The sequence below is a fragment of the Gossypium arboreum genome, chromosome 13, assembly GCF_025698485.1.
Source record: "Gossypium arboreum isolate Shixiya-1 chromosome 13, ASM2569848v2, whole genome shotgun sequence".
NCBI classification, from domain to species: domain Eukaryota; kingdom Viridiplantae; phylum Streptophyta; class Magnoliopsida; order Malvales; family Malvaceae; genus Gossypium; species Gossypium arboreum.
Window position 1 is genome coordinate 6643684 of NC_069082.1, and position 72089 is coordinate 6715772.

Below are 72089 nucleotides of genomic sequence, written 5' to 3' on the forward strand. Positions count from 1 at the left end.
CGCATTGTACCATCCTTCTTCTTCACGAATAGCACCGGTGCTCCCCATGAAGACACGCTTGGCCTAATAAAGCCCCTATCCAACAACTTTTGAATTTGAGCATTTAACTCTACTAACTCCTTCGATGCCATCCTATACGGTGCGATAGACACAGGCGCCATTCCAGGCAACAAGTCTATTCCAAACTCAACTTCTCAATTCGGAGGCAATCCTGGAAGCTCCTCCGGAAAAACATCTTGGAACTCATTTTCGGTCCTAACCTTATCCACTGTCAGTCCTTCCTCTTCCGACTGACTTACAAATACCAATTAGGCCTCACAACTTTTTCGAATCCACTTTTCGGCTCTTAATACCGACACCACATTGGACAAATAATCCCTTCTCTCACCTATCACCATAACCTCCTCATCCTTTGTAGTTCTTAACACCATTCGTTTAGAAGCACAATCCAGAGTCGCCTTATGCTTAACAAGCCAATCCATTCCCAGAATGAGGTCAAACTCTCCGAACAGTAACTCCATCGATCTTGGGAAAAACATTGCCTTGAGTTTCTAAGGGTACATTCCTATACAGTTTGTCTACCCTAACCGAGTGACCCAAGGGACTTAGTACAGATACCCTACTCACAATCTCCTCAGAGCAGTCCAAGTCGTCCATAATCCGTTCTGTGGCCTCCAACCAATATTCCGCCACATTCGGGGCTATACCAGACACGCCCTTAAAGATCTCCGTTCCGTTAGTCCTGAAGTCATTTAGAAATAGATCCCTGAATTTCGTTGCCCGAACTTGCTCCGGCAACCCTTTTCAGAACATGAAGCATTACCTGTGATAGGGCATCATCCTCGGCACCGCGGTCATGAGACTCTACCTCTGTTGCCGGTGGTACCGATGCATCTGCCGCTAGCATATATCCCGAAGACGAAGATACCGCTCGAGCACTTTCTCGATTCCGTCCACGGCCTCTTGTACTCATATCGTATTATCTTGATTACGAATTTTTATGCATCAATTAATATTCCAGTGTTTATTATAGATGTTTTATGAATTAGACAGTAATTCAAAGTTTGTTTTCGCAGAATCGAAGTCTAGCTACAGTTTCAGTCTCTTATCAAATTTTCCTATGGTTTCAGAATCATCCTATCTAGAGTATCCTAGTAGGGTTTCAGTACAGACAGATAATTCAGGAAAATATTCAGAAAAGTTCAGGGTAATACTTACAGACTTGGTAGGAGATTGAATGCCACCTTCTAAAGATCTAAATTTTGAAAATCGATTTTTCGCATTCTTTATAAAATTTTTCTTTCGAAAATCTTTATTTTGTAAACCCATTCCACACCGAGTTGTTACAACCTAGGCTCTGAATGTAGCACCCCAAACCCGGCCCAGAAGTTATGGCCGGATCCGGCATGCCACATCAAAAACGTTAAAAAAAAAATTTCCATTCTAAGTCCAGAAAATCGTACTTGGTGCTCAAAAGATTAATTCATTAAGGGTTAAAGTGAAAAGAAGCTGTGCACCAGGTAGGAAACTGGAAAAGAGGTGGTGAGTCTATCGGACTGCTTAAGTACCAAGCTCCCTTCGGATCCAATCCTAGACATGCATACCGCCATTGCCACACCTTAACGTCATGGATATTTCTAGGAAACCGATTTGATTAAGTCATTTTTAGGAAAAGTGATTAATTTTGGAAAATACTTTCATTGCGGAAGCTTTGCTTGTTGTCGTGTTATTTTGAAATCAACTGTTGTTTTTGAAAAACGCCTAAAGCTATCCAATTTCAACAGTTAAAATAAATATTATCTATCTTAATAAAACATATAAAACCATCAAAATAAATAAGCGGCCTTATTACATTTAAAAGCCCAAAACTTCAAACGTAAATAAAAGGATGTCCAGTTCACCAAAAGAAAATCAAACTTTCGAGCGGGTGGCCACTCCAATTCCCTCACGACTCCAAGCCCACTATGGTTGGGGATTTCTGCGTGGATGAAAATAAAAGGGTGAGTTTGGGAAACTCGGTGTGTAAGGAAAACCCATTCAAAGCCCAAGTCAGCTCAAGCCTATTGGGCCTAAGCCCATTCAGTGTGATGGTCTTGGGCGAGCCTTTTCAGATTACAATAAGCTGGGCCTTAGCCCTTATTCAGATAACAAGTATGGCCCATAGGCCCATTTCAAAATACATGCAACATCGGTAAACATATGCAAGCCCATTTAGGTAACAGTGGTACTAGGCGAGCTCTTTTGATTACAATAAACTGGGCCTTAGCCCTTATTCAGATAATGATATGGCCCATAGGCCCATTTCAAAATACATGCAACATCGGTAAACATATGCAAGCCCATTTGGGGAGACTACTCAACCCACCAACCACTACACTCCACCGTACCAGCCATACACTCCATGTGGGAATAGCTCAACCCACCCATTAACCAACACTCCACAGTCTTGACCTTGCTTTGCTCGGTTAACGATAAATTGAGGCAAAGCCTCAAGATCGTGGACAAGCCACTTTCGATACTTCCTCCGTCAATATCCCAATCCCATGCATCGATAATAACAACATGGCATGCAGATAAATAACAACATCAAACATGCATTTAGGTCAATTTAACCATAGGGGTATTTGGTAATTTGCACCTAGGGGTATAATAAATAATTTTCCATACATAGGGGTATTATAGTAATTTAGCTGCTTTTAGGGTTTTCATGCATATTCCTACTTTTCACGTACTAACGAATCACGTCGAGGGTTATTACGAATTGGGCCGTTGGCCCATCATTCCAATTTTGGCCCATTAAGCCCAAAAATATCGAGGGCACAGAAATCATGCACTTTGCAGTCCAAATTTTGCAGCTTACCAAAAACATTAATCGATTTACCTCACGAGCATTCGTACACTCACAAATCTACAAAATACCGGTTTTCGGCATTTCGGCTTTTCGACTTTTACTGATCTAGACTAAGAAAGAGGGTGTTAGTTACACACCTGTTTGCGACGATATGTTGACGAGATCCACATACGAACCGCCTACAATTGGATTACTAACACGTTAATCTAACTATTCAAATACAAACTACGTATTAACCCCTTACAATATTCGGCCAACCACACCTACAGATCATAGTAAGCTTATAAGAAATCAATAAGCAACTCATTAACAAATTTTTGTCAATGTTTACCACATAATCATAATTTCACTGCAAGCTGTCTTCCTGAACAATAGTCACTAAATTATTTATAACTGGAGCTACGAAACTACAAATCAAGTTCCGTTAATTTTCCATGAAAATAGACTCATATATCTTCTATCCATAAAATTTTCATAATTTTTGGTTTAGCCAATCAATACCAGATTTTTCTCAAAGTTTCCCATGTTTCACTGTTTGACTAATCTGACCACTCTTCATTACGAATCAAATTTCTCATTGTACAAAATTCAAAATATGTTCTTGTTTATTTCATTAGAAACTAGACTCAATAAGCTTTAATTACATAATTTATTCAGCTTCTAATTCATCTCCCACAATTTATGGTGATTTTCCAAAGTCACGTTACTACTGCTGTCCCAAGCAGATTTATTACCAAATCACTCTTTCATACACCTATCTTGCATGCATGTTATTTAAACATGTATATACCAATCAATCATCACATATCTATGATTTTTACTTAAGCATAATCTCCATTTCATCATTTCAAAGCACAACATGTTAGCCGATTTTTCCCTTTAGCATCTAAGGCACATGCATGCTCATTTGTTTGGCTCAACTTCACATATCTTCCATTTTTCATCAAAAGAACATGAAACAACAACCATTTCTTTCATTTTAATTCATGACCAAATGCTCACAACACAACTAAAAATCAAAATATACTTCAAGAGTTAAGGTAGAATCAAGAAGAACTCATGAACCTCAAAATAGAAGCAAGGTACCAAGAACTTACCTTCAATTTTCCTCCTCCTAATGACCGAATACTCAAGAGCTTTCTCCTCTCCTTTCTCTTCTCTAACTTTCAGCTATGATGAACAAAGATGGACAAAACTTTGTTCTTTTCACCCTTTTTTCTTTTAATAAAACTTCATATTTCATCCATTTAATTCTTTAATACAAAAGTCATGATATTCTTATCATGAAACATTTACCTAACCCATTATCATGAAACATTTACCTAACCCATTATCATGAAACATTTACCTAACCCATTATCATGGAACATTTACCTAACCTATTATCAATTTGTATCAATTTGTACCATAAATTATGGATATCAAGTGTACATTTTGTCTACAACAACATGATGGCTGGCCACTTCATGTAAAATGGGAGGTTTGTCATGCAAATCCTCCTATTTTGCACTCCTATTTATTTGGCCACTTTAATTTAGCCTATAGCATTTCCAAACATTTTCATATAGGTCCTATTTCATAATTTCACTCCATATTTCTTATGGAACAAAAATTAACTAAAATTACCAGGTTCTATCTTAAGCTTGGGCTTTCTAGAGGCCCACTAATATAATTAAACCTATGCCAACATTCACAGGATTCCTGAAAATTGGGGCGTTACATTTATTCCTTACCTATTATATATATGTATACATATAGTTTATTTCAAGCTTTTAGATATTTATAATTCTTTAAAAATTATTATATATTTATTTTAAATTTTTTATATATTTTAAGTTATTGTATATTATGTATTTCAAATAACTCTCTCTTTATTATCTTTGAATTGTTACTATTACAAAGTATATTTATATTGTCCCTTTTAATTCTTTTACATATTATATGTTTTTTAAACTTGTTATATATCATTTTAAATTAACTATTATATATTACTTATTTTAAAATTATTTTATATACCTTATTTTAAACCCATTTTACTTATTTCAAATGATTTTATTATTATTTATTTTAGGTTTTTTACATATCATTTTACCCTTTTATATATACATATTATATATTTTAAAATTATTCATTTTTTAAATTCTACTTTGTGTGGTAATGGATTTTAAGACACCTTTTTATATTACTTATTTTAAACTCATTTATTATCATTTGTTCACACTTTATTTATTTTAATTTGTTTTATACTTTTTATCATTTAATTCATTGGTCCTTATTTATTGATGTTATCATTTAAATGTTGTATGATTGTTGCTATTGCATGTACTATGATTCGTTATTTATATTTTCATCTTATTGTCATTCACTAGTGTAATATTTTATTCATGCATTATTATTCCACGCACTATCATTCTATGCACATTACTATATTTTTATCTCACGTCACCGTATCGTGTATTAAACTTCAACGTTTTATCCAATATGGATCGTCCCACTTTTACTCCAAATAAATAACACTTGTTGTTTAAATATTGCATTTGTTACTATTCAAAAACGAAATTTTCTAAATAAGGCAATGTTATGCATTTTGAGATATCGAGGAATTGTGCCCTAACTTACGGGGTTTCAATTTTCTCGTTATTTCTAAATAGCTAAATATCCTTTTCGAGTTTTAAAACACACGAAACTCTCATTTAAATTAAAAGACGACCTTGTGCTTGGTAATTCACGGTATTGTGTCCTAACTTACGGGATGTGATATTTCGATATCTCGAGATAAGGAAATCTTTAAACAATCGATTTGAGCTAATTCAAGAATTTTAAAATCGATATTAATAGAAAGGATCGAATTTCAAATCCGTTCCCGTTTTAATTTTCACTTTCAAAACCAAAGTCGATCCCGTTTTCAAAAAATGATTATGACACTATCTTGTATGTTATGTTTTATCATGTTAGTGCGCTCCTTCATGCATCGATTTTAAAAATGAGACTTCAAGGATTTCAAAAAATATAAAGGCAATGCTTGGTGTTTGGAAATTTTGAGAAAGTAGTGCCCTAACTTATTGGGTTACCACTTTTCTCGTTGAATTCGAATAATTAAGTACCCTTCTAAGTTTTTTTAAGGGTTTTCTAAACGCAAGCCACTATCTTGGAATTTCAAAGCAATATGTCCTAACTTATTGGATATAGCGTTTTGCTGTTTCGAGATAGGAATTTCAAAATGGGTTAACTTAATGTCAATACTTTGACGCGAGTGAATCCCAATTTTCAAAGTTAAAATATTTTAAAGAAGACTACATCTTAATTTTTTTTTAAATTTCCGACATTAAAGACATTTGATAATCAATTAGGTACCAACTTTTGGGCGTTACGAGGGTGCTAATCCTTCCTCGTATGTAACCGACTCCCGAACCCGTTCTTTTATTTCGTGGACCAAAACTAATGATTTTAAAACAAAATGTTTTAAAGGTGATCCAATCACACCTAAAAAGATTGGTGGCGACTCCCGTTTTCGTTTTCAAAATCGATTCCCATTTTCCAAAACTCGATTTGAAAATGGTTTCGACAAACAAATTTTGGGAAAAAAATTGTATATTTACATCGGATGAGACTCCAACCTAATTAAAATCTTAATTTTTTTTAAATTTCAACAAAATCATTAAATTAATATTAATATTAATGGAGAGTATAGGGCGAGCATTCGATCGAATAGAGTGAAAAATTTTCGAGCTAATCGAGTTGACGAGTCTGATTTTATCATCCTAACTCAATTTGAATTTTTTTCGAATCGAGTTAAGTGAAATAAAATTCGAGTCAAGTCAAGTCGAATCAAATCAAGTGAAATTGTTTGAGTTAAATTAAAACATGTTAAATTAAAATCTTGTTACAGTACAATTTGTAATAGCCCAAATTTGACCGGGCTTAAATAAAACAAAAGAAAATAAATAAATAAATATTTATTTTAAACAGTCAATTAAAGGTCCAGGTTACAAAGCCCAAAACAATGGGGCCCAACGTCTAAACATAATGGACTGATCCAAACCCCACATCAGACCTAAGTCCTAAAACATTACTGGCCCAAAATAGCCCAAACCCGTTATACACACACCCAAACAAACCGGTTACACCCTACCTAGCCTAGGACTAAACCAAACCCAAATAACAGAGGCCCAAAACTTAAAATTACCAGCTAGGGTTTCCAACCCTAGCTCTTTCTTCTCGCGCCGCAAACAGAAGCTTCTAGAAGCCATCCCAACGGACGCGTCTGCTCATCTCTCACGTTGTTCCAGTGACACTCCATCAGCGTCGTGACTCTGCCTCCGTAATCAGCGCGCGAATCCGCACTAGCACATTCACTGCCAAATTCTTCGATGATACCTGCAGAAGAAGGAAAGAACCACAGCAGCAAACAAAACAAATATGGAAGGAAAGATTTCTTTCCAAATATATGTAATAACAACAGTGTTTATAAAGCCCGAATGCTTTCATTGTACAAGGGACCGCAGATTTTTACAGAAATAAACACATACGGAGATTTTACACGAAAGAAACAGGAAACGGATTTTATTTTAGAAGGTGATTTTTTATTACGTTTCTTTTCTCTTTTCATAGGAATATACGAATCGTTTTTTAAAAAATTAGTAGCATTCGAAAGAAAAGGGGAGTTACCTGTGGAAGGACGACGGTTTTAGACCCTCAGACAACCGGGAACGATGGCGCGTGGGCGCGTGGGCGCGTGTAGGACCAATGACCGGAGCGTGGCCTACGGAGGCCAGAGCCCGGAGCTCCTCTCCACTCTCCTCTTTTAGAGGAAATTTTTAAGTTTTTTTTTTTTTACTCGGGTTTCAAATGAATATAAAACTAAAAATTTGGCTTATATAGCCCTTTCAAAATGGTCCCATTTTAGCTTGGTCTGATAAGCTTAAAACGATGACGTTTTAAGGCCTTAGGATCCGCGCGTTGACCCGATTACTTGGGGAGGATCCGCGTGTTTTTGAGGATTGGGTTAATTACCCAATTAGTCCCTCCAACTTTTTTACGTTTACGGTTTTGTTTTATTTTATTTATGATTTAGCCCTGATATTTTGTTTCAGTTTTAATTTAGTCCTTGTAGTAACCGTTTTAAGTCCTGGATTAAAACGATGCCGTTTAGGGACAAGGGAAAATTTCCCGATGAGTCCCTAGGGTTTTAACGGCCGTTTCAATTAGGTCTAATTTCAGTTATTTTCTTATTAAATTAGCCACTGACTTTTATTTATGTTCAATTTAGTCCCTTTTATCCCTTTAATCTATTTATAACCTATTTATTTTAAAAACTTTATACATATACTATTCTATTTTAATACGAATATACGTATTATATGTCTTATAATTATTTACTTATATTTTATTATATTATATTACTTCATATCTTTCTATTATCACATTAATATATATTTTAACATATATCATTACTTATTATTTATTATAATACATTTTATCACATAATGTTTATATATCTTTTATATTATTTTACATTTTAACAATATATTATTTCATATTATTATTATTTATTATATATTATTTTTCACAAATTATTTTTATTATTTTACATTATTATTTATATATTATTATTATATTTTACTTGTATTATATATTTATTAATTATTTATATATATTATATATTATTTTTACATATATACACTTTCATATTATAAATTATAATTATTTTATATTATGTCATTTATTTATACTATTATATTTTATATTTTATATAATTATTACTCTTATAAATATATTTTTATTATATATTATATTATTAAATATCACATTTTTATATATGCTCATTCTATTTATCAATCGTTTATAATATACATATATTTTAAAACTTGTGTTTTATTATTATACAATATTTGCTTTTACTTTAGAATTAATTGCTATGTTATATTTTATATGTTATGCAATATCTTAGACTTTATAATTTACTTTCAAATACATACTTTTTATATATGTGTCAGAATTGAATATCATGCATCATTTATATGTTTAAATATATATTGAATTACATGTTTATGGGTTTTACCTATTCTTCTTAAATATATATTGCGTTTTATGTATTCTTTCTTATTTAGAATTTGTCATGTTTTATTTTTATATATATTGGTTAGTATATAATATTTATGCTGTTATGCTATTATTAAAATATGTTATCTCGTGTGTTATGTTAATATACCCCTTCATGCATCGGTTTTAAAAACGAGACATCAAAGTTTTCAAAAATAAAAAGGCAATGCTTGGTGTTTGGAAGCTTCGAGAAAAGTAGTGCCCTAACTTATTGGGTTGCAATTTTTCTCGTTGAGTTCGAATGGTCAAGTACCCTTCTAAGTTTTTAAGATTTTCAAAATACGAGCAACTGTCTTGGAATTTCAAAGCATTATGTCCTAACTTACTGGATATGGCGTTTTGTTGTTTCGAGATAGGGATTTCCAAAAAAGGGCTAACTTAGTATCAATATTTTGATACAAGTGAACCCCAATTTTCAAAAATCAAAATATTTTAAAGAATATTGCATCTTAAAAATTTTTAATTTCCGACCTTAAAGACTTTTGATAATTAATTAGGTACCAATTTTTGGACGTTACGAGGGTGCTAATCCTTCCTCGTACGTAACTAACTCCTGAACCCGTTCTTTTTTATTTCGTAGACCAAAACTAATGATTTTAAAACAAAATGTTTTAAAGGTGATCCAATCACACCTAAAAGGATTGGTGGCGACTCCCGTTTTCGTTTTTAAAGTCGATTCTCATTTTTCTAAAATTCGGTTTAAAAATAGTTTTGACACAATTAATTCCATGTCGAGCACATAAATTTGAAACTATATTTTAATATGATAAACTTGAATAATTAATTAACTTATTTAAGTCTCAAATTTAATTAATTAAAATTTTTATAATTTAAAAAATTGGAATTTTATAAATATTTAAAAATTTAAAATTTATTTTGAATTAATTTGTAATTTTGTTGAGAGAAACTAATTTGTTCATTTTAAAATTAATAGGAACCAAATGAGTATTTACACCAATCTGTTATTCGAGTTAATCAATTGTAAAATTCAACTTGACTTAAATCCAAAATTTAAACATTTATTTTAAATTTATTTTAAATTAATTCAAATAATTCAATTCGATTAACTCGAAATTTAAATTTTTTAAGATTTTTTCAAATTGAATTTCTATCATTAACTCATCAAGAAACAGTTCCGTAAGGGTATTGAGGTAGCAGAGAAGTATAAGGAACATTAATTATCTTATTTGACATACAATCACATCAAGAGTTCAAATCATAGTGTTTGTATCTTACGTATCTTCAAAGTACAACCTTATTACAAAATCATTATCTTTAGCCAATGAAATACTTCAAAAGTAACCTATCATAGTGATAAGAATACGAGTACTTTTTTATTAAAATATTATTTATCGGTATTTCTTTTTATTCTATTGAGACCCTTATTATTTTTATAAATAGTTAGGTCAAGTACATATTTTACGTGTGTCGATATTCTATTAAAATATAAAAAGTTATTCTCTTAATTTTATTTTATTTTTACTAAATTCTTCTTTCAATTTTTTAGCCTAAAAGTTTCATGCAAAGTTTTCATCAATTTACAATTACAATCAACACTTTAGAAAGCCGAGGTCAAAGATAATAAAGAAGATTGAGTGGTTGAAAGCTAAAAACAATTTAATCTATTTTGTACAAAAACACAAATACAATTTAAGTAAATAGATTTATTGCTAAAAACATCCCAATTGATTAATTTTAAAAATTAAATTAAATTTCCATTATGCACTACTCCATTATTTTCAAACTGGTTATTTCAATAAATATACCCCTAATTGAGATCTTAACTCTCATTTATGGACAAAATATGCAAATATACATAATGAAGAATGAAAATTTTCAGTGAAAAATTATGGGTAATCATAATTATAGTTTATCTTGCCTTAGAAATGATGAAATCTTGAGCAAAGTCTTTATATCTTCACTTGACAACAATGGTAGCACAAGAAAACAAAGAAAATGGAGAAGATTAGGCTCCATTCGGTTTCAAGAAACAAATGTTATTTCATTTTCATTTTCTTGGAAAATAAAAAAATATTAAAGAAAACATGTTTGATTAAAATTTAAAAAACAATATTTGGAAAATGAAAATATGTCAAAACAGAAAACAATAAAGAAAAAATATTTTCATTGCTTTCACTAAAAATACTTAGTAAATGTGAAAATGATGAAAATAATTATTTTAATTTTAAATGAATTGGAACTGGTTCAATTCTATATAAACCCAAAAAATTTCTCTTTTCTTCTTCAATTATTTTTCAAATATTAAATCTATTATCCTTATTCAAATCCATATAAATACAATTTTTTATTTTATTTCACATGATTTTATTATAAAATAAGAATTACCAAAATTTTCTCATGTTTTCATTATTGAAAACAAATTTTTATTTTATTTATCAAACCTCTTTTTCAACTTTTAAAATAAAAATAAAATTACTTTTGAAAGTGAAAATGAAGAAGAAACTCAAAAAAGTGTAATTATTAAAAATGATAATATAAGTGACATTTAAATATCATCTACAAATATCTTTATGTTTTATTTATTCACATGTTGAAAAAAAATCAAGTAAGTGTATAAAATATCAAATTTGTTAAATTATTTTTATTTCAAAGTTTATAGCACATGAGTTTTAACTAATATATCATGTAAATATTATTTGTATCAAATATGATCGGTTTTTGGTTAATTTAGGGAAGGTTTGGATGGGCAGTGCGTTTATTTGCGGTTAGTGTAAAAACAGCAGTGATAGTACTGAGATTAGATACTGTAACAATATTGTAGCGTGAGACAAAAAGTAAGCTAAATGCACCGCACCCAATTGCCTACCCAAACTCACCCTTAATCCCTTTATTATAATATTTTAATTTCTAGTCCTTTTTCCAAAATGTGCATTTACAATCTTGACTTTTATGTCTTAAAAAGTGCATTATAGTCCTTGTTTATGTCTTTAAGAGAATAGGCTTGCCTTCACCACAACATGAAGCATGTGTATGCTATGTCATTTTTCTTTGACTCTCTATTTCAATATAGTAAGTCTTCAAAGTATTATTGATTTGGGAATTTGAATTCGTAAAAGTGCCTTCTAATTGCTTAGGAAACTCAAATGATAAGTTTCGAAGGTGGAGTAAAGGTTAGACCGAAAATATTTTGAATTTCTTTCATAACTTCTGATACAGTATTTGATATTTGATATGTAAAATAACACTTGGTATAATGTGATTGATGGAGTCGAAGATATTTGTTGATTGAGGTTGAGGAGAGGGAATCACAAAGGGGAATGTTCCATCAACTTATTTTGTTTGGTTTTGTGTCTTTCACACCTATTTTTTATGCCAGTATCTGCTTCTTTCTTTTTTTTTAATACTCCCTGCTGATAATTGTTTTTGACATGTTTCACATCTTATTTATTAATAGTTTTTCTTTGTTTTTAAAGATAAGAAATTTAAAATTACCCCCAGAACGCGTAAAATACTCAGTTATAATAAATTTAACCATAAAAGGATATTTGTAAACTATATTTATATATCACTTACTATCTATGTAACACTCCAAACCCGGTCTAGACGTTATGGTCGAATTCGAAAGTATCACATGAAATGGTGTTGAAAATCGTTGTCGTTAAATTAAACCATACTAGTTCATTAGCCCCTATTGGTATTATCAATTTCAAAACTCTATTTCTTTTAATTGCTTAGAGGTAAACGAAATGTAGCGGAAGCTTTAAAACAAATACGTTGTATTTAGAAAATCATTCAAGATTTTAAAAAACCCTTACTTTTGGTAAAATGCGAGTTATATTACGTTTTACAGTTATAATATCATAAAATCGCAATCTAACCCAAATTAAAATAAAACAGTCCGTAAAGTCCGAATTACAGAAAATAAACCCAGAATAAACCAGAACATAAAAATTTAATCGTAACTATAACCAGTTCGAACATATGGTCATCGAGGGGCTCCGTAGCAACGATCCGCCTAAGACTGTGGATTACCTGTACAGAATAAACAGAAAAGAGTGAGTTTACGTAAACTCAGTGTGTAACCTCACAGAATTAAGCATGCAAACAACCAGAAAATCAGAATCAATCAGATACAAATACGGGCCTAAGCCCATTACAAATATAGATACAGATGTGCAAATCAGAGTCAGAAATTAGATATCCTACCCCCATCCTCTACACACTATCTCCAACCATCCCTACACACCATGTAGGGTTTAAAACGCCCACCCAGCCCTACACTTCATGTTGTACCGATGCTGCACATAACAGATATAATACAGCCATGCTGCTAGATAATAGGCATAAATTGCCTTTCAGAACACTTCCTCCAATGTACATCATCCCAACCCCAACATTAGATACAGAAATATACAAGTACAGAATAATAATCTAACATGCTCACATGCTTATGATTGTATACAAATAGCAAATAGTAATGCAAGCAGACATGCATTAGAATTCTAATCAGATCAGAATATCAAACAGACAGTTCATATAGTTTAATGATTGTCTTTCAATTTGGCCCTTTTTGACTTGTTTTCGACCGATTACATCCTTTGGCTTTATTTATTCTGTTATTATTTTTCTTTTTCAAGCCCAGGCTAAAATTTGCCTATCACATTTAAAATTAGTTAATAACTTATATCTGAATTAAAATTTTGAGTTTATTTTATGTATTTTCTTTTCAATTTTTGTTTATAAAGTTATAGCTGAATTATGAGGTTTTCTTTTTCATTTTCCATACTTAAAAAATTCATTTAAATACAATATAATTAGGATTACGTGTCAATTCAATTATAAAATATAATTAAATCTAAGAAAATATCAAATCGATAAAAACCAAAATATAACCAAATAAAAATTAGTTATGGCAACTTCATATTGTAGGACTAGAGAGAGACTATGGTAGTTAATTTTGTTTCAATATTGCCTTTATCGGTCGGAACGTCCCATTCCTGTAGTAAACCAGAACAACGAACTTTAGGTTTCGTTTTGGTACAAATTCCAGTTGTTACTAGTCGGAATATGGTGTATTGGTCGGTACCCAAAAAATTAAATTAAATTTTAATTTTTATTATTTATTTGTACAAAAAATTATTTTTAAATATATTTGAAATTTAAATTTTACTATTTATTTTGGATTTATTGAATTATGGATTGTTATATGCATAATATGAGATGATGTTATTATTTAATTTATGAAATAATTATTTCATTTGTTTATTTTAAGTTTGTTTAATGATGGATTATATTTGTAAAGTTTATTAAGGGTAAGTTTGTTTAATGAAAGTTTGGATAGCACAATAATTACACTCTATTGTAATTACAAAGAACTGTAATTCCTTATACGTGTTTGATGATAGAGTGTAATTACATCGTAATTTCTTGTGTCATGTTTGGTAGTACAAGTTGTAATTACACATTTACAAAATTTATATTTTAAAATATTAATTACTATAAAAATTATTAGTACGATAAAAATAATTTCTAAACAAGTAACAAAAAATAAAATAAAATCATCATATATGTTATGTTAGTCTAAAAATATAGTCGATAATACATTTACAATAAAAATAGCAAGAAAAGTAAAAAGTTAAGCAATTTTATCCAATTGTTCTAGTTCATATTTGTTGGGTTATTATCTCTTTAATATTTAACATATACTCCTTATCATCATATGTTGGTTCTCGACCAAGTTCATCATTATATAAATTTGAATCTGCATCATTAAAATTATCAAAATCTTCTTCTTCAATGTATTCTACAAAGTATGGATTGTCTTAATTCCCCTTATGATTCAAGTTTTGAAATACACAACATGCTAATACAATCCAACCTTGATTTTTATGTTATACTAAGGTGATGTTAATATGAGAAATGTTTTTTTAAAACAACAATTGTCTTATCAGCCATATTTCGAAGCCTCGAACGTCCAAAATTAAAGAGTTTGCAAGTTGTCTATGGTGCTTGTGTTTAGCATCATTCTCTTAAATGGTATCATACCTTACGATATAGTGCAAAAAAATATTTTCTATTTACATAATTAGCATCAACATTATAATATTTGAATTCACAGTTAAAATAGTTTGTAGCTTTAATTATAAAAACTTATACAAACTTAATTTGACGAAAGACTTATGATAAATTAAATCCCTTTTATAATACGTAAATTAAGTAAAAAATAATATAAAATTTATAACATATAACCTTTATAGAAAATTTTATAACACTTCTTATAAATAATATATTTTTCCTATAACTTTAGAAATTCATTTTTTATAAAATTTATGATAAAAATTATTTTTATGAATAAAATATTATTTTTACAACATATAAAATGAACAAATAAATAAGTTATATCCATACTTGGCCATAACTTTAAATATATATATGTATATATATATTATAACAGTAAATTATTTTTATAATAAGTTTTTAGTCTTAACTTTAGAAAATTTTTAAGATTTATAATATAAGAATTTTTTTCCATAACATGTCACTCTTGTTCTTGTGTAATTACAAATAATTATACCAAAATCCAATTATTAGGTGGTTTTTCAAAGATATCTAAAATTATTTTATATAAAATTGATGAATATTTTATATTTTTTGATATCGTAAAATTTACATGTGGTGAGATTAGAGCTCATGCCATCAACATTTTTAAAATCTTTTCTTTATCACTCCAATTAAAGCTTTACTTTTATGAGTATTTTATATTTGATAATTATTTAATCTCATTATTTGTTTTTTTTAATTTTGTATAATCACATCAAATATCTTTCAAAAATAGCGATAAATCTAGAACAAGATATTGAAACAGATCGATATTAATACATACTAGTATCAGTAAAAAAATTGTACGTCTATCAGTATAGTACTGACTACCTTGATCCTGAGACCATTTTTTTTGGTTAAAATCATATAATAATTTAAATTAATTATAAAATAATTATTTCAAAATTTGTAATTATCTTTTCAATAATATTGTATTTAAGTTTTAAATTTAAATTTCCTGTCTGCTAGTACCAATATGAAATTGCTGGATTTTTAAACTCTTATTTTCTTTTGGGCCTCGGGTACTTGCAAATCTTGCATTATTACTACTATAAACCATTGATTCGGCCCGTACCAAACCTCATAATAGCGCCAAGCATTCGCGCCATTCGATCAATTATACAAAACCCTTGAATCCACGAAGAATTGAAAGAATCCCAAAGGACCCGAACTGATTTTCTTTTCTTGGTTATATTCACTAGAAAATCCGTTTTAAAATATGGTGAAAGGGAAGCAGTACTGGCTGCTGAAAACGGAACCAGGGGAGTGGTCATGGGAAGACCAAGCCGCAAACGGAGGTGTAACCAAATGGGACGGTGTGAAGAACAAGCAAGCCCAGAAACACCTCAAGTCCATGAAGGTGGGCGATCTCTGTTTCTTCTACCACTCGGGCGCCACCGCTCGCCGCGTCGTGGGGGTGGTCAGCGTGGTTAAGGAATGGTACGCAGCGGAGGGCGGAGATAAAAACAGCGAGGTGGTGGTGGATGTGAAGGCGGTGGGGGAGATGAGGAGGCGAGTGGACTTAAAGGACATGAAACAGGATGGGGAGTTGAAAGGGTTTGTCATGTTTAGGCAGCCGAGGCTGTCGGTTTTGCCGGTGCCGGAGAAGGTTTGGGAGAAGATTTGTGAATTGGGTAATGGGTTCGAAGGGGACGGCATTGATATTGGCGACGATTAAGAGGTTTCAAGAATGTAGGTGTTTTGTTTTGTAAAGAGAAGCCCTTCTGTTGGGCTTTTTCTAGAAATGTATTTTGTTAATGAAAAGAAGGGTGCTTAGTAGTAATGTTTTGTTTATTGGTGAAGGAATTAAAGATGGGATTCATGTTTCCCTATATGCTCTTATACATGGCCAAATTTCCGCTTTAACCAACAATGTCGGAGCTTTAATGTTCTGTTTATGCGAGTTTACCAAGTAACTCTGACTGGCATTTTAGTGAACACTTACCATGAATTGCCTAAATCCTACATACGAAAGCAGGAACGACACCGTGGTTGCGCCATTTCTGTTCAAATACCTTTCGAAAAAACCCAAACCCAGGAAAAAGAGAGTTGCCCTGCCGTTGTTTCTAGTCTTCTTATTTTCATTTTATATTGCTTTTGCTCCTGGCTTTTTCCCCTAATCTAGGTTTTGGTGAATGTTCCCATCTTCTTTTACAGCACTTTATTTAAACCAACCAAACCCAAAACCCAATTCAATCTATTTCAATATAAATTTGACTCAATTTAATATCATTACGAAAATAGTTGGATTCGATTTAAACTTGAATTGATCTGAATTCAAATTAATTTGATTTTAAAAGGATTCAAATAAATAATCCAAAATAATTAGAATTTAAAATATTTAAACTTCAAAATAATCCAAACCTGTAGTGATCCAATCTAAATATAAAATCGAAAAACTCTAATATTAAAAATAATGTTAATAGTGAAACTAAAATTTAACACTTATTTTCACCAAAAAATTAATACTTATATCTTTCAAACTATTTGAAAAATCGAAGGGATCAAGAGCATCATCGGGCATAAGTCTCTCAATTTTTCTTTTGGAGATATAACCTAACTCTTACCTATTATAATAGTATGTAATAATGGATTAAATGGGGGTAATTGTATTAAGTAAATATAGATTATCATAATATGAGAGGACTAAAATCAACCAAATTTGAACTATTAAAGAGACTAAATTTTACATTTTCGAATGAATGAATTAGAATAAGCGAATTTGTCTAATGTTGAAATGAAAATTAAGTTTCACCTAAAAAACGGTATAACAAAAGTCTCGTTCAAATCCAAATAAAATCTTATCTTTAATAATAAAAATCTAAAAGTACTTATTGCTTCAACTTCTATCAAATTATTGTTGTTTTCGTAGATGTATCTTTTACCATCATTTGGCTTTCGTTAATTCAAACAATCTCGCATTGACACACTGATTTGAGTTGTTGCACAAGAATCTATCCACCAAGTGTGTCTAAATGCCAAAGTCAAATTAACCTCAAAACAAACAAAATTAAATAGTACATCTTTTGCGCCATAAGAGAAACATCCATCCTTAGTTGAATCCTTTTGTTATTTCTTTTACGGTGTTGTATCCGCAATTTTCTTTTTTTTCTTTATATACCACACTGAAATTAGATTTGTTAAAAATGCACCAATTTTAGTCTTTTCATTCTTGACAAATCTCTTTTTAGTGTTGGCCATGAATTCTTTAGTCATGGTAATCTTACTGGACATAATGTCCCTGAATATTTCAATGCATGAAAATCTATATATATTCGGCTCATGCTTTATTTAATAACCGTAATCAATAAACCTTAACCAATTAAATCACTTTTAATTTGAAATAACATTTTATAATAATAAATAAAAACATATAATTAATCGATTATATATGTGATGTCTATATTATCCGAATAAGATACAAACTTATGATTCAAAACTAATAAAAGCAAAGAATAGAAAGAAAAGGAAAAAAATTCCTCTTCTTTTTAATTTCTTCTCCTATAAAAAGGATGAATGTATTGGTCAAATATGGACGGTAATATATGAACTTTCATTCATGCAGTTTAATATTTTATTTTAATTTGATTTAATTTTATAAATTACTAATATTATTATTTATATAACATTATTTTATGATTATATATTATATATAAATAATTATATTTATTTAATATATAGAAATAATTGATATAATTTTTATTTTTAAATATATACAATTTAACCAAAATTAACTTTTTCATATATTATATTCTATAGAAAAATTGATATTATTAAGTTTCTTAAAAAAAAACATTTCCAATATCTTAAAAAGTTGAAGTCAAAATTTAACAAAAGAAAATTAAATTAATTGAAATGAAAGAACATTAATGAAGCAATTAGTAAGAATTTTTATGAATTGAAATAATAAAATTATAAAGTGTAGACACTGGCGAAATTAAAAAAATTCGGATAATTAGAATTAAATTATATATTTTATAATAATAAAATATAATGTCATCATTTTAATAATCTATATATTTATAATTTTAAAAGATTAAATTAAATATTTTATTATTTTTGTAATTTGACTATTATTAATTTAAAATTTATAAACTCCAAGTAACTTAAAAAGAAAAAATTGTTAAGGGAAAGCTCAACCAAGTGTGGACTGAATAAAGTAAAAAGATTCGGAATCTGTCCAATAGTCCATCAATGTCACATCCCCAACCATAAATTGCTGGAGACATCAGCCATGAAAGAACTACCATTCAAAGTCGAAAATATTTAATTAAAACGAGCATGAAATTTTGTAATATTTTAAGATAATAGCATATGCTCTAAAATGAGTTTAATCAATTTATAAATATAGATAAGTAGCGAATTGTAACACCCAAAAATTGGGCCTAAAAAGAATTGGATTTTGAGTCTAGGATTCAGATAGAAAAAACTTAAATAATTAAGAAATTTTAAATATTATCTTTTAAAGAAAAAATTTAAATTAAATTACTACTAGAAATTTTTATTATATTTATTATTACGGATAATTAGTATTATGAGATAAAATTATTGTTCTTAGAAAATATTATCAGATGTATGTTTGAAAATTTTATAAAAATTTTATTATTATTTCTTGTATTATTGATATTTGAAATTTTATTATTAGATATATTTATAAAATTATTATTATTATAATTATTATTATTAGATAGAAAAAAATTAAAAATAAAATATATATTTATAAAAGTATTGTTGTTTTGGTGTTTAAACTCTAGGAAAAAAATTGTTTTAATTTGGCCTCTTAAGGGAATCTGGGTAGTAGGCTTCATTAATAAAATAGGGCTGAGTTTTAGCACAAGCAGGCATCTGGCCCAGTGGCTAAGGGTGCTAGGAGGGCGTGGGAGGAGCCTGGATTCAAGGCGCGGCGTGCGCAATTTGGATTTTTTTTTTTTAATATGCGATCGCGGCTAGAATAAGGTTAAGAGGAGTTATGTATAATTTAACATAAAGAGCGCTGTGGTGTAGTGAAAAGAAGCGTCTTGGACATATGGAGAGGGTGCGAGTTCGATTTAACGCTGGGTGAATTTTGTTTTATTTTTAAAGTGGGCGAATCAAGGTAAGGTTTATAATGTATTGCACCATATATTAGTAAAGAAGGAAGCTGGTGTAGTGGCTGGCCGCTGGTGTGGGCGCAAGGCGACGGAGGTCTGGGTTTGAGTTGCGTCAAGATTTAAGGTTTGATTTTTGCACGTGGGAAGGTATTTGAATTGGACCGAAACACCTGCACCTTGATTGGAATTTGAATTAAAGTTACTATACGGGAAAGAATTTGGGTGTAATTCAAATTAAAATTTTGGCAAAATTAAGGAAGGAATTTTAATGAAATTCAAATTGGAAAGAGGTGGGTAAGTATTTAAGCCAACTATGGGTGTTAGTTGGGGAGTTTTTTGGCTAGTCTCTTGGATTTGAGTAAATTAGCCATTGTTGATTTTTGTTCCTTTGATTGTTTTTTTTCTTCAGTATATATTTGGGGTATTTTAGAATATTTCCTTTGGGTTTTGATATTTTCTCTTCTTCCATTTTCTTTCCTTCTTCTTTTATTTTATTTTTCTTTTCATCTACTTTCTCCTCTTCTTTTTCTTTTTTCCTCTATAGCCGAATCTTCCTATCATCTTGTACATCTCTATCTTTTATCAGTCGTTTCTAAACCTTTATAACCATTTGCCATAAAAAGCCGAAATCCCGAAAGCCTATATTTTCTTCTGTGCCGATTTTTCCTAGCCAAATCTTTTTACTTCTCTTCATCATTCTTGACCGATTCTCTCATCCTTTAAACCCAAGTTTCTGTCAACAAAGCCATTACAAAATCCTTATCTTTTCTTCATTGTTACAAAAAGCCGAAAACGCATAGCCATAGGGACACAACCGAATTTTAAGATCACTGAAGGCTCGACTTTTGTTATCATTTGAGGGCTTAGAACTGCATCAGAATCGAGTAGGAATTAAGGGGAATCGTTGACTGAAGGAATCGGTGGTAAGTCCTTCCAACATAGTCTTTATTTCGTATTTTAGAAAAAGCCGAAACCCCTAAAGGTTAGAGAGGCTGTCGATTTGGGTTTATAGCCCTAAGGGGTTGTGATAACTATTTTATCTTGATGATAGTGTGATCTAGAGGCTGCTGATTAAGGGCTTGGACAATGGGAACAAGTGGATCTAAATCTAGTCGCTAACTTCGGCAAAGGTAAGATTGCTAGTGCCTAAGGTGTTATTGGCCGAATCAGGTAAGGGATTAATATGTAGTTCGTTTCGGTAGTTAGATTAACGTGGTAGTAATATAATTGTAGGCAGTTCGTGCGTAGATCTCGTCAACGAATCGTCATAAAATAGGTGTGTAAACGACACCCACTCTTAGACTAGATCGGTAAAAGTCGAAAAGTCGACATTTGTGAACTTGTGAGCGTGCGAGCGCTCGTGAGGTGGTTTGGTTGTTAATTTTGGTAATCGCAAGTAGTATGATTGCAGAGTGCGCAATTCGTTCACTTCGGTATATTTGGGCTTAATGGGCTGAAAACGGGTTAGTGGGCTAACGGGCCCAATTCAGTAAAAACGCTCAATAAGTGCTTCTGTTAATGTGTTAATGGTTATAATATGTATGTAAACTCTAGAATAGTAAATTTTACTGAAATACCCCTAAGTATGAAAATTACCATTTTACCCCTAAGTGTAAAATGACCGTTATACCCCTAGGGTTAATTTTGACTGAAATGCATGATATTCTGATTATGTTTGTTATATGTCATGACATGTATATCTATTGCATGGGGTTGGGTTTTGTTATGGAGGAAGAACCCGTTCTGGTGGCTATGCCACATATTCTGATATAAGCGACTTTTGTCATGATTATAGTTAGTGCCAAGAATCAGGTGCTAACACTCGTAAGTGTAGGGATGGCGTGGTGATTTATTCCCCACAGAACCTGTAGGGATGGACGGAGGCAAGTGCGTGGTTGGATGGGTTTATCATGCATTAATCATATGAGACTGTATTGAAATGGGCCCAACTGTGCTGATATGGGCAAGGCCCAATATATCTCGACTTGTATAGGGCTACGGCCCAGATTAATACTGATATGGGCTAGGCCCAGTATATTCTGTTACTGTAAGGGGCTATGGCCCAGATTAATATTGATATGGGCTAAGGCCCAGTTAACACTAAATTCTGAATAGGGCTTATGTCCAGTAAAGCTTGAACTGATTTGGGCTTTGGTTGGGATACTTTACACACTGAGTTTTCCAAACTGTAACGCCACAATTTTTGGGAATCCTGTGAATGTTGGCATAAGTTTAATTATGTCAGTGGGCCTCTAGAAAGCCCAAACTTAAGATAGAACCCGACAATTTTAGTTAATTTTTGTTCCATAACAAAAAGGGGGTGAAATTATGAAATAGAACCTATGTGAAAATGTTTGAAAATGCTATAGGCTAAATTGAAGTGACCAAATAAATAGGAGTGCAAAATAGGAGGATTTGCATGACAAACCTCCCATTTTACATGAAGTGGCCACCATCATGTTGTTGTAGACAAAATGTACACTTGATATCCATAATTTATGGTACAAATTGATACAAATTGATAATAGGTTAGGTAAATGTTCCATGATAATGGGTTAGGTAAATGTTTCATGATAATAGGTTAGGTAAATGCTCCATGATAATGGGTTAGGTAAATGTTTCATGATAATGGGTTAGGTAAATGTTTCATGATAAGAATATCATGTCTTTTGTATTAAAGAATTAAATGGATGAAATATGAAGTTTTATTAAAAGAAAAGGGTGAAAAGAACAAAGTTTTGTCCATCTTTGTTCATCATAGCTGAAAGTTAGAGAAGAGAAAGAGAGGAGAAAGCTCTTGAGTATTTGGTCATTAGGAGGAGGAAAATTGAAGGTAAGTTCTTGGTACCTTGCTTCTATTTTGAGGTTCATGAGTTCTTCTTGATTCTACCTTAACTCTTGAAGTATATTTTGATTTTTAGTTGTGTTGTGAGCATTTGGTCATGAATTAAAATGAAGGAAATGGTTGTTGTTTCATGTTCTTTCGATGAAAATGGAAGATATGTGAAGTTGAGCCAAACAAATGAGCATGCATGTGCCTTAGATGTTAAAGGGAAAAAATCAGCTAACATGTTGTGCTTTAAAATGATGAAATGGAGATTATACTTAAGTAAAATCATAGATATGTGATGATTGATTGGTGATATACATGTTTAAATAACAAGCATGCAAGTTAGGTGTGAAAGAGTGATTTGGTAATAAATCTGCTTGGGACAGCAGCAATAACGTGACTTTGGAAAATCACCATAAATTGTGGGAGATGAATTAGAAGCTGAATAAATTATGTAATTAAAGCTTAATGAGTCTAGTTTCAAATGGAATAAACGAGAACATATTTTAAATTCTGTACAATGAGAAATTTGATTCGTAATGAAGAGTGGTCAGATTAGTCAAACAGTGAAACATGGGAAACTTTAAGAAAAATCTAGTATTGATTGGCTATACCAAAAATTCTGAAAATTTTATGGATAAAAGATATATGAGTCTATTTTCAGGGAAAATTAACGGTACTTGATTTGGAGTTTCGTAGCTCCAGTTATAAATGATTTAGTGACTGTTGCTCAGAAAGACAGCTTGCAGTGAAATTATGATTATGTGGTAAACATTGACAAAAATTTGTTAATGAGTTACTTATTGATTTCTTATAAGCTTACTATGATCTGTAGGTGTGGTTGACTGAATATTGTAAGGGGTTAATACGTAGTTCGTATTTGAATAGTTAGATTAACGTGTTAGTAATCCAATTGTAGGCGTTCGTGTGGATCTCGTCAAGATATCGTCGTAAATGTGTGTAACTAACACCCTCTTTCTTAGTCTAGATCGGCAAAAGTCGAAAAGTCAAATGTCAAAACCGGTATTTTGTAGATTTGCGAGTGTGCGAATGCTCGTGAGGTAAATCGATTAATGTTTTTGGTAAGCTGTAAAATTTGGACCGCAAAGTGCATGATTTCGTGTCTCGATATTTTTAGGCTTAATGGGCCAAAATTGGAATGATGGGCCAATCTGCCCAATTCGGTAAGAACCCTCGGTACTGATTCTCGTTAGTACGTGAAAAGTAGGAATATGCATGAAAACCCTAAAAGCAGCTAAATTACTATAATACCCCTATGTATGGAAAATTATCGTTATACCTCTAGGTGCAAAATTACCGAAATACCCCTAGGGTTAAATTGACCTAAATGCATGTTTGATGTTGTTATTTATGCATGCCATGTTGTTATTATCGATACATGGGATTGGGATATTGACGGAGGAAGTACTGAAAGTGGCTTGTCCACGATTGGAGGCTTTGCCTCAATTTATCGTTAATCGAGTAGCAAGGTCGCAATCGTGGAGTGTTAAATTTGGGTGGGTTGAGCTATTCCCACATGGAGTGTATGGTGGTAGGGTGGAGTGTAGTGGTTGATGGGTTGAGTAGTCTCCCAAATGGGCTTGCATATGTTATTGATGTTGCATGTATTTTGAAATGGGCCTATGGGCCATCTTCGTTATCTCAATAAAGGCTAAGGCCCGTTTATTATAATCTGAAAAGGGCTCGCCCAAGACCACTATTACCCAAATGGGCTTACATATGTTATTGATGTTGCATGTATTTTGAAATGGGCCTATGGGCCATACCGTTATCTGAATAAGGGCTAAGGCCCGCTTTATTATAATGAAAAGGGCTCGCCCAAGACCACTATTACCCAAATGGGCTTGCATATGTTATTGATGTTGCATGTATTTTGAAATGGGCCTATGGGCCATATCATTATCTGAATAAGGGCTAAGGCCCGTTTATTGTAATTTGAAAAGGGCTCGCCTAGTACCATTATTACTGAATGGGCTTAGCCCAATAGGCTTAAGTCGACTTGGGCTTTGAATGGGTTTTCCTTACACACCGAGTTTCCCCAAACTCACCCTTTTATTTTCATCCACGTAGAAATCTCCAACCATAGTGGGCTTGGAGTCGTGAGGGAATTCAGAGTGGCCACCCGCTCGAAAGTTTGATTTTCTTCCGTGAACTAGACATCTTTTAATTACGTTTGAGGTTTTGGGCTTTTAAATGTAATAAAGCCGCTTATTTATTTTTGATGGTTTTTATTATGTATTTCTAAGATAGGTAATACTTATTTTAACTGTTGAAATTAGATAGCTTTAGGGCGCGTTTTCAAAAACAACAGTTGATTTGAAAATAACACGACAACAAGCAAAGCTTCCGCAATGAAAGTATTTTCCAAAATTAATCACTTTTCCTAAAAATGACTTAATCGAATCGGTTTCCTAGAAATATCCATGACGTTAAGGTGTGGCAATGGCGGTATGCATGTCTAGGATTGGATCCAAAGGGAGGTTGGTACTTAAGCAGTCCGATGGACTCACCACCTCTTTTCCGGTTTCCTACCTGGTGCACAGCTTCCATTCACTTTAACCCTTAATGAATTAATCTTTTGAACATCAAGTACGATTTTCTAGACTTAGAATGAAATTTTTTTTTTTACGTTTTTGATGTGGCATCTTGGATCCCACCATAACTTCGGCGAGGTTTGGGGTGCTACATTTAGTGGTATCGAGCCTAGGTTGCAACAACTCTATTGTGGAATGGGTTTACAAAAACAAAGATTTTTGAAAACGAAAATTTTATAAAGAATGCAAAAAACTCAATTTTCAAAATTTAGATCTTTAGAAGGTGGCATTCCGAATCTCCGGCTCAAGTCTGTAAGTATTCTGAATTTTTCTGAATATTTTCCTAAATTATCTGTCTGTACTGAAACCCTATTAGGATACTCTAGATAGGATGATACTGAAACCATAGGAAAATCTGATAAGAGACTAAAACTGTAGCTAGACTTCGATTCTGCGAAACAAACTCTCAACTACTGTCTGATTCATAAAACATCTATAATAAACATTGGAATATTAATTGATGCATAAAAATTCGTAATCAATATAATACGATATGAGTACAAGAGGCCGTGGACGTAGCCGAGTAAGTACTCGAGCGAGATCTTCGTCTTGAGACATATGCTCATGGATGCACCGGTACCACCCGCAATAGAGGTAGAGTCTCATGACCGCGATACCGAGGATGATGCCCTATCACAGGCAATGCTTCGTGTTCTGGAAAGGGTTGCCGGAGCAAGTTCGGGCAACGAAATTCAGGGATCTATTTTTGAATGACTTTGGGACTAACGGAACGGAGATCTTTAAGGGTGTGTCTAGTATAGCCCCGAATGTGGCAGAATATTGGTTGGAGGCCACAGAACGGATTATGGACAACTTGGACTGCTCTGAGGAGATTGTGAGTGGGGTATCTGTACTAAGTCATTTGAGTCACTCGGTTAGGGTAGACAAACTGTATAGGGATGTACCCTTAGAAACTCAAGGTAAGATTTTCCTTGGAGATCTGATGGAGTTACCGTTCGGAGAGTTTGATCTTATTTTGGGAATGGACTAGCTTGTTAAGCATAAAGCGACTCTGGATTGTACTGCTAAACGAATGGTGTTAAGGACCACAAAGGATGAGGAGGTTATGGTGATAGGTGAGCGAAGGGATTATTTGTCCAATGTGGTGTCGGCATTAAGAGCCGAAAAGTGGATTCGGAAAGGTTGTGAGGTCTATTTGGCATTTGTAAGTTAGTTAGAAGAGGAGGGGCTGACAGTGGATAAGGTTAGGGCCGTAAAGGAGTTCCAAGATGTTTTTCCGGAGGAGCTTCCAGGATTGCCTCCGAACCTAGAAGTTGAGTTTGGAATAGATTTGTTGCCTGGAACGGCGCCCGTGTCCATCGCACCGTATAGGATGGCATCGAAGGAGTTAGTGGAGTTAAAGGCTCAAATTCAAGAGTTGTTGGATAGAGACTTTATTAGGCCAAGCGTGTCTCCATGGGGAGTACCGGTGCTATTCCCGAAAAAGAAGGATGGTAATGCGGATGTGATTGATTATCGCCATTGAACAAACCGACGATTAAGAATAAGTATCCACCGCCAAGGATTGATGATCTGTTCGACCAGCTTAGAGGAGCTTCTTTTTCCAAGATCGACCTTCGATCCGGATATCATCGATTAAGGGTCAAGGAGGCAGATATCCATAAGACGGCATTCAGGACTCGGTATGGTCATTACGAGTTTCGGTTATGCCATTTGACCGACGAACACTCTGCAGCGTTTATGGATCGATGAATTGTGTGTTCCAACCATTTTAGATCGGTTCGTAGTCGTCTTTATTGACGATATCCCGGTATATTTCAAACTGAAACGAAACATGATGAACATCTCCGTATAGTGCTGTAAGTATTAAGGGAGAAGGAACTCTTTACGAAGTTCAGCAAGTGTGAATTTTGGTTGAGGGAGGTAACCTTCTTAGGACATGTGGTCTCTGCTGAGGGGATTAAGGTGGACCCTCGGAAAATTGAAGCGATTTTGGAGTGGAAGCCGCCTAGGTCAGTGTCAGAAATACGGAGTTTTCTAGGACTAGTAGGATACTACAGAAGGTTTGTGGAAGGTTTTTCTGTGATGGCAGCACCTCTGACAAAACACATAAGGAAAGGAGTACCGTTTGTATGGACTAAGAAACAATGAAAGCTTTTGAGAAGTTGAAGAAAGTTCGATCAAGCACTGTGTTAATTCAAATGAGTCCTGGGAATGATTTTATTGTGTACAAGTGACGCATCACACGTGGGTTTGGGCTGCGTGTTAATGCAAGAGGATAAGGTGGTTGCATATGCATCACGATAGCTTAAGCCTCATGAGGGAAACTATTTGACTCATGATTTAGAGTTGGCGCGAGTGATATTTGCACTTAAGATTTGGAGACATTACTTGTACGGAGAAAGATGTATTATATACACCGACCATAAGAGTCTTAAGTATTTGTTGACTCGAAGGAGCTGAACCTTAGGCAAAGGAGATGGATTGAGTTGCTTAAGGATTATGACTGCTCGATCAAGTATCACCCAAGCAAGGCTAATGTGGTAGCCGATGCTCTAAGTCGTAGAGTCAGATTCGATTTGAGAGCAATGTTTGCTCGTCTCGAGTCTCAGATGATGATGGAAGTCTGTTGGTGAGTTGCAAGTGAGGCCAACTGGGTGGATCGATTAAGGAAAAACAGTTGAACGATGAGTCTTTGGTCGCTCGTTTTCAACAAGTTAAGGAAGGGGAAACTTGTGAGTTTGGGAGCCAGAAGAGACGATGCAACAGCAATACCCTCATCTGTTTGGATTAGGTAAATTTCGAGGATGAAATTTCTTTAAGGAGGGTAGAGTTGTAACACCCCAATTTTCGGGAATCCTGTGAATGTTGGCATAAGTTTAATTATGTCAGTGGGCCTCTAGAAAGCCCAAACTTAAGATAGAACCCGACAATTTTAGTTAATTTTTGTTCCATAACAAAAAGGGGGTGAAATTATGAAATAGAACCTATGTGAAAATGTTTGAAAATGCTATAGGCTAAATTGAAGTGACCAAATAAATAGGAGTGCAAAATAGGAGGATTTGCATGACAAACCTCCCATTTTACATGAAGTGGCCAGCCATCATGTTGTTGTAGACAAAATGTACACTTGATATCCATAATTTATGGTACAAATTGATACAAATTGATAATAGGTTAGGTAAATGTTCCATGATAATGGGTTAGGTAAATGTTTCATGATAATAGGTTAGGTAAATGTTCCATGATAATGGGTTAGGTAAATGTTTCATGATAATGGGTTAGGTAAATGTTTCATGATAAGAATATCATGTCTTTTGTATTAAAGAATTAAATGGATGAAATATGAAGTTTTATTAAAAGAAAAAGGGGTGAAAAGAACAAAGTTTTGTCCATCTTTGTTCATCATAGCTGAAAGTTAGAGAAGAGAAAAGAGAGGAGAAAGCTCTTGAGTATTTGGTCATTAGGAGGAGGAAAATTGAAGGTAAGTTCTTGGTACCTTGCTTCTATTTTGAGGTTCATGAGTTCTTCTTGATTCTACCTTAACTCTTGAAGTATATTTTGATTTTTAGTTGTGTTGTGAGCATTTGGTCATGAATTAAAATGAAGGAAATGGTTGTTGTTTCATGTTCTTTTGATGAAAAATGGAAGATATGTGAAGTTGAGCTAAACAAATGAGCATGCATGTGCCTTAGATGTTAAAAGGAAAAAATCAGCTAACATGTTGTGCTTTAAAATGATGAAATGGAGATTATACTTAAGTAAAATCATAGATATGTGATGATTGATTGGTGATATACATGTTTAAATAACAAGCATGCAAGTTAGGTGTGAAAGAGTGATTTGGTAATAAATCTGCTTGGGACAGCAGCAGTAACGTGACTTTGGAAAATCACCATAAATTGTGGGAGATGAATTAGAAGCTGAATAAATTATGTAATTAAAGCTTAATGAGTCTAGTTTCAAATGGAATAAACGAGAACATATTTTAAATTCTGTACAATGAGAAATTTGATTCGTAATGAAGAGTGGTCAGATTAGTCAAACAGTGAAACATGGGAAACTTTAAGAAAAATCTGGTATTGATTGGCCATACCAAAAATTCTGAAAATTTTATGGATAAAAGATATATGAGTCTATTTTCAGGAAAATTAACGGCACTTGATTTGGAGTTTCGTATCTCCAGTTATAAATGATTTAGTGACTGTTGCTCAGAAAGACAGCTTGCAGTGAAATTATGATTATGTGGTAAACATTGACAAAATTTGTTAATGAGTTGCTTATTGATTTCTTATAAGCTTACTATGATCTGTAGGTGTGGTTGACTGAATATTGTAAGGGGTTAATACGTAGTTCGTATTTGAATAGTTAGATTAACGTGTTAGTAATCCAATTGTAGGCAGTTCGTGTGTAGATCTAAATCAAGATATCGTCGCAAATGTGTGTAACTAACACCCTCTTTCTTAGTCTAGATCGGCAAAAGTCGAAAAGTCGAAATCAAAACCGGTATTTTGTAGATTTGCGAGTGTGCGAATGCTCGTGAGGTAAATCGATTAATGTTTTTGGTAAGCTGCAAAATTTGACTGCAAAGTGCATGATTTACGTGCCTCGATATTTTTGGGCTTAATGGGCCAAAATTGAATGATGGGCCAATCAGGCCCAATTCGGTAAGAACCCTCGGTACTGATTACGTTAGTACGTGAAAAGTAGGAATATGCATGAAAACCCTAAAAGCAGCTAAATTACTATAATACCTCTATGTATGGAAAATTATTGTTATACCCCTAGGTGCAAAATTACCGAAATACCCCTAGGGTTAAATTGACCTAAATGCATGTTTGATTGTTGTTATTTCTGCATGCCATATTGTTATTATCGATACATGGGATTGGGATATTGACGGAGGAAGTCTTGAAAGTGGCTTGTGCGTCTTGGAGGCTTTGCCTCAATTTATCGATAATCGAAAGCACAAGGTGCAGAATGTGGAGTGTTAAATGGGTGGGTTGAGCTATTCCCACATGGAGTGTATGGTGGTAGGGTGGAGTGTAGTGGTTGGTGGGTTGAGTAGTCTCCCAAATGGGCTTGCATATGTTATTGATGTTGCATGTATTTTGAAATGGGCCTATGGGCCCATTGTCATCTGAATAAGGGCTAAGGCCCGGTTTATTATGTCTGAAAAGGGCTCGCCCAAGACCACTATTACCCAAATGGGCTTGCATATGTTATTGATGTTGCATGTATTTTGAAATGGGCCTATGGGCCATCATTATCTGAATAAGGGCAAGGCCCGGTTTATTGTAATCTGAAAAGGGCTCGCCCAAGATCATTATTACCCAAATGGGCTTGCATATGTTATTGATGTTGCATGTATTTTGAAATGGGCCTATGGGCCATCATCATTATCTGAATAAGGGCTAAGGCCCGATTTATTGTAATTTGAAAAGGGCTCTGGCCTAGTACCACTGTTACCTGAATGGGCTTAGGCCCAATAGGCTTGAGCTGACTTGGGCTTTGAATGGGTTTTCCTTACACACTGAGTTTCCCCAAACTCACCCCTTTTATTTTCATCCACGCAGGAAATCCCCAACCATAGTGGGCTTGGAGCTGTGAGGGAATTCGGAGTGGCCACCCGTTCTGAAAGTTTGATTTTCTTCTGGTGAACTAGACATCTTTTTAATTACGTTTGAGGTTTTGGGCTTTTAAATGTAATAAAGCCACTTATTTATTTTTGATGGTTTTTATTATGTATTACCAAGATAGGTAATACTTATTTTAACTGTTGAAATTAGATAGCTTTAGGGCGCGTTTTCAAAAACAACAGTTGATTTGAAAATAACACGACAACAAGCAAAGCTTCCGCAATGAAAGTATTTTCCAAAATTAATCACTTTTCCTAAAAATGACTTAATCGAATCGGTTTCCTAGAAATATCCATGACGTTAAGGTGTGGCAATGGCGGTATGCATGTCTAGGATTGGATCTGAAGGGAGGTTGGTACTTAAGCAGTCCGATGGACTCACCACCTCTTTTCCGGTTTCTACCTGGTGCACAGCTTCCATTCACTTTAACCCTTAATGAATTAATCTTTTGAACATCAAGTACGATTTTCTAGACTTAGAATGAAATTTTTTTTTTTTTACGTTTTTGATGTGGCATGCTGGATCCGGCCATAACTTCTGGGCCGGGTTTGGGGTGCTACACAAACTCACCCCCCTTTTTCCCATCTTTGCAGGTGAGCCTTAGATCGATGGACTTGGAGCTGGGCGGGATTCAGAGTGGCCACGAAGATTAAGTTTTGTTTCTTTAAAATAAGTTTCGCATTTATTATTTTGATTATTTTTATTCTGGTTAAAGTTGTAATAAGGCCGCTCTTTTGATTATTTTTAATATTTTGGGTTATTAAATTGGTTAGCTCTAGGGCGCGTTTTATAAAAGTTACTTATTTTTAAAATATCAAGATAACCGAGCAAAGCTTCCGCAACGTAAATGTTTTCAAAGGAAATAAATAATTTAAATAGACTTAAACTTAATTTGTTGTTCGTGGACAAGTAATAAGCTTAAAGTGTGGCAATGGATGTATGCATGTCTAGGATTGGATCATGGAAGAGCTAGGTACTTAAGCAGTCTAATTGACTCACCTCCTCTTTTCTTGAATCCTACCTGGTGCGTAGTATTCATTCACTTTAAGCCATGACAAAGAAGGTTTGATTTTTTTTCGATACTTAACTGTTTTTTTTAAAATAACATGTTTCTGCCACTACAAAGGTTTACAAGTTTTCAAAGTTTCCCATAAGATTTTACAAGGTTGTTAACAATGCTTTGATTATTACAATGAATCACGTTTTGGAAAAAAAAATAAGGCTAAGGTTTTATTCAAGTTTAAACGGTAAAAGTTTCTAAACATCAAGAAGGGTTTTCAATGAAAACATGTTTTTCGAAAAACACTTCAATGTGACACGCCGGATTCGGTCGTAACGTCTGGGCCGGGTTTGGGGTGTTACACGAATTGTCATGAATATTATTGTTAATATTGGAGAATATAATTTTGAGTGTTATGAAGCGCATTATTTTCTTATTTATAGGTTAAGGAGGAATTAAAGCATATTATTTTCTTATTTATAGGTTAAAGAGGAACTATGCATACTTTTAGACATTTTGTTAAAAGAATAGATATGATTAGAATTTATAATGATATTTAAAATTCATATTTTAAAATAAATTGATGGTGGGTTTGGATGAGCGGTGGAGTGCGGTACAGTGCGTTTAGTTTATTTTTTGTCTCGCGCTACAGTATCTAATCACATCATCATCGCTGTTTTTACACAAACCGCAAGTAAACGCACCATCCCATCCAAATCCACCCGGAGATGAATAGACATCAAATATATTAATATTATATAAATTTAAATTCTTAATGTTTTTATTTAAAAACTTAAGTTGAATAATTAAATTTAGAATAATTTCCATTAAAATTTTAAATCTAGAATTGATAAAATTGAATTTAAATTTTAAATTAACGTTCTAAATTAATCTAATTCAAAACAAATTCTAAATTAATGTAATCCAAAATTTGAAGTATTTCCAGCATTGAATTCAAAGTCAAGTTTGATACAAATGCTGACATGAATTTGTTGTGCATTTTTGTAAAGGTTTCTTTTGAAGAATTAGATGTTGAGATTTTTTTGACTTTAATTTTAATAATTGTGGTATGAATTTTCTGAATTAAATTTTGGATTCAAAGTATAATTTACGTAATATATAATAATTATATTAAATTTATGGATAAATTATATTCATGGTTATTCTAAAATAGGATTTATTTTAAACCTTACGTGTTAGCCTAATAATTAAGGTATTTACCACTCTAAGGCTTAGTTTGGATGGGCGGTGTGTTTATCTCCGGTGAGGTTAAAAACAGCGGTGGCGGTGAGATTGGTTACTGTAGCGGTGAGATTGGATACTGTAACAGTGAGATTAGAAACAGCGGTGGAGTGTGTGTTTGGATTCAAAAGCAGCTGTAGTGGTGAGGTGAAAATAAAAAATAACTATTAAGGACATCAAATTAGAATTGATATATAATAGAAGTTTTAAATTATTTTACTTATATAAAATTATTAAAATATGTGAATTTATAAATTCATTTAATAAAATATTAAAATGTATCTTCCAATATTTTATAATAAATATTTTAATGAATTATATAATCAATTTAAATTATTTATTAGATAAAATGATAATAATTTTAATTTTTATAGTTAAATATTCTTTTATAACAATGATAAATATTATTTTATAAATAGTAACATTATACTTGGATCAAATTTTAAAGTATCTAAATGAATGATTTTCAATAAAAAAATATAGTAACATAAGACATAAGAAGTTTCATTATTACTAGAAATTAGGTTATGATACAAAATTATTTTTACAAATATTGATTCATTAAACTATTTGCAATTGTTTCCCTTAACATTGCAATTTCAAAGTCACTTTTACTGTTAGAAGAACTCGATTCACCTCTATCAAAATGGCCTGAAGAGATTGGCATGTCGGGTATATTCTCAAATTGTCGAAAATCCTCATCATTTGACCAAGCATGTCTTCGAATGTAATTGTGCAAAACCATTGCTGCAATAACTATTAAAACTTGCTTGTCGAATGAATAGCTTGGAATATCTATTAATATTGGCCATTTTTTTTCCACACTCCAAATGTTCGTTCAATCACAAAGCGTAACGAAGAATGGGCATGATTAAAAAATTTTTTTTTTCCAGATGCTCGATGATTACCTCAGTGAAAGTTAGGTAAATGATATCGTTCCCCCTATATGGACCTAGAAAACCTGCCATTTGTGGATATCCTAAATCCACAAGATAATATTTTCCTATAAAAAAGTAAAACATAATATCAAGTTTAAAAATAAACTAAAAATTTTAATATTGTTTTTTATGTAAAGATTAATTAAAAAAATTAAAGTTCAACCTGATGGAGGGTGTGGAAACTTTAACACTTGTTTTCTAAGTGCTTGCAAAAAAATTCTACTGTTATGTGCTGTTCCTTCCCAACCAGGAAATGCAAAAATAAAGCACATGTTGAAGTCACAAACTGCCTTAATATTTTGAGTTGGTTCACCTTTCCGTCCGATATAAGGTATTTGACAAGAAGGCGAAATGCATGCTTTATGTGTGTTCCATCTATGGCCCCAATACAATCCTCTAAAATAAATACAAGTAATGAGATAAAAGTTAGAAATAATTTATATTTTAAAAATATAAAGATTGTGTAAATTTTACCTTAAAGTGAGGCCAATATCTTGTATCATATCGAATATGGCTCGGTACTTCCTCAAATTGACATTCAGTGGGTTTAATCGTGTCTATTCCCATTTGAGCAAATATATGTAACATATCAGTAAAAATTTGACTAACAGTTTCCCTAAATCGTTGAAATCGCTCTGCTGCATTTGAATTTGATTCTCTATTTCCAAGAATATACAATGATAATGCTAACTTCTTCATCGCAGATACCTTCCCTTGCTTTAAGCCATAATTTGTTTGCAAATCGTGCAACAAGCTGTGAAATATATTTTTTGGCATCCTAAAACTATTCATGCAACAATCATCATGCCCATTTAATACTTCGTCACCCACATTTGACCTGTATAATTTGAATCCATACACGGTTGCTTAGTGAAATAAGTTTCATGGTGTAGCAATACACTGCTTAACACTTGTTCTTCTTCTTCATGATAATTGTTGTGCTCAACTTGTGTAACAGTTGTGGCTATTCTTTGTTGAGCTTCTTCACTTAATTTAGGGGTATCATAATTCATATAAAAACTATTATACATATTATTAAATTCATCCATAACCTGAAAAAGTAATCAAATGAAAATAAATTAATAACTTGTGACATTCTATACAACATAAAAATTGAATAAAAGCATAGCTAAAAATACTAAACATAAAAATATCATACATTAGGTTTACATATAAAAAAGTAGATCATACATTAGTTTTGCATATAAAAAAGTAGATCATACATTAGGTTCACATATAAAAAAGTAGATCATACATTAGTTTTGCATATGAAAAAGTAGATCATACATTAGTTTTACATATAAAAAAGTAGTATAGTTATATTACAATAATAATTCTAAGGAGCTTATGGTGGAGGTGGTGGATGGTATAGTTGGAAGGGAAATGAGGATGTTGCTAACAAGGATGAAAATGATGCAATTGGATTTTGTTCAGCATACTCACGTCGAAGCCACCAAACCCTAACATCTGGATCTAAGTTCAAAAACACTTCTCGTTTCACCGATATTTGGAACATTTTGATGGCAAAATAGTACAGTTCATCTTTTTTTGGAATTTCATCTCCCAAATCACGCAAAGCATCCATTGCATTTGAAATAGTATATTGAGAGTGAGGAAAAATAATTTCATTCACTGACTTCCTTGGACTAGACATACTCTCACACAATTTCTCAATATGAGTAGCTAATGAATTTCTTGATGATTTTCTACTTGAACTTGATTTTTTTCCTTTACCGTGTACAACCCCAAGTGTTTCCTTTCTTCGATTAGGAGTTTCATGAGAAGGGTTTGATGGTACCTCATTAGGAGGGATACCTTCATTCTCATTACTATTTTCATCTGAATCACCAAATCCCTCATTAGGTGTATCATCTCACATAGGAAACCCACTTGGAAGAACGCCAGACGAAGGTGCCCATGCATTCTCTCCAGTAGCTACAATGCCACCAAACATTTGCCACATTAAATCATTCAATCGTGGTTCAATTCCTTTCTTCTTAAATCCTTTAAAATCAGGATTTTCCTACATACCATGTAAATTGTTAAATGTTATACTCAGATTTTTATATTTGTAAATTATTAATTTCAATAAACTTTATACATTAGAATAATGGTAAAATTAACACTAACCTGTATTTTTTCAGCCCACCATTCTTCGGTAGCATCGATCGTCTTTTTAGATGGACACCATCCAATACCTGGAGATTCCTTAAGCAACTCCCTCCATAACCTCCATTCCTTTTTTTAATGTATCCCACTTATTTTTCAATGGAGGTTTTCCATAATTTTTTTGTGTTTTTGCTTGAAAAAGAGCAATGACATTTTTCCATCCTTTTGAGTTTAGATGAGTTGTCGGTCTATTACCAGCATTGACTTAATTCACGCAAAGTTCACAAAATATCAACGTCAGCTCATCATCCCAAACAGCTTTTGTTGCTAAGGTACTATCTCCCTCTACAAATTTTCATGTCTTTACCATCTATTATTATTATTTTGATTTTAAATGTCAACCGACATAAAACCATAAAATATTTAATTAAATATAATAATATAGTTTCATAAAAAATTAAGAATAACACATCACAAAAAGATGAAAACCATAAGATAAACAGAGAGAAAAATTCTCAAAGATTCATGGTAAACAATAATGAGGATATACAAAGGATAATTAATTATCCTATGCTTCATAAAATTAAACAAAGACTAATTGAACTACATAATTGGTTTTGGAAATAAATTTTAGACTTAATATATCATTTGGTACCTAAGTTTGAGTCTTTTTAATGTAGCGATACCAGCTTTTTAGTATGTAATTCAAGTTTTAGGGTTAAATTGATAAAATTAATTGCAAATATTATTAGATTTAAATTTTATATTTTTAATAAAATAAATTTAATATTAATTGTGAATTTATTTAATTGTGTGTACTTGTTAAATACAATTTGGATTTGATAAAAGTTAATTGCTAATATTATTATTAATTATGAATTTTCATCAAATCATTCCTAAAACTCAATTAAACATTAAATTGTTAAAACTGATCCCTTTTGGTATCAAAATATACAACTTTTGTCAAATACATGTATCGCATTAAAAAAACACAAACACCACATTAAAAATTTTGAAATTCAAATACCAAATAATATATTACACCTAAATTTCAATAGTAATCCAACCAAATAAAGAAGATAATAAATACCTTACTTAGAGGGGAAAAAATGATGTTTAACTTTAAAATCATTTCTAGCTCTATTATCCATAATGTGTACAATAACCCATGCTTATGTCAATTCCACACACATTGGCTGAGAGACGTGTTAATATGTTAGGTAGAGCTGGTTAAAAATTTGAGTATAAACTTAAATCATATTGTAAATAATTAATTCAAATCAATTTCAAGTCTGATCAAAACTACGTATTATTTTTAAATTTTTTTCAACTATCTCACCGCTCAAAATTTTTCAATTCTAAAAGCTTGTCTTAGCTAAAACCATTGCATTTTGATAGAGTTATTTTTCATTTCGATGTTTGGAGGTTATTAATGCTTTTATGAAGCCTAATGCAAACATTTAGAGTTTGGCTTATTAATTCAAGATTGTTTACTGTTAAAATTTAATTTCATATATATGTCCGTTTGAACAGTTCAGATGTCAATAAATGAATATCATTCCTTCTGGTTTTATTTTTGTTTTGAATGATAATATTTCATTAGAATTAAGTGACCCAAATTCTTATTTAAATAAAATACGATGGAAAATAAAATAAAAGTAAAATCCATATAGAACTAGACTTCTTTTATTTTATTTTAGAATAAGGTTTTAAACTTTATTAAACTCCATCTATTTTATATTGATTAGGATAAGGTGTTTCAATCCTACTAGAATATGGCTTTGCAAGCCTATAAATAGACATAGTCTATTCCTCTTGTATTTGAGTAAAAATTTTTCGACATAGTGAATTTTCTTCTCCTCTGCTCGTGGTTTTTTTTCGAAAGGGTTTCACGTAAAATTTATGTGTTCTTTATTTTATTTATTTTATTCTATTTTATTTTTCACAAATTGGTATCGAGCTTCCGGTTATTCATCTCGATCACGGTAATGGCGTCTTTGAAGTATGAAATTCATTGTTGGATCGCAACACCGATTTGCGTTGTGGCAAATTAAGATGCAAGCGCTTCTTGCAGATGGATCTAGAGGATGCCCTGCTAGGATAGATAAGATGCCTTCGACATTAACAGATGAAGAGAAGAAGCGTAAGGATCGAAAGGCATTAACACAATTACATCCGCATTTGTCCAACGAAATTTTGCAGGATGTGATGAAAGAGAAAACCGCCATTGCATTATGGAAGAGGCTAGAACAAATATGTATGTCGAAAACTCTAACAAGCAAGTTGCATATGAAGCGGCGTCTTTATGCTCATCGTTTGGAGGAAGGTGCGTCATACACGAACACTTAATGGTGTTTAAAGAAATTCTCTCAAACTTGGAGGCCATGGAGGTTCAAGATGATAAGGAAGATCTAGGGTTGATTCTACTTTGTTCGTTGCCCCGCCTTATTCAACCTTTAGAGACACGATTTTATATAGCCGCGAGTCTCTCACAGTTGATGAGGTTTATGATTCTTTAACCTCGTATGATAAGATGAAGCATCTTGTGGTTAAACCCAACTCTCGTGGAGAGGGTTTCATTGTTCGTGGGAGACAAGACCGGAATGTTGATGATGATCGTGGTAGAACACAGAACGGAATCCTCGTGGTAAATCTAAGGGTAGATCGAAATCTTCAAGCAGAGGTAAAACTTGCAACTTCGCAAGAAGAAAGGGCACATTAAATCTGAGTGCTATAAGCTACAAAATAAGATTAAAAGGAGGTCATGAATCAAAAGGAAAACAAACGGAAAATTCGGTGAAGTCGATGTTGTAGAAGACTACAGCGATGGTGAACTTCTAGTTGCTTCATCAATGATTCTAAAGTGGCGAGTGGATACTTGATTCAGTCTGCACCTTCCACATGAGTCCCAATCGGGATTGGTTTACAACTTATGAAACAAGATCTGAAGGTGTTGTTTTGATGGGAAATAATGCTTCATGTAAAATCGCGGTGTTGGAACAATTAAAGTTAAGATGTTTGATGGAGTTGTCGAATACTTAGTGACGTGCGGCATGTTCCGAATTGAAAAGAAATTTAATTTCGTTGAGTACTCTTGATTCAAAAGGGTGCAGATACACAAATTGAAAGTGGGGTTTTAAAGATTTCAAAGGGTCCTTGTTGTGATGAAAGGGCAAAGAAAGATTGCCAAGTTATATGTTTTCTGAGGTTCTATGTTATTGGTGATGCAATTGCGCTTCCTCTTCCTTGTCGATGATGATATTACTAAACTTTGGCATATGCGCCTAGGGCATATGAGTGAGAATGGCATGGCGAATTAAGCAAAGAGGACTTCTTAATGGGCAAGGAATTTGCAAACCGAATTTGTGAGCACCTGTGTTTTGGGAAGCAAAGAGAGTTCGATTCACTAGAGGAATCCATAACACGAAGGAAACGTTGGAGTATATCCATTCGATCCGTGGGGCCGTCCAGAGTGCCTTCGAGAGGTGGAGCTAATTATATGCTAACCTTTATTGATGATTTTTCCGAAAAGTTTGGGCGTTCTTCCGAAGCGTAAAAGCGATGTGTTTTCCACATCTAAGTCTTGGAAAATTATGATTGAAAAAGCAGACGGAAAAGCAGATAAAATACCTCCGCATGCACAATGGCTTAGAGTTCGCTCGATGAGTTTAATAGATTGTGCAAGTCGAAGGATCATGAGACACTTGACGATTCGTCATACTCCACAAACAAAAGCGGCGTTGCGAACGAATGAACGAACGATCATGGAGAAGGTTCGATGTATGTTGTCAAATGCCAACTTACCAAGTCATTTTGGGCGAAGCGACTTTCATCGTGCATGTTTTTGATCAACCGATCTCCATCCGTTGCCATTGAGAAAAAGACTCCACAAGAGGTATGGTCCGTAATCCCGCTAATTATTCGATTTAAAGATTTTTGGGTGTCTGCGTATGCTCATGTTGATAATGGAAAATTGGAACCGAGATCCATTAAATGCGTTTTCTTGGTTATAAAGTGGTGTAAAAGGCTATAAGTTATGGTGTCTGAAAATAGAAAAGTTGTGATTAGCAGAGATGTTGTTTTGATGAAAGCGCTATGCTACCTAACTTATCTCTTAAAGACTCTTCCAATAAAGAAAACCAAAAGCGGTGGAGCATCGATTAATCTGTAATCAACTCCTCAAGCCAGTACAAAATTGAGAATAGAGTTGCTTCTTCACCGCAATACTCTATCGCCAAAAATAGGACAAGAAGAGAAATTAAACCTCCAAAGAAGTATGCCGAGGTTGATCTAGTTGCTTATGCTTTAAATGTGGTGAAGATATAGATGCGAATCAAGAGCCATTTAATTATTTCGAGGCGATTAGCTGTGAAGACTCGAGAAAAGTGGATGTTTGCTATGCAAGAGGAGATGGAATCACTCCACAAAAAGCAGAACATGGGATCTTGTAAAACTTCCTAAAGGTAAAAAGGCATTCGTTGTAAATGGGTGTTTAAAAGAAAGAAGGGACTCAGGAGTTGAAGAACCCGGATATAAAGCAAGGCTTGTTGCAAAGGGTTACTGATCAAATTCAGAGTGGACTTCACAGATGTGTTCTCTCTAGTTGTTAAGCATAGTTCGATTCGAGCTTTGCTTGGTATTGTGGCCATGCATGATTTGGAGCTTGAGCGGTTAGATGTAAAACCGCATTTTTGCATGGAGAACTTGAGGAAGATATTTACATGCAACAACCGGAGGGTTTTATAGTCTCGAAAAAGAGGACTATGTTTGCTTGTGAAAAAGTCCCTTTACGGTTTGAAACAGATCACCAAGACAAGTGGTACAAGAGGTTTGATTCCTTTATGACTTCTCATGATTTCAAAAGAAGTAGTTTTGACAGTTGTGTCTACTTTAAGAAAAAAGTGATGGTTCTTTTGTGTATCTACTTCTTTATGTTGATGACATGTTGATAGCGACAAAAGATAAAGAGAGATAAGAAAGGTTAAAGCCCAACTAAGTGAAGAATTTGAGATGAAAGATTTAGGACCAGCAAAGAAGATACTTGGTATGGAGATTCTCGAGATAGAAAAGCAAGTAAATTGTACCTAAGTCGGAAGGGGTACATTGAGAAAGTTCTTCTGAGTTCAATATGCAGAGTGCTAAGCTCGTTAGTACTCCTTTAGCGATCCATTTCGGACTTTCATCGGCCTTATCTCCTCAATCGATAATGAGATTGAGTACATGTCACATGTTCCATACTCTAGTGCAAGAGGATCTCTCATGTATGCTATGGTTTGTTCACGTCCGATTTATCATATGCGGTCGGGCAGGTTAGCGATACATGGCGAATCTGGTAAAGAACACTGGAAAGCGATTCAATGGATTTTAAGATACTTACGAGGCACTACTAATGTTTGCTTACAGTTTGGAAGAACTAAAGATGGAGTTATAGGGTATGTTGATGCTGATTTTGCTGGAGACCTTGATAGAAGAAGATCTCTCACGAGTTACGTCTTTACAATCGGAGGTTGTGCAATTAGTTGGAAAGCCACTTTGCAAACTACGATCGCTTTGTCTACCATGAAGTCGAGTACATGGCGATTCTTGAGGCTTGTAAAGAAGCTATTTGGTTGAAGGGACTATTTAGTGAACTCAATGAAGACCTTCAAATCAGCACAAGATTTTGTGACAATGAGTGCCATCTTTCTTACAAAAGATCAAATGTTTCATGAGAGAACAAAACACATTGATATTCGGTATCATTTTGTTCGTGATATTATTGCTCGTGGTGATATTGTTGTGAGCAAAATTAGCACTCATGAAAATCCTGCAGATATGATGACTAAGTCACTTCCTATAACCAAGTTTGAGCATTGCTTAGACTTGGTTGGTGTTCATTGTTGAAGTTAAACCCTTAAGGGTTTTTGGAAGAGGTGAAGAACTTGTTTATTGAAAGTTCGCGATGAAGAACTTGTTCATTGAGAATTTGTGTCAAGGTGGAGATTGTTAGAATTAAGTGACCCAAATTCTTATTTAAATAAAATACGATGGAAAATAAAATAAAAGTAAAATCCATATAGAACTAGACTTCTTTTATTTTATTTTAGAATAAGGTTTTAAACTTTATTAAACTCCATCTATTTTATATTGATTAGGATAAGGTGTTTCAATCCTACTAGAATATGGCTTTGCAAGCCTATAAATAGACATAGTCTATTCCTCTTGTATTTGAGTAAAATTTTTCGACATAGTGAATTTTCTTCTCCTCTCTCGTGGTTTTTTTCGAAAGGGTTTCCACGTAAAATTTATGTGTTCTTTATTTTTATTTTTATTTATTTTATTCTATTTTATTTTTCACAATTTCTACTACTCATATCAATGATTCTAAAGGATATAAGAATGGGTGTAATGGGTAAATCTATTAATTGGGGTCTTAATTGTTCGTCATTATTGTCGTAACCATTTTTTTTGAAAAAACGGGAATCGACTTAGATTTTTGGAAATGAAAACGAATAGAGGAGTTGCCACCAATCTTTTTTAATGAGGTGTAATCGGATCACCTTAAATTAATCATTTTAATAAAAGTTAATATTTACTAAAACCATAATTTTTGGTCTACGAAAATCAGAAAATGAGTTCGGGAGTCGGTTACGCACAAGGAAGGATTAGCACCCTCGATACGCCCAAAATTGGTACCTAGTTGATTAATTAGTGTCTTAGTGTCGAAAATTTGAAAACTTGAAAGAATTTAAAATACGATCCCTCTTTGTAAAGAAAATGCTCAAATGTTAAAGACATTCTCGTCTCACAATATAAAATGTCACATCCAGTAAGTTAGGACACGACATCTTGAATTTTCGAGAGCGAGCTTGCCTTTTATATAAAAATTCGTGTATTTCAAAAGGTTATTCAGTTAGTTAAGGTGAACGAGGAAAATCGAAACCTAGTAAGTTAGGCACGTTTCCTCAATTCCTAACACCGAATATTGCCTTTACTTGCAAAAATCTTATTTCGAGGTAACAAAGTGCCATACCCGGTAAGTTAGGGCACAACACATCGTATCTCCGAGAATAAGCATTTTTCAAAACTCATGTCGCAATTTAAAAGAGTATTCCGTTATTTAGTTTAAAGGAGAAAAATCGAAACCCAGTAAGTTAGGGCACGATTGTCTCGAATTACCAAATACGGAATATTACTTTTATGAAAGAATTATTCTGGGTTGGATATAATGATAATAATAATAATATTAAAGTAAAGTAAATAATAATTCTATATATAAATATATATATATGTATATAATAGAAATAAACACTACTATATAATAATAATAAATATAGAAATGCAAAAAGCAAATATAATAAAAATATTAAATTAAAGTAATAAAAACAATACTATATATAAATATATATATATATATATACATAAAATATACACTAATATATAATAATAATAGTAATAGCAAAAATAATGAAAATATGAGTAATATTAATAATTTATTAGAATACAAAAGTAAAGTAATAACAATAGGGTGATAATAATAACAATAATAATACAAACAATAATACATATATATATATATAATAATAATAGTAGTTAGAAATAAAAATAATAGAAGTAACAATAATAATAGTAATAATATAAATAAATATGGAGAGGCCATATATAATATAATAATAATATAAATAATAATATATACATGAGAAATAATAATAATAATATAAATAATAATAAAATAAAAATAAAAAATAAAACAAAGCTCTCAACTCTCTTTCTCCCTCTTTTCTAAATCCGGCAATTGGTCCGACTTTGCATCGGTCACGGACCCCCACGGGCCGCCGTCGGCGCCACCGTACACGGCGGCCAGACCTCAAAAAAAACCTTTTTCGGTAATGAAAATATGGGTAAGCTTCTTACTTTTATTTTTACTTTCGTATAAAAAAAATAAAATTGAAAGGAAAACAATAAACAAACAAAGAACTTAAGATGAGAATAGACAAAAGAAACCTCTTTTGCTTTTATCTTTGATTAATCTCCAAAAACTAGCCTTTCCAAAAAACAAAAACCCCCTTTTCTAACATAGTCTTGAATGGCTTTTATAGCCAAATTTTACAAATAAATTTTTTGTAGGCAAGTGGAGTGGTTGGGGTGGTTTAGTGGAGTGGTTTAGTGTAGTGGTTTAGTGGAGTGGTTTAGTGGAGGGGTTGGAGTGGTTTAGTGGAGTAAAGATATTTGGATTTTATTTCTTTTATTTTTTTTATTTTGGGTATTGGGCTTAGATTTGGGTAGGTGCATTTAGGTTTGGGCTTTGGAGGTTGTTGGGTTTTGGGCTAGGTTTAATTTGGGTTTGGTTTTATTGGGCCCTAGACAAAATTTGGGCCATACAATTATCTTTATTTTTTTTGGTCATTATTTTTGTCCTTTAATAAAAGTTTTATGTTTAAAAATTATTTAAATAAATAATATATTAAATATGATTATCATATATGAAACTAAACATAACAAAAATATAATATGAGTACACACATTAACAAAATCAAAATATTTCGCCCAAGTCATAGACATTTAGCATGAGATTTCAATCTTACATTCACAATCCCTTTTCTATTGTCAAACTACTATTTTTTTTTCTTGTATTAAATTATAAATTATATTAATTTCAACAGATAACATTCACCTCTAGTCCAGTATAGGAAATTAAAAAACAACTACACGTTCTGTTACTTGTCCTATCCATGCCCCAAAACAAATCCATGCCCAAGACAAACTCTTCAACAATGAAAATCATAACATTTCATTTCATCTTCAGATATCATATAGTGACAGAACCTGCAATGCCCTTAGAGGTTGGAACTCAATAGTTCTAAGAAATTACCAGAGGAGTACATCGTATGCTTTTTAAAACACTTAACACTGACAGGTAACTCAATATGAACTTACCACCTATTCATTTGTCTACATTTACATATGCATAAGGCGAATATAGTTGAATGGGCTCCTATCAAGAGTATTTTTGAAGCATGACAATATCAGATGTCTTTAATAATGGTGATGCTACTTGATAGGATTGACTTTTGTTTTGTTCTACAGAAATGGCTTAAAATTGTTGATATGTTTTCATTTTCAGGAGGCTGATGCATAAAACAGAGTTTGCTTCAGACTTTACAGGATTTAAGAAAATGGGGCTGTAACACCCCCTACCCGTATCCGTCGCCAGAACAAAGTACGAGGCATTACCGAGGAGTACAAAACACTTACAGATAATTTAAATATATTTTCATAACAACTTGTCTCGATTTCATACTATTTCATATTTAAGCTTTACTCACCAAAGTATTTGAAATATCATCTTTATGCAAATAGCACACATGAGATACATAATTCTATAATTAAGAATAAACACATTTATCAAGCATATTCCACATTCATATATCAATGTCTCACATTTCCATATATCAATAACCGTCATTTTTCTTGTTTTTCAGATAATTATGTGTAACCATTGATAAGCATGCAATTCACTGTTTCTTCCTGTCAATCACAATTTCAAATGACAAATTCGTGTGAATCAGCTCAACCTCATTAGGTGTTTAAATTATGTCACTTTGATTCACATACTCATAATTTACTAACATATCCTGTCAAACACAATCTCTGAATGATAAAATCACATAATTGAGCTCAATAATAATAATGATAACATTACTTACATTTCTTTTTCCACATGTTACATTTACGACTTACCAACTTGTCCATTCAAGGAACAGCTTACGGATTTGAGTACATCGTGATCTGAAGCCCGAAATCAAGCTAAAGCACATAAGTGCTAAACGGAAGCCCGAAGGCTAACTGAAGCACATAAGTGCTAAACGGAAGCCCGAAGGCTAACTGAAGTTCATCAGAGCTGAATTGAAACCCCAAAAGGGTTAACTGAAACTCATATGAGTTAACGGAAGCTCGTAAGAGATAAACGGAAAGCAAACACGAGAATTTGTAACAAATGCTGAATCTCGGTTTACTTGGGTAATTTACCATCAATTCATCTTTTTCACTAAAAGATTGTATTCATTTCCTGCGTTCCGTTCCTCCGAAATTCTTAGTTCAATTTCATAACTTTTGTACATAATTTACTTATTTTCAACAATTAACATACATAAATATTAATCACCATTCATAAAATAATATTGAAATTTAATAATATTAACAAATGGTCACTAAATTTAGTTATATAAACTCACAAGTTCAATTTTTGTATTATAACGATAATCATAATTTCATAATAAATATTCCAAGTAAAACATTATATCGTTTCTAATTCAACACTTATCGATTATAATCGGGCATGTGATCAATTTATACACGAGTCATTCATATATTTTTGTATATTTTCCTCCTCCTCCTCTCCATCCACATCCTTAGAATAAACAACACACTTGTAGGTAACATTATCTGTAATTTTCACTATCTACTTATGTGAATATTAAAGCTGTCCATCTGTGTCATAGTCACTAAATTATTTTTATCTTGAGCTACAGAACTCCAAATTAAGATCCATAAATTTTTCCAGAAACTAGATTCACATATATTCTTACCATAAAATTTTCATAATTTTTGGTTGTTCCAATTAATACAGTTTATTCATTAAAGTTTTCCATGTTCTGCTGTCTGACAGTTCCGACCTTCTTCACTAAAAATTAATTATCTCCTCGTACAGGATTCGAATGATGTTCCTGTTTATTTCTCTTGAAAATAGACTCATTCAGGATTCTAAATATATAAATTTAAGCCCCTAATTATCTTTATCCAACTTTTTATGATTTTACAAAGTCAGAACAGGGGAACCCGAAATCATTCTGACCTTGTTTCACAAAATTTATCATATCTCATGATTTACAATTCCATTGCTTACATTATTTCTTCTATAAGAAACTAGACTCAATAATTTTTAATTTAATATTTTATTCATCCTCTAATTCCATTTCTACAATTTTTGGTGATTTTTCAAAGTTAGACTACTGCTGCTGTCCAAAACAGTTTTAGTGCAAAATGTTGATTTCCATTTTGCCCCAAATTTCACAATTCATACAATTCAGTCCTTACTCAATTAACCCCTCAATTAAGATAATTTTATCAATTAATACTTTTCCTAAACATTATAAGTTATTTCATAACTATTGAATTTCATAATTTCCACATAAAACTCTAACTTCAAAATCTTTTACAATTAGGTCCCAAACATTCACTTTCTATTCAATTCTTACAATAAAATCAACATATAAACAATTTAAAGCTCTAATTCCATGCCAAATCATCATATACTTCCATCACATATTCATAGCAACTTTCAGTTTCTTTCATAGAATCAAAAACTAATGAATTCAACAATAGGACCTAGTTGTAAAAGTAAAAAAAACACAAAAACTTCAAGAAATAATCAAGAATTGAACTTACTTGAAGTAAAAATATGAAAAACCAGCTTAATATAACTCTTCCATGGCGTTTTCCTGATGAGAATGCAGAAAAATAAAGAGAAATCTAGATAATTCCACTTTAGTCCTAGCTTTATTAAGTAAATTTTACAATTTTCCAATTTTGCCCTTAATTCTCCTTATTTTCTTACTGATTTCATGCCCTTGCGGTCCAGCCCAAATAGACCTTGGGTCTATTGTCCTTTTAAACCCTCTTTCTTTTATCAATTAAGCTATTTAATCATTTCCCACAATTTTGTATTTGATACAATTTAGTCCTTTTTGTTCAATTAACTATCAGAACTTTAAAATTTCTTGACGAAACTTTAATTCTAACATATTAACACTCCATAAATATTTATAAAAATATTTATGGCTCGATTTAAAATTCTCGAGGTCTTGATACCTTGGTTTCGATTTTAATTATTTTAATATTTATTTTTAGTACACTATTCACTATTTCCAAATTTTTCCTAACTTCACATTTAATTTATGCTCACTAAATTAATAATATCTCCTACTCATTTGTCAGATTTAGTGATCTCGAATCACTGTTCCGACACCACTGAAAATTAGGCTGTTACAGGGGCACAATGGTTGGTTGATAACACAGACATCAAACTTGTATGTAAGATTTTACATTTTTCCTCGTTAACTAGAGGAACCTTTTTGTGCCATAGATTCAATGCTTCAATTCTGGCTTGATGGTTACACAAATGTCAGTCCCATCATTACTCCAGTTTATGAGTCACTTCAAGAAAATATCTTAGTAACTAATGGAACAAGGCCTCTAACTTCTGAAAGTGACACAGATGACTGATCTGATTTAATTACAAGCAATCAATTTCAATATAATCTTCTTATTTAGAAAATATAACCATTTCTATACCTTCATTGGTTTTACCAACCCATCTATCTGTATTAACTGTAGGACTCGATTACCTATCAGTTTCTGCTTATGTTGATGCTGCCCCTACACATCATATATTTCCAAGGAAGAGGGTAAAGAATTCAGAAGTTTCCCTTGTGAATCTACAAAACTTTTTACAGAGGCTATAAAACTGCAACAATGAGAAAAAGAACCTTAAACTTTGTCACCTAACCTTCTAGTAGCATCCATAGAGTCATATTAGAATATAGCCAATGAACTTCCTTCTATCAATGGTTCTAACGACATACCTTATATTCTCAAAGGAGTATTAAGGAGAGCACTTATATTATCATTGATGGGGATATATCATATTCTATCTAATATCTTTTACAGTGAGGTTAACTCCGGAAATAGAACCTATTTGAGCTGCAACACGATTTTAAACAAGTTTTACTATTTCAAATACATACCTTGTCTGCTTCTACACTAACAGATGAAGTAGGCACCTCAGAGCCTCCAACTTGCAAGACACAAATCATAAGAACGGAATATTGAATGTCGAACTAAGCTCACTTTTTTTCTCACATTTCATAACAAACAAACAAAGAACTTATATAATGGTAACGTTCATTTTCTTCTCACTTTTCATAGCAAACAAACAAAGAATTTATCCCAATGCACTTCTACAAACTCAATCCCATCAACACAACAAGGACTTGTTTTTTTTTCATTTCCCATATATTTTTTCAATTAACCAAATTCAACTAAGTTCAGTTTTGGTGTTCAGGACTTCAAATTTGAGTGCCAAAGAAAATCAAAATAGGCTCATATGAACAAAATAGAAATGGGAAAAGTTCATCTTTCTTTTCCTCATATTTATTAGCAAACAAACAAAGAATTATTCGTATGTACTTCCAAAAACTCAACCCCATCAAGGCCAAAGTCTATTTTCTTTTCAATTCCTATATTTTCTTTCAATTATCCAAATTCAACTAAGCTCATTTTTTTCTGTTCAGGGTTTTAAATTTAAGTGCAATAATAACAAAACAGAAATGGTAAAAGTTCTTTTTTTAACCTCACATTTCTCAAAGAAAGCAGACAAAGAATTAACCAAATGTACTTCTAAAACATTAGATCATTAATCTCTTGCTTTAACATCAATAGTCAAAAGGACTAACAAGCTGCGACAAAGAAGAGTAGAAGAAGCGAACTAGAGATAACAAGAAATTAATGAAAATACCTCAGCCATAACCAAGAACAAAGCAAAAAAGAGGGGAGAAATCAGTGTTAAAACACTGCTAAACCAAGAACAAAGCAAAAGAAAATGGTTGTTTCGTTCCCAAAAATAATAGTAATAATAATAACAACTGTGACAAAGGAGAATAGAAGAAGCCAGAACTAGAGATAACAAGAAATTAATGAAATTACCTTTAAAAAGTAGCCACAACCAAGAACAAAGCAAAAAAGAGGGGAGAAATCAGTGTTTTAATTCTCAAATATGAAAAAGAAAATGGTTGTTTCGTTCCCAAATCTGAAAACAACTGTGGTTGGGAAAGAAATTAATTTAAGTTTCAAGGCTAAAATGATAAAATAATAAATAAAAGTATGGGTATGTTTGTCTCATAAAAAATACATGCAATCGTACTGGCGTTAAATGCAGCTGAATCCTCTAGGCTATTTTCAGCATATCAGTGTGGCTGATCAAAGTTTTCACTGGACTGTGTTGTTGAACCAAACAGCATACCAGTGAGTATACTATCCTCCACTGCACTACACTGACCTTCACTGGTAAACCAAAGAAACCCTAAGTGTGCCCTAAATTCAAATTGCGTTAGTCACGTTGTTAGTAGAGTTTTGTCCTTCTCTTTTTATTCATAAAAAAAATAGGGTTTATCTTATTTTGATTACTCTAATTTTTTTCAATGCCGTTAAAATTTCCATTATCTTCTAACGAATTGCACAATCAACAATCCATTTATTCTTTTGAAAATATTAATTCGTTTTAAGATAATAATTAATTCGCATAATTATTTTATTTAAAACAATCAAATTAAAAGAAAAAATCTAAAATAAGACAATAAATATCAAACATGAATGTTTATTCTTTGTACGCAACAAAAGAATGTCTTCTCTCTAATATTTATCCATACAAGTTTGGCATCAAGGCCAAACAAGATACATGCAAGAAAGAAAAAAAGAAGCTTAAAAGGTATTGTCGTAACCATTTTTTTTGAAAAAAATGGGGATCGACTTTAAAACGAAAATGGAGTCGCCACCAATCCTTTTGATGAGGTGTGATCGGATCACCTTAAATTAAATCATTTTAATAAAAGTTAAGATTTACTAAAATGATAATTTTTTGGTCTATGAAAATCAGAGAATGAGTTCGGGAGTCGGTTACGCACGAGGAAGGATTAGCACCCTCGATACGCCCAAAATTGGTACCTAGTTGATTAATTAGTGTCTTAGTGTCTAAAATTTAAAAACTTGAAAGAATTTAAAATACGATCCCTCTTTGTAAAGAAAATGCTCAAATGTTAAAGACCTTCTCGTCTCAAAATATAAAATGTCACATCCAATAAGTTAGGACACGACATTTTGAATTTTCGAGAGCGAGCTTGCCTTTTATATAAAAATTTGTGTATTTCAAAAGGATATTCGGTTAGTTAAGGTGAACGAGGAAAATCGAAACCCAGTAAGTTAGGGCACGTTTCCCCGAATTTTTGAACACCGAATATTGCCTTTACTTGCAAAAATCCTATTTCGAGGTAACAAAATGTCATACCCGGTAAGTTAGGGCACAACACCTCGTATCTCCGAGAATAAGTATTTTTCAAAACTCGTATTGCTTTTTAAAAGAGTATCCCGTTATTTAGGTTAAATGAGAAAAATCAAAAATCCAATAAGTTAGGGCACGATTGTCTCGAATTACCAAATACGGAATATCACTTTTATGAAAGAATCATTTTAATGCATCAAGTGAAAAACATAATGTTATTTATGGTAAAACATGAGAGCAAATTATGGTGCTAGTATGTAATAACATAAGAATAGGTGCGACAATGTCAAAAATAATAATATGAACAATTATAAAAGGTGAAATAATAGCAAGGCTAGTAATATGCAAATATAAACAAATACATGAGGAAAATGAAATGATCGAACGCCTAAAAATAAATAAAACACGGCAAAATAAAAATGACAATGATAATGAAAATGATAATAATAATATAAATAATAATAGTATGAAACGATAATAACACATGGTATTAAACATGGTAATAATAATGTAAATATAAAATAGTAGGGAACATATATATGTACAACATATAATACTAGATTAAAAATATATATACAATATTTATTGAAAACAATAATAATAAGAAATAACTAATGATAACGATATATAAATATATACATATATGTATTAAAATATATACGTAATAATAGAAATAAAAATATATACGTAGTATTAAAATATATACATAATATATACATACTAGAAATAATAATATTGAAACACAAATATTACATGAAATATACACACACATATATATATAATAATAATGATATTAGAAGTAATACAAAAATAAAAATAGTATAATAAAAAGTGGAAAATGATGATAATAATATATGAATAAAAAAAACACATATATATACAGACATATATCAAGAACATATTTATGATAATAGTATTGGGTATTAAAAGTATGTATACAATATAGACAAAAATATATACATAATGTAGTATTGAAAATATTTACATAATATAAAAATATATGAATAATATGATATTAAAATATATACATAAAATATAATAAATATATATAATATATATAAAATGTATAAAATATATATAATACATACACATTAGAAATAATAATAATAATGTTACAAAACAATTATTAATAATACCTCATAAATATATACATATATATGTTAAAATAAATACATATTAATATTAAGATGATGATAAAAATAACCATTGATAACTTTACATATAAATATATATGTATATAAGTGTAATAATAGTAATTATAATACTAATACTAATAATAGACATAATAATAGTAGTAAAAATAATATAAATAATGTGTACATAATGATATGATAATAAAAAAGGACGATATGATATAATAATAACATAAGGAAAATATTAATATTTATAATAATAGAAAATAAAAGAGTGTATTTAAAAGTATATATATAATATTATTGGAACTAATATTAAAAATTAAAATAGCAAAGATAATATAAAAATCAACTTAAATTAAAAAAAAAGGACTAAATTCAAATTAAAAACGAAGTTTTGGGAAAAATTAAAAATAAAAAAGGGGCTTATTTAAACACGCATGAAACAACGGAGGGCCTAAAGTGCAATAACCCCCTTTCTAAAATACATAGCATTAGCTAGGATTAAATTGAAAATCGCGACAAATTTTAGGGCCAAATTAAAAATAAAAAATGACTTAATTGCAAAGTAATAAAAAAGTAGAGGGGCTAAATGCGCAAATAGCCCCTCCAATGAAAACACGCGGATCCTGAAGTTGGAGCGGGTCGGGTCGCAGGACGACCATGGGTTAAGGACCAAAACGACGTCGTTTTGGCATTAGTGACTTAAGCCCAAAACGACGTCGTTTTGATTGGCTAGTCAAAATTCCCTAAAAAAAAAACTCATTTTCCCCATTTCATAAAAAAAAAAAACTAACCCCTTCTCTCAAACTCTCTCAAGGCCTTCTTTACTCTGGCCAAACTCCAGCTAAGGTCCGGTCAGCCACCACGCACGGTGGCCGGAAATTCAGAAAAATGTATTTTTTTATATTTTTTATATGCTTTTAAGATATATGTATATGTAAAGAAAAAGAGAAAGAAAAAAGATTTGAAAAGAAAAAAAGGAAACGAAAATCACCTCTTTTCGGTTTTGATTTTGTTTTTCGTTTCTTTCTCTTTTTTGATGTTCAATCTCGATTACGTGTTTGAGAAATATGTTGTTTTCATTGATTCAAAAAAACTTTTTTTTTTGCTTTTACATACCTTCCCCCTTTTTTCTTTTTTTTTTCTACAATCCGTTCTCTTCTTTTTTTATTTCAATATTCGTGTTTTTGTACCCAAAAAATCTGAGATTTCAGGCTTTATAATCGAAATACAATAGATTTGCTATTATCTATTTCCTTGTTTTCTTGCTTCTTTTCTGCCCCTTTTTATTTTTTTTCTTCTTTTGACTTTTGCAGGTGTAAGTGGAGCAAGTAGAGCAAGTGGTGGTGGCTAGGTTTTTTTTTTGGCTGAAAATTAGTTAAGGTTGTGGGCTAATTGGGCTTTTAGGGTTTTAATAATTGGGCTTTTTAGATGTTGGGCTTTTTAGCTCGGGCAAAATTTGGGCTATACAGGTATGCATCCAATGTTTGATCTTCTCCCCTTATAAGGTAGATAAGAGTTCAAACGTATAAAAATCTAGGCAATGGAACCTAGTGGCAACACTAAGGCCATCTGCCACTACAATTTATCTCTTAATTTTGATCAAATATCAATGGTGGAACTCATTTAGGTTTTGGTTGGTAGGGTGAAAAAAAAAATTGGAAAGATAAAAAATTGAAGGGAAACAGAAGAATGAAAAATATAATTTTTCTTTTTATTAGTGTGCATAGTAAGAGAGATGGGCAAATGGAAAGAAAATTACTTTTTCTTTCCATCAATTGCTTGATAGAGATGAAAAATGAGAGGTAAGAAAATAAAACATTTGAAAAATGCATAATTTTAAACTAATATGTACATTTCTTACATTTTCTCTCCTCTCGTCATTCTAATATTGAAGGATTGATGTTTATGTACTAGGATAGGAAATGATCTACCCTCTTTTTTCATTTTTCCTCTCACTTTTTTTTCTCTACCAAATATACTTAAAATTCATTTTCTTTTCATTTTTCCTTTCCTTTCTCTGATCCTTTCGTTTTTTCATTCAACCAAACACACCCTTAATGCGTTGGTAGTGATATGACTTGTTCGCAAAAGAAAGTTAGATGAATAGAAACATGAGTTGTTTACGTTATTAAAAATGTAAAGCGCACACACAAAAAGCTGTTGAAACTCGCCAAACAAACATAAAACAATCTTCTTTTCAAATCGAAGAGACTGGGGTTGTAAGGTTTTTCAATTTCTCCCTTTATATACATATTATGGCATTCCCAAATAATATTAAAAAATTTATTATTGATAAAAACAAAAGAAAAATCTTCTTAAAATTAAAATATAAAAAGAGTCGTCCCCACTCTTGGCGCACACACTATTTTCCTCATCTCTTCTCCTTGTAGCCATCCCCACTTGCAAGTTGTGGAGATTATATATTTGGAAATGTAATGTGAAACAAAATTTTTATCTAATGTTTTGTAGTATAATTAATATACATAATATATGTTATAGGAAAACAATATTTTTACGTAGCACATCTAATTTTAACATGACTTTTCCAAGATTAACATCCTGACTCTATCGCTGACTACGAAGTAAGCCCCAATCCTAAACTTACACTCATCATTGATGTTCGAATGTCTCTTTATTTCATGGTTATAAAGCAAAAGAAAAAATCATTTAAAGCTTGAGAAATAAAACTCTTGAGAAAGGATGAAGAAAAAATAAATGAAAGAATAGAACCCCAAACTTTTAAGATTTAAAACCAAGAAAATACAACATGAGAAGAAAATAATATTATTAAAAGCAAATGGATAAGTAAAATTGGTCAAATGTGTAATATAATATATGAAATTTTTGTTTACACAATTTTATACATTAAATTTTATTTGATTCAAATTTTACAAGTTATTAACACCGATATTCATATAATATTATTTTATGGCTATATATTATATACACTAATAATTATATTTATCTAATAAAAAATCAATTGTATTACTATTGAATCAAAATTAATGTTTTATGAAACTCTCTACTTTTCCTGTAACTTATTGGGAAATGGTTCTATTGTCTCTATACACATGAAACTTTGATTGTGGTTCAAGTGTACGTATTAAACTTTAGTTTTGATTTAATCAGACACATTTGAAGAGATAAATACATCAATTTGTACATGCAATATCTAAACTAAAATAATGATATATCAACAATTGTATTAATAATTTATGAGATTTGGATCAAATTGAAATTTTATGTATAAAATTGCATAAAATTAAAGTTCATGTATAGTTTTGCAATTTATCCCATTAAATTATACATATTTAAAGAAATAAATGTATTAATTTATTTTTACATTTGATAAATATAACTATTTTTTGGTGAATTACAAGATGAGGACAAAGCCCTAACAATAATGCAACTAGTACGACTCGAACCCAGGCCACACCTAGGGCAACCAACACCTTGGCCATCAGGCCAACATACGAGGTTCGAGATAAATATATTTATTTGTCATACAACACATACACGTAAAATATTGTTATATCGATAATAACATTGGTGATTTATAAAATTAAATCAAATCAAAATTTTATATATAAAATTACTTAAAATTAATATTTATATATAACATTACACATTAAATAATATAAAATATATTATTAATACCATAAGTACACTTTAAATCTCATATAAAATTAAGAGTTATTTTTGTTTTATTTTATAAATATCGATAGAGTTGACATTTTTATATCGATCATTTAATTAATAAATACTCATTATTAATAAAAAAATTTTAAACCCATAATAACCCGATTATTAAAAATTTAAGTCTCAAATTTAAACAACTTAAATTTAAAATAATTTAAACTCTAAACAATTCAAATCTAAAATTTATCTTAAAATATTTATGAATGTGAAATTGAAATAATAAAATTGTGTGCTAAGAAAGTAAAAAGATTCACAACCTCTCCAATAGTCAATCAACGTCCCATCCCCCATATAAATTGCTAGAGAATTGGAGAACTACTACCAACCCACTAAAGTCAAAATTTGAGCCTTCTTATTCAATGTTGCTTTCACCTTATTACACTAGAGACGTATATGGCCAGGTTGGGTAACCTCATAATAAAATTTTACGTCTAATCCAAAAAAAGTGAATTTAAAATTTTATTTAAACTTGATTCGAATAAAAGTGTTAAAATTTACGCCTAGTTTAGTATGCTCATATTAAAATTTTTTATAAACATAATACCTTAAAAATATTAAAAACATTAAAATAAATGTTTTCTAGCAAATTAAAATAAATTTTAAAAATTTTTATATTTAAATAACACTAATATAGGTGTAATTTAATAAGCAAAAATCTCTAAAATAATAACAAAATTAACAATAAAACAAGAGTTATACAATATTCAAACAATAATAACAAAATAATAGCAACATAATAGTAAAATGACAACAAAACAGTGGAAAAGCAACAGATTTTTTATTTTTGCAAATTCGGGTTGGGCTAAGCCTGGGCCAAAAAACCTTACTTGAGGAACAAGCTTTATTTTTTTCTCAAGCCTATTTTTTTAGTCTATATTTTTATCAAAATCTTCTTAACTTTTTAGTAGACCTTACGAACCCAATCCATAGATATATCAACCCTACATAGAGATTCGATTTATAGATTTTGTTTGAAAAGAAAACAAAAAAAGAAAACTAAGTATATTTGTTATTACTTGTTACAAGTTCAACCATCTAATTATTTGTTTAAGTTATAGTTTCATCCAATGTTTAGAAAGCGAGGGCAAAAATAGTTAAATTAGAAGAAATGAGCTTCACAAAAACATTAGGTTGTCTCAAATATTATACAATTTATATGCCATAAAATTAATTTTTATTAAAATATATTAATTCATTAAATTTTGAATATTAATAACATAATTTTTAAATATTTATAAAATAATATGAAAAATATAAAACTAGATTAAGTTAACAATTTATAAATATCGATTTTTTTAAAATTTATATTTCAAGAATATATTAATATCATACACAAACTCGATCCATATTCAACTCGATAATTATTGTTGGAAAAAAAAATAAAAAATAAAACCATGGGTAGTATTCATTATCTCCTTATCTGCATAAATAATAAAATGTTATTATAAAAAAATAAAATTATGTTGAAAATTATTTACATAAAATATTAAATTAAGCTTATCCTTGATCAGTTTACTTTTATTTTAGATTAGTTTTATTTTCCTTACCTACAAAATTATGTATACAAACACAAATCACTAACTGGATTTGTTGACGAAAAACACAAAGCTACCGACGCCGCTGGCGCCAGAGTTTTTGGTTAAATTCCACAAATGGTCATTGTACTTTACTTGTATTATGAAATTAGTCTTTATATCGTAATTTAAATCATTTTAATCCTTGTACTTCGTGGATTCGGGAATTGCAAATCTAATCGGTAACAATCATTAGCATTTTTCTGTTAATTTTGATGACGGGTTTGCTTTTTCAAATAATTAAGTCCGCCGGGTTTTTATATTTAGTTGACTTAATCGACTATTATGCTACGTACTATAATTAAACCGAGCGACTTTTATAGTGTTAATCGAATTGATTAATCGATTGAATTCATTAAATCGATTTTAACCAAATTATAATCTCTCCAATAAAAAATCGTTATCAATTGGATCGTAACTTTCAAACCCCTAAAATTCATGTACATGAATTATTCTACAATCTTAATAAAATATAGGGACTGTTATTAGTATTTAATCTTTTTTCTTTAGAAGAAGTGAGCCAGAAACACTGAGCCAATGGCAATATTGTAATTATATTCAACAGCCAGTCCATTTATCTAAACAAAGCTGCATAAAATCCTCGTTAACCTCCAGAAATCAAAATCTTAAAAAGGAGGAGGAGCAGTAGTAGTCTTAGCCAAAAGGCAAGGCAAAGAATGCAAAAACTGTAGTCAAGCAGTTCTTTTTTCTATCAAAAAAATATTTTCCTCTGGATTATATTGGGGGGGGGGGGGGGTTCATCAATGGCGAACCAGTTGGGGAGCTTGATGGAATCAATAAAGTCAAAGATAAGGGCACTAAAAAAGTCAAAGCCGAATAAACCGTACATAAAGATGGACAAGAGCGCCAGCGTTAAAGTGGAGATCCGAAGCCGGAAGGCAAGGAAACTTATCGACAAGACCTTGAAGGTCGCCGATCAGCCAGGCAAGCGCTCCATTTCATAACCACGCGGTCGTTTCGTTTTTCTTCATTTATAATTTGATTTCCTTTTTTCATTTGCTTGTATATCAATACATACTTTAATTTGAAGCAAGTTTTAGATTATCCATTTTTACTTCCATAATTAACAAGATTTAATTTGGATTAAGTTTTAGTTTGATCAAGTTTTATTTTAAATATGTGCCATGAGTGAGCTTTTGATGGAAGTGAATTTTTTTTTTATTTAATCCACGGGATGTGTCTTGTTTAGATGTGTGTATTGGTCGGGTTGAGCTCAACTAAAAAATTAAGCTTGTTTGTTAGGCTCGGACTCAGCTCGACTCAAAAAATAGACTTAAAATTTTGTCCAAGTCTGATCGGATGAAAATGTTAAACACTAGGCTCGACTCAGCTCGCCCATATTATTTTTATATTATTTTATATAATTTTAAAATATATATAATACATCAAAATACTAAAAATATCAAAATAAATATTTTTCAACAAATTGAAAATAAATTTTAAAATATATATATACTTAAATAACACTAAGATAGTTGCAACTTAATAAGTAAATGCCTCTAAAATAATAATAAATTAACAATTAAATATGTTTTATATAATATTCAAACAATAACAATAAAACAATAGTAACATAATAGTAAAATAGTAGTAAAATAGGGAGAAAATAATAAGAAAATAATATTAAAAAACAAAAAAGACTTTTTTGTCCTTTAGTGAATTCGGGCTCGGTCGGGCCCAAGCAAAAAATACCTTACTTGAGACCCGGCACTTTTTTTAAACGAGTATTATTTTTTTGTCAAACCCATTTTTTAGCCTATATTTTTGTCCAAATCCTCTCAAATTTTGAGCGGGCCTTTAAGACTGAGTTGGGTGGCCCGATTCATGAATAGGTCTAGTCTTGTTTTATCATCTTTAACTCAATTTGAATTTTTTAAAAATCAAGCCGAGTAAAATGAAATATTGTACATATCAAATTAAAATCTTGTTATAGTATAACTAATTTCATGTTAAAGCCAATAAATTTTAATCCATATATATATGAAAACTTTTGAAAGCAAAATAATAATTAATAAGATAGATAAACTTGAATCGTTAATTAATTTATCTTTATATATTTAAAAGTGTATATTTTAAAATATATATTTTAATTTTTTAAAATTATTTTGTAATTTTGTTGAGAAATCAATTTATTTATTTTCAAAATTGGTAGGAACCAAAAATGTATTTACATCAATTTGTTATTCGAATCGTAAAATTTAACTCGACTCGAATAATTCAAATAACTCAAAATTTGAAATTTTTTTTTATTTTTTAATCGAATCGAATTTTGCTCACCCGAGAATAAATGAGATATGATTAAGCCTTATCCTTCAAACCCATATAATTAGTATAATTAATACAACAAATCAACTAAACACTAACTTAAAATAAATATAATTATGAGAATAGTTTTGTTTTTTTTTTTATAATTTATATATGTAAAATTATATTTAAAATAAATTTACAAGAATATAAGAATGTCCACTCCTGTCTTTTAAAACTTTAGAAATCATTTCAACGAAGGTCATTTTAATTTTCATATTACCTTTTAATAAATTTATATTACACATATTTTTCTTGCTCTTGATGGGTAGAAAGAGTAAAGTAAGTATGACTTTGCATGCTTTGCTTATCTCGAAAGTAAAAAAGATTATAATTGAATCAGTGAATCATTTTTTAATCATTCATTGAATGATAAATAATTACAAGTTATGGAGATACGATTTAAATAACGAAAGATTCAATATTTAAAAATTATATCTAGAATGACTAGAAAGGTAAAAACAAGACCAAATATAATTTAGTCATTATCATCAAGTTCAAAATCTTTGTAGATAAACCCAGTCATTAGTTTCTAACCGTGAGGCGAATGAAATTCTATACATAAATCTATTAATAAAAAATAGAAAAAGCTTTTATCGTGATGTTTAAATTATATAGAAATTATTGAACCTAAAAATTAAGGATAAGAAATTTTTCATTCTCTAAAATAGAATAACCACTTAGAATAACGAAACATATTAGATTAGTCAAGAAGTACAAAATTGTATGATACAATCCTCATTGTGCATAATTTAGTATTAAATCTATTAATTAAAAAAATTAGTAATTATTGTTTTGGGTTCTTTTTTAAGGTTATTATTTTCATTTAATATATAAACCTGGGTTGAAAATGTATCATTTCCTGATTAATGTCAGCCAAAAGGGAATTTATTGTGGATATTTGACTTTGAATTAGGTGAGGCAAAAGTGTTTACTTTTTATCGATATAGAGCTCCTATGCATGGGTTTCTTATATGCTAAATCAACCGAGTTTGAATTTATTTGTTTATTGGATTAAATTTTGAAATTATGTTCTCCTTTAATTCAAATAAAAAAATGCCAAGAATATAAATATTCAATTAGACCTGGTTATAAGTGTAGCGGCGTAAAAATTTTAGCTTGGCTTAGTCGCTAATTGTGGCGATCTATTGAAAACTTGAAAACTTAAATTTTGATTTTTAAAATAAACAGGGAGTCGCCACCAATCCTTTTTCCTAGGTGTGATCGGACACCTATTAGATCTCCTATTAAAACAAATAAAAGGGTGAGTTTAGGTCTACTTTAAAATCCAGAGAAAAATTAGGATTCGGGAGTCGGTTACGCGCGAGGAAGGTATTAGCACCCTCGCGACGCCCAAAGATTGGTATCTCATAAACACGTGTTGTCTTATTTTCAAAAATACGAGTTCAATATAAAATTTAGTTGTGGTCCGATTAAAAGAAAACGAGAAGTTTAAAATTCTTGATTTTTGAGAAGGACATACCGTCTTAACACGAGTCAATTGATGTTCATCCAACATAACGATGAAATCGACGACATGGTGTTAAATCGATATGTTGCCTTGTATATTGAAATGAATTTAGAATACATGAACGTAATTTTCAAAGCAATGTAAAACAAAATTGATATAGAATAAAAATAAAGGGTAAAAATGCATTTGAGCAAAAATATATATGACAATAATGTTGAAAAAAAACTAACTATGCATATAAGATTAAATATAATAACAGTATCGACTACAAGAAAACAATGAACATGTATAAACATGACATTAAGAATATGTACATAATATATTTTGCACATGCATATATATAAGTAATAATAATATTAGAAATATGCAATATAATATTAAAGATATACATATAATAAAATAAAAATATAACCAATAACATTAGAATATAGATAATAGTATACATGGAATGTGATATTAAAACTTACATACATAGCATATAAAAAAACATGTATAATATAATATTAAAACATCTACATAATATATACTAGAGTGATCATGGTTTGGCGGACGGCCTACCAAGGCCCCCTTAGAAAATGGGAGGGTTTGGGTAAAATATAGGCCGAAAAATGGGCTTGGCAAAAAACGAGGCCTGTTTAAAAACGGGCAGGCCTCGTAAGAGTTTTTGGCCCGGGCCCGAATTCAATTATATATTAATATATATTTTTTATTTTATTTTAATTATTTTAAATTTTTAATATAACTATTTTTTATTATATTGTTAATTTGTGTATTGTTTTAAGAATTGTTTTAGTATTATTTTTATTTGTTTTAATATTTATTTTATGTTTTTAAATATATTTGATTTATTATATTTTTAAATTTTTTATTTAATGAAATAAGAAAAAAAAATTAATATGGGCGGGCGGGCGGGCTCGAGCTTAGTAATTTCATTTCGGCCGAGCTTGGGCAAAATTTTAGGCCCATATTTGGGCGGGCCGGCCCGGCCTAGTAGACGGGCCTAAAATTTTATTTGGGCCCGGCCCGAACCCTGCCTGCCCGGCCCATGATCACCTCTAATATATACACATATGATTTCAAGGTTAAATACATATTAAAAAGAAAAAAAAGAAAAGAAAAAAAATAATGTTACATCAAGATATATTTATATATGTGTATTAAAATTATGTACATATATATTAAAATACATGGACAATACAACATTCAATATATACATGATATATAATAAAATGACAGTATACATAATATATAAATTATATATATAACACCACATGTACTATGATAATAATAATGATAATAATAATAAGGATAATAATAATAACAATAATAGAAAAATACAAAAGAAAATATGACATAATAATAAGGTAAGGAAAATAAAGTAGTAAATAATAATATATTAAAAATAATAAATATAATAGTAAAAATAATAATGTTAAAAATAATACCATATAAGAAGTATATATATATATATACATATATGTAATAAAATATACACAAATATTCAATAATAAAAGTACATATAATAATAGTAATAATATCAAGAATAGTATAAATAATATGTACCTAGCAATAATAATAAGTAGCAATAATGTAGTAATAATGATAGCAAAATTAATATTACAAATAATATTTAAAACAAAAAGGACGAAATTGAGACTAAAAGCAATTAGTGGGATAAAATTAGAAACAAAAGCTGAATCGGACTAAATTACAACGCGCATGAATTGGAGGACCAAAGGCAATATCCCCAAGCCTTTAAAACGCAACATATTAAACGGGTCTAAATTGTAAGACAGATCGAATTTCAGGGCCAAATTATAAATAAATATAAACTTGATTTAAAATATTGAAAATGCGGAATGGCTGATTGCGCAAATAACCCTTCCGCATTTAAAAACACGCGGATCCTGCTGGGGCGGGTCGGGTCGACCCGACCCACCCCTGAAACGACGTCGTTTTATGTATAAAGGGGGGGTCCAAAACGCACCGTTTTGGACCCCTATATAAGTTAAAAAAATTTTTAAAAATCTCATTTGGCACCAGCAGAGAAAAAAAAAGAAGAAAGGGAAGGGAGAAAAGAGAGAAGGGAGGAAGGAGGGGGAGAGCTCCGGCCACGGGTCCGACTGCCGGATGGTCGCCGGAGGTCCATGGCACGCCACCGTAAAAAATTCCTTTTTTATTCTTTTGTATCTGTATTTTATGTTTGTAAAAATAAAGAAATACGTATATATATATATGTATGCAAAATCGAAAGAAATAAAAAGGAGTGCAACCTTTCGTCTACTCCTTATGCCTTGAACAACCACTATTGTCCGTTTATTGAAGTCTATCAATTTCTTTTGATGTTTTCCAAAAAAAGAAGAAAAGAAGACCCCGTTTATTGATTTCCTTTTCGACTTTATAGTGGTTACAAAAGAATATTTTTTGGTCTCTGCTATTGCTTCTTTGCCTCTGCTTTGTTTTGCTTCTATTGTTTTTGCAGGGCATGGAGGACCGGGCGCGTGCGGGGAGGCATGGGGCGTGCGTGGGGAGTGGTGTACCAAGGTATGGGGCTAGTGTCAGAGGAAAGTGGGCGTGGTGGTGCGCACATAGAGACCTTGGCTTGAAACCCTAGGGTTTCTGGCTTTCCAAAATTTTTTAGAGTTTGGGCCTATCGGGCTTTACTGTTTTGGGTTGGCTGATGTATTAGTTGGGCTTGATGGGTATTGGGTTGTTTAGGTTAGGGTAGGTTAGTGGGTTTAGTTAGGTTTAATGGGTTTTGGGTTTGTAAGGGTTTAGGGTTTGGCCCAAAATTGGCTGTCTGATTGCCCTCTTTGTTCATTGTCGTAATGAGGAATGGAGCAAAGACATAACGAAAGGCCAATTTTGCCCGGTCTTGCTGGGTCTTGACTTCATTGGTGATAATCTCCTTCCAGTCCACTATACCTTGTAGCTTTGGTTCAATCCACTGTACCTTCCGACATATGCCTTGCAACTTCGATATTCTCTAATGTAACTTCACTTGTATGAGATTTTGGGGCTTCGATCTGCTTCACTTGTAGCTCCAGAAGGATAAGATCTACAGCTTCAATCTGCTCTTCTACTGCTTCAGTTGAGATGCGATTTGTGGTCTTCTCTTCTGTAACTTTAGAGAGGCAAGATTTGATATCCTCGATCAGCTCCACTGCAACTTCAGGGAGGCCACATTTGGTGTTTTCCATCAGCTTCAATCTTTAGTCTTTGCTTGGCGTGTGATCTTGAGTTCAACTCCTTTCTCGCAATATGAATTGACTCGTAAAAACAAAAATTGAAAATACCTCAGCAGGTGATCTGAGGCTCAACTCATTTCTCGCCATATGGGTTGATTTTTGAAACATAGAAATTAAAAGCAGAAATTAAAAGGTTCAATTCACCTCTCGCAACATGAGTTAATAATTTGAAAAGTAGATTTTGAAAAACGAAAATTAAAGGCTCAACTCACCTCTCGCAATATGAGTTGATCTTTGAAAAATTAAAAAACAGAAATTGAAAATAGAAATTAAAAAGACTCAACTCACCTCTCGCAATATGAATTGACTTTTGAAAAAAAAAAAAAGAAATTGAAAATAGAAATCAAAAGACTCAACTCACCTCTTGCAATATGAATTGACTTTTGAAAATAGAATTTGAAAATACCTTAGCGTGCCGCAAGGCTCAACTCACTTCTCGCAATATGAGTTGATTATAGATTTAATAGGAATTGAAATTACCTCAGCGTGCCCCGAGGTTCAACTCACTTCTCGCGATATGAATTGATTTTTTTGAAACATAAATTGAAATTACCTCAACATGTCTTGAGGCTCAACTCACCTCTCGCAATATGAGCTGATTTTCTTGGAAAACATGAATTAAAAAGCAGAAATTGAAAATACTTCAGCGTGCCCTGAGGCTCAACTCACTTCTCGCAATATGAGTTGATTTTTGAAACATAAATTGAAATTACCTCAACGTGTCTTGAGGCTCAACTCACTTCTCGAAATATGAGCTGATTTTCTTGGAAAACATGAATTTAAAAAGCAGAAATTGAAAATACCTCAGCGTGCCCTGAGGCTCAACTCACTTCTCGCAATATGAGTTGATCTTTGAAACATAAATTGAAATTACCTCAACGTGTCTTGAGGCTCAACTCACTTCTCGAAATATGAGCTGATTTTCTTGGAAAACATGAATTTAAAAAGCAGAATTGAAAATACCTCAACAGCCACGAGGCTCAACTCACTCTCGCAATATGAGTTGATTTTTGAAAAAACAAAATTGGAGGACGAAATTGAACATCAAAATATCAAAACTGTCATTTGGTAGAATTCAAGTGTCTTTTCATTTGATTCAATGAACTCTCATTCCAGATTTCTTGCTCTGCTGGAGTTCCTGTATATGCCATGCATGATGCACATGTTTGTCTTAAATACCTTTATGCCTACATGATTATGCGATTGCTCTTTAAGTATGTTTGTCGTATGTCTTTTTCGTCTCGATTCTTGTGATGGTCGCATTCATTACTTGACTCTTTGCCATGTACATGTCTTCAAGCTTCACGGGTAATCGACGTTTCTCAGTGTCACTCTTTTGTCCCCAATTGAACTTTGTTCCTACTTTGAGGGTCTTGCGCTTATTAAATTTTCATCCAGGTAATGCTTAACATTTCTTTTGTTTAGAGCATGTCATTTCACCATTTATCATGTAAATAAACACATAATGATATGCATGAAAATGGTCAGGCAGGGACAAAAAGGATATCTCATATTCCTTTATTTCAAATGTGGCAAACAAAGAAAGTTAACTAATGATAGTACAAATGTGCAAAGAAGAGATCGTATTCAATGAATACAAATGCTTTAGATATTCGACACATGAACTCTTCACGTTTCTCAATCAAGAATCTTTTAGAGTATGGCTCCTTGCGTAGAAGATTTCGAGCTTTCAGAGATGCTTCAAATACTGTAGTCTCACTGTTTGTCGTACAGTTTAGAACGCTTTGCCTTGTAAGCCGAATATTTGCTTCATTAGAACGCCTCTTGGGTTTTCATCCTAATCTTTTATGTTTAACCAAAGCGCCTTTTCGGGTTTTCACTCGATCCCCTTTTCTTCTCTTTTTTTTTTTTAGATGCCCTTTTGGGTTTTTATCTCAGCGTAATATTTCTTCTTTGCATCCGAGTTCACTGGATTCGACAACTCTTTCCCATCCATCTCGGTAAGGATCAAAGCTCCTCCGAGAATGCCTTCTTTACGACGTCACGGTCCTTCCAGTTTGGTGCCCATTTCCTCGCAGATCTTTTTGTATTGGGAGAATTTTTCTCAGACGAGTTCTCCTTCGTGGAATTCTCTTGGTCGTACCTTCTTGTCATGGGTGCGATCATTCTCTTTTGGTACATTTGCCGGTGACAAATTGCCCTTAGACGTTTTTCTTCAATGAGGTTCAGCTGATCATATCGAGCTCGAATCCATTCGCTTCTTCTAACTCGATTCCATCAATACTGCAGAGAGGGATCTTAACCTCGATGGGTAGCACAACTTCCATTCCATAGACTAGAGAGAAATGAGTTGCTCCGAGAGCGTTCGCTTGAGATGTGCGATATGCAAACAAAGCAAATGGAAGTTTCTCGTGCCAATCTTTATATGTCTCGGTCATTTTCCCAATAATCCTCTTGATGTTCTTGTTAGCGCCTCAATGGCCCGTTCATCTTTAGGCGATAGAGGCGAGGAATTATGATGCTTTATTTTGAATTGCTCGCACATTTCTTTCATCATCTTATTGTTCGATTCGTGGTATTATCTGAAATGATTCTTTCAGCAAACCATACCGCAAATGATTTCCTTTTTCAAAAACTTGCAAGCTGCGGTCTCGTCACATTAGCAAGCAAGCGGCTTCTATCCATTTTGTGAAGTAATCGATAACCACAAAATGAATCGATGTCCATTTGATGCTTTTGGAGAAATTGGCCTATAACATCCATGCCCCACATAGAAAAAGGCCACGGAGAAGTCATGACGTGAAGGGGCGAAGGGGCTACATGAATTCTATCGCCATAGATTTGACATTTGTGACATTTTCTGGCAAAACTAATACAGTCGCTTTCCATCGTCAACCAGTAGTAACCGAGTCTCATAATCTTTCTGGCCATACTGAAACCGTTGGCATGTGTCCCACAGATTCCTTCATGAACATCTCCAAGTATCTTTCTGGCTTTGACATCATCCACGCATCTCAAGAGTATTTGATCATTTCCCCTTTTATATAGGATATCCCCATCAAGAACGAATCCTGCTGCCATTCTTCTGATTGTTCTTTTGTCGTTCTCATGTGCTTGTTCGGGATAGCTTTGATTCTTGATATATTTTAAGATATCATAGAACCATGGTTGTCCGTCTGCCTCTTTCTCAATGCTACAACAGTGTGCAGGGACCTCGTATATGCTCATTTTGAGGGGCATTATTTCTGCTTCTTTACTTGCTTTGAACATTGAAGCCAAAGTGGCCAAGGCATCCGCCGATTGGTTCTCTTCTCGTGGGAAGTAATGAAAAGTTATTTCTTTGAATTCCTTGATTAATCCACCACTAAATTGCTGTACTTAATCAATTTTGAGTCCCTCACTTCCCATTCTCCACGGATTTGGTAAATCACTAAATTTGAGTCTCTGTATACCTCCAAGATCTCGATGTTTCACTCGATAGTGCACGAAGCCCCATGATCTGAGCCTCATATTCTGCGATATTATTGAGTACGAGAAGAAGTTCGATCTTGCGGTGAGCGGATAATGATTCCGTCTGGTGATACCAGATTACTCCAATTCCATGCCCTAACGCATTCGACGCACCATCAAAGCACATCTTCCATGACCTCTCTTTTGATGACTCGGATTCTATTTCGAGATGCACATTAAGTCTTCGTCTGGAAATCGAATCTTAAAGGCTCATATTCTTCATTGTTCGAGTTGCTAGAAAATCAGCTATTGCGCTTCCTTTTATCGACTTCGACTTACATAAGCAATGTCATATTCGAAGGAGAATCGCCATCGCGCCATTCTTCCCGATAGTGCGGCGATTCCATCATGTATTTTATCGGGTCCAACTTTGAAATCAACCATATCGTATGGTACAACATGTATTGTCTAAGTCTCCGAGCTACCCAAACAGGCGCAACAATATTTCTCAATGGATGAATACTTTGCCTCATAATCGGTGAACTTTTCTTTGAGGTAGTAGATCGCTTTTCTTTCTTTCGACTCGTCGTGTTGCCCCGAGATGCAACCCATTGAACTTTCGAACACAGTCAAATACAATATCAAAAGTCTTCCAAGAGTTGGCGGTACTAGCACTGGAGGACTAAACAAATATTGTTTTATCTTATCAAAGGCCACCTGGCATTCCTCGTTCCATTCTCCCGGGTTATGTTTTCGAAGAAGCCGAAAGATTGGGTCGCATTGGTTAGTAAGTTGAGTGATAAATCGGGCGATGTAGTTTAATCTCCCTAAAAATCCTCTAACTTCCTTTTACGTGCGCGGAGGTGGTAATTCTTGGATGGCTTTTATTTTATCTGGATCAACCTCAATACCTCTTTTACTGACAATGAAGCCTAGCAACTTTCCCGAGGTAGCCCCGAATGTACATTTGGCTGGATTAAGCTTTAGTTGAAACTTTCTCAGCCTCTCGAACAACTTCTTGAGGTTCACCACATGCTCTTCTTCCCCTCGGGATTTAACAATCATGTCGTCGACGTAGACCTCTATTTCTTTGTGCATCATGTCATGGAATAACGTTACCATAGCCCTCGATATGTTGCCCAAACATTCTTTAACCGAATGGCATCACCTTGTAGCGAGCGTTCCCCACATTGTTATGAAGGTAGTTTTCTCCATATCCTCGGGGCCATCTTGATCGATTATACCCGAGAATCCGTCCATGAAAGAAAACAATGAATGTTTTGCTTTGTGTTGTCCACCAACGTGTCAATATGTGGCAAGGAAAATTATCTTTTGGGCTTGCTCGATTCGGTCGCGATAATCCACGCACATTCGTACTTTTCCATCTTTCTTTGGTACAGGGACTATGTTAGCCACCCATTCGGATATTTGGAGGCTTGTAGGAAGCCGCGTCAAACCGCTTTTGACTTCCTCTTTTATCTTCAACAAGATTTGGTCTCATCCGTCTTAATTTTTCTTTGGATGGGCTTGCATTCGGCTTTAATGGGAGCTTATGGACCACTAAATCTTCATCTAGCCACGGCATTAATCGGTATGACCATGCGAAAACATCTTTGTATTCGCGGAGTAAAGTGATCAAACTATGCGGTACTCTCGAAATAGAAGTCCCAATCTTCACTTCTTGTTTCCTCTCTTGATTGCCCAAATTCTTTGTTTCCTGATTCTTCATGAGGCAGAATCTGTTTATCCTCTTGCTCCACCATTCTTAACAATTCAGGAGACGAGACATAATCTTCAGCATTTTCTTCGGCTTCAAATTCTCCTAAGCAAACAACCTTCTCAAAATCGATTTCAAGATTTGTAACGGGCTTATTCATGTCATCAATATCTGAGCACCTGAAAGTTGAAATGGAAAAGGAAGCTATAGGGGGACATCCAAGTATTGGAAACAACAAACAAAATGTTATGTCATGGTAATGAGGAAAATGTAAAGATAGGCTATGAAATGAGAAAATGATCATGAAATTAGTGATAACGAAAAATCGTGACAAAATGCATCTTCATCGATATTCATTTAAATGATAAAGAAGCGAATGCAAGCTCTTACAAAAGAATTCTATTATATCTAAGGACACAATAGAAGGTTAATGTTTAGCATTACTCGAAGACTTATAAACTACAAGAAGCTCCTCAAGAGTCCAATTATTCAACATAAAACCGGGAGGGCAAAGGCGTATCCTCGAGACATCTTTACTTGCACCACTTCTTTGTCGATGACACTTATCGATATTCGAAAACCCTTTCAATTAACCTCAGCATGTTTCGTGGATCATCTTATCCAGGGTACAACATTCCCGCAGATGTAAATGCTTTTGACAAATGAGGGTACTCTATCGGTTCCCATTCGGTTCTCGGCCTAAAGTTCTTGCAATTCTTCTCTCTTGATCCTTCTTCCATTGTCTTCTTCTTTGGCGCATGTCATTTGGAACCCCAAACCGTATCGGGCCTTGTGGTGCACTGGCTTTAAAGCCCTAACTATTCCTTGTAGATGTCTCCCTAAACCTCTTCTCGCACGAGCTCCCCTTCCTACGGTCAACTTGACACCCATTCTGGTATTTTTCGACAGTTTTGGCATCAGAATTCTGTTTCCTTCAGCGATGAAAGTGGCATTGACGAATTCGAGGGATTGAAAGGAACATTCCACTGCGTCCTTGCTTACTTCTAGGTATGGCGTATCAGTAGAGATGGATGCGACGATGTCTTCTTCGCCCTCGACTGTGACCAAACAACCATCCATGATAAATTTCACCTTTTGATGGAGGGATGATGGGACTGCTCCAGCAGAATGGATCCAAGGTCTTCCCAAAAGGCAGTTATAAGAGGTGTAATGTCCATGACTTGGAACTCGACCTCATAGATGTAAGGCCCACTTCAAAGGATTTCGATCTTTCCCATGACTTCGCGCCTCGTCCGTCGAATGCCCTTACCATGGAATGACAGGGCCTTAAGTAGGACAAATCCATCGGTATTCTAGAAAGCGTGGCCAATGGCATGACGTTTAATCTTGACCCATTATCGATGAGTCGTTTGGTATTATGTAGCCCTTGCGTGATAGTCGTGATATCGCGCTTTCACCGAGCCTCTACCATTTGGCGGTATCTCATCATCACTAAAGAGATGAAATTGTCCGCATTGATTGTTTACCCATCTATCAAGCTTTTCGACGAGATATGTTGTTGGCCACATAAGCTTGATTTAACACCTTCAATAAAGCATTCGATGTGGCTCTAAATTTAATGATAGAGATAGAGGCGAGATTCGTCTTTGTTGCTTGCTCAATTGTTCCACCACACTATACTCGCTGTGCTTAATAAATTTCAAGAATTCTTGAGCCTCTTCCTCATTCACAGGCTTTTTAGTTTCTTCCACGGGTGGAATTTCTTGCTCGACCTCGACTTCGCGCATCAATGCTTTCCCTTTTTGTTTCGAGTCGCTACTTTTCTTTACCAGTTCAACTTCTTTCGAATAACAACGCCCACTGCGGGAAAAATGACCTACTTCCCCAATGTCTTCAGTTGTGGCTTCGGGCTTTTTCCCTTCAGGTGTGATGATATTGACATTGTACTTCCACGGTACTGCTTTATTGTCCTTATAAGGGAAAGGAGATGGTACTTCGATTATCATTTTTGGT

The 72089-nt window shown here is 32.4% G+C and overlaps 3 protein-coding genes and 1 long non-coding RNA gene across 4 annotated transcripts; 3 read left to right on the forward strand and 1 right to left on the reverse strand.

The window, feature by feature from the left end:
• The first annotated feature begins 16047 nt into the window (after nt 1-16047).
• LOC108463451 (uncharacterized) lies at nt 16048-16845 on the forward strand. Its single transcript, XM_017763389.2, has one exon. The coding sequence runs from the start codon at nt 16233-16235 to the stop codon at nt 16689-16691; it is 459 nt and encodes a 152-aa protein (XP_017618878.1). The 5' UTR covers nt 16048-16232; the 3' UTR covers nt 16692-16845.
• Nucleotides 16846-28685: 11840 nt separating this feature from the next.
• Nucleotides 28686-31943, forward strand: LOC128286893 (uncharacterized). Its single transcript, XR_008277574.1, has 3 exons — nt 28686-28993; nt 31086-31165; nt 31742-31943. It is a non-coding gene; the product is annotated as an uncharacterized LOC128286893 (long non-coding RNA).
• Nucleotides 31944-35673: 3730 nt separating this feature from the next.
• Nucleotides 35674-49291, reverse strand: LOC108462633 (L10-interacting MYB domain-containing protein-like). The gene is made up of 5 exons (XM_017762558.1): nt 49223-49291; nt 48771-48854; nt 36459-36566; nt 36219-36351; nt 35674-36167 (listed from the first exon to the last, which is right to left on the reverse strand). The coding sequence occupies exons 1-5, from the start codon at nt 49289-49291 to the stop codon at nt 35674-35676; spliced, it is 888 nt and encodes a 295-aa protein (XP_017618047.1).
• Nucleotides 49292-58565: 9274 nt separating this feature from the next.
• Nucleotides 58566-59080, forward strand: LOC108463556 (uncharacterized). Its single transcript, XM_017763481.2, has one exon. The coding sequence runs from the start codon at nt 58708-58710 to the stop codon at nt 58906-58908; it is 201 nt and encodes a 66-aa protein (XP_017618970.1). The 5' UTR covers nt 58566-58707; the 3' UTR covers nt 58909-59080.
• Nucleotides 59081-72089: the final 13009 nt, after the last annotated feature.

Bases quoted from the DNA above. Each gene is read 5' to 3' on its own strand.
- LOC108463556 (XM_017763481.2), top strand. From the start codon at position 58,708: ATGGCGAACCAGTTGGGGAGCTTGATGGAATCAATAAAGTCAAAGATA.
- LOC108462633 (XM_017762558.1), bottom strand. From the start codon at position 49,291: ATGATTTGTGTCTTGCAAGTTGGAGGCTCTGAGGTGCCTACTTCATCT. The intron at 48,855-49,222 runs GTATGTATTTGA...TATGATGTGTAG, and splicing joins TTAGTGTAGAAGCAGACAAG to GGGCAGCATCAACATAAGCA. The intron at 36,168-36,218 runs GTGGGTTTCCTA...TTGGTGATTCAG, and splicing joins TTCGTCTGGCGTTCTTCCAA to ATGAAAATAGTAATGAGAAT.
- LOC108463451 (XM_017763389.2), top strand. From the start codon at position 16,233: ATGGTGAAAGGGAAGCAGTACTGGCTGCTGAAAACGGAACCAGGGGAG.